Source organism: Rhinatrema bivittatum, chromosome 2 (assembly GCF_901001135.1).
Source record: "Rhinatrema bivittatum chromosome 2, aRhiBiv1.1, whole genome shotgun sequence".
Classification (NCBI taxonomy): domain Eukaryota; kingdom Metazoa; phylum Chordata; class Amphibia; order Gymnophiona; family Rhinatrematidae; genus Rhinatrema; species Rhinatrema bivittatum.
In genome coordinates, this window is record NC_042616.1 from 303,651,395 (window position 1) to 303,723,483 (window position 72,089).

Genomic DNA, 72,089 nt, shown 5'->3' on the forward strand with positions numbered 1-72,089 from the left:
GACTGAAGGCTTGGAGAATACTGCCATGGTAAACATGGATTTACCAGCACAAAATAGTATGACACAACTGTGACAGGGTGTTCTCCAATTCTTGAGAAGCCAAATCAGATGTCGAAAGCACATTGACATCTTTATTTTGTCAGAGGGACATAGGAAGAAAGATTATTCCAAGAAAGGGCACAGGTGACATGAACTGGTGGGCAATGTTAGGAGAGCATTCAGAAACATCAATAATTAATAATTACTTGACTGGTATCACTTGTGGGCAGAACAAATTCCTCAAAACATTTGGCAATGTAGTCTTATCTAAGCACTATTGTGAGCATACATGCGGCATATGAAGGATTTGTATGGCTTAACTATGAAAAGAGGTTTGGAGAAAGTTGGCACACTCTCCGAGTATGTCCTGGGGTTCACATGACATGAAATTATACCTCACAGATATGATACTTAGAACTTCAGAAGGACAAGCACACCGTTGCTCCTTTTGGGGTTTCCCAAATACTAAGAGCCAGGGACAAATAGGTCATGCCTTTCTTGAAACTTGCTGGCAGAACAATAAAGGGGTATGTTCCTCACAAGATTGCAAATATAAACATATTTGCATGTCATGCACAGCCAACCACACAGCCAGAAAGTGCCCCAAGAAAAGCAATAGCAGAAAAGATAAATAAGGACATATTCTCTAGTGCCCCAACTCTAGTGCCTGTGGACACAGATCGAGAACAGTATCAAGTATTAACCCAACAGGAAAGCTGCTGCCACTTTGTTAATAGGTTTCAGGGATGACTTTAAAATTACTTACCATGGCCCAATGGCATCTGCCTATTGCAATAGCACGCCTTCTTCTGGCCATTACGCCAGTGTTAGCCAAGAAAAACTGGCTACAGATCTGACACTGGGGCAGATGGCAGGGCCATTTTCATCCTTTTTCCCAAATGATTGTGTCACTGTTAACTGTAATCCCAAAAAAGGAGGTGGGTAAATGTAGGTTGAAACCTAACCTTTCTTACTCAGCTGATGAATCGGTAAATGATTTCAACTTGTCTAAGTTGTGTTCCGTAAAGCACATCTTTCGATAGTGCACTGGACGTTCTTAGACGGTGTGGTGAGTGTGCGCTCATTGCAAAAGCTGACATCGAATCTGCTTTTCAGCTTTTTCTTGTGCAGTCTGACAGCTTCCCATTGCTAGTCTTTTATTTTGAGGGTATGTATTATTTTGATAAGTGCATGCCAACGGGCTGCTCTTTTTCTTGTGCACATTTTGAAACATTCAGCTCTTTCCTGAATTGGGAGCTGACAATTCATACAGGCTTGAAGATCCTGGTCCATTATTTGGATGACTTTTTATTTGCTGGCCATAAAGGCAATGATGCATGCCTAGTGCTGTTCAGCAGTTTTCAGGCCTTGGCATGCCACCTAGGTGTCTCGTTGGCTGCTCACAAATTGGCAACCCCTAGAAGAGTTTTAACATTTCTGGTATTGAATTAGACTCTGTTGAGATGGTGTCCAGACTCCTCCAAAATAAGCTCACAAAACCAATCTAAAAAAGGGTCACTTTATGAAGGACTGGCATGCTGGAACTGTGAACTCCATCCCCCACTACAAGCATAAGAAAAGGCACAGCAAAAAGGGAAGTCAATCAGAACTTCTGGCCCCTTTTCACATTGATGCCAAGGTTATCTACATCAGGACCACTATGGACCTCCTTCAGAGTTCCCTATTAGTGGATGTTTTTACCCCACTTACAATACCTTCAGGTGTTATTGTTTCCATGGTACATTGGGGAAATGTTTGTGCTGGATTCCCAGTCTCTGCTGATACTGCTTTGCCCTTCTCACTGTGCCATGGGATGTTTAATCCTCTGTTTGGGCTACTTTGCCCCCCTCACTATCTTGGTATAACTTAGGGAGTTCATTCCATTGTTGATGCTGCTTTGCTTCTCTTTTTATGCTTTTAGAAGTTCACATCACTGTTGATGGTGCCCTTTACCCTTCTTTTGTTGCCTTGGGGCCTTCATAAGAACATAAGAACATAAGAACATGCCATACTAGGTCAGACCAAGGGTCCATCAAGCCCAGCATCCTGCTTCCAACAGTGGCCAAATCAGGTTACAAGTACCTGGCAAGTACCCAAACACCAAGAAGATCCCATGCTACTGATTCCAGTAATAGCAGTGGCTATTTCCTAAATCAACTGGATTAATAGCAGTTATCCCAATAGGGATCCCAATAGGGAGATTCTGTGAATCTCCCTATTGGGATAACCATCTAATGCTAACATATTTGATGATTTGATATGGTTTCTATGAAACCTAAACATACTTGAGTGTGTTTTGTTTGTTTTTGTTTTTATTATGTATGTATATTTTGTACATCGCCTAGGCCTTTTAGTTATAGGCGATTAATACATTTTATTAAATGAAAAAAAATGAAATGAAATGGACTTCACCACCAAAAACTTATCCAAACCTTTTTTAAACACAGCTACACTAACTGCACTAACCACATCCTCTGGCAACAAATTCCAGTGCTTAAATGTACATTGAGTGAAAAAGAATTTTCTCTGATTAGTTTTAAATGTGCTACTTGCTAACTTCATGGATTGCCCCCTAGTTCTTATATTATCTGAAAGCGTAAATAACCGATTCACATTTACCCATGTTAGACCTCTCATGATTTTAAAGACCTCTATCATATCCCCCCTCAGTCGTCTCTTCGCCAAGCTGAACAGACCTAACCTCTTCAGCATTTCCTCATAGGAGAGCTGTTCTATCCCCTTTATCATTTTGGTTGCCCTTCTCTGTACCTTCTCCACTGCAACTATATCTTTTTTGAGATGCGGCAACCAGAATTGTACACAGTACTCGAGGTGCGGTCCCACCATGGAGTGATACAGAGGCATGATATTTTCCATTTTAATTAACATTCTCTTCCTATTAGTTCCTAACATTCTGTTTGCTTTTTTGACTGCCGCAGCACAGTGAACTGATGATTTCAATGTATTATCCACTGTTTTGGTGTCTTATGCTCTTCTTTTGGAGCCTTGGTTTTTCTTTGCTGCTGTTGGTGCTTCTTTGATCATCTTGAAGTGCTTTGGGCTAATGATGACTCTCTTTGGGTTGTTTTGCTCTGCCATGGTGCCTTGAATTATTCATACTACGCATGGTTTCACTTTGCTCAAATATGGGTGTCTTCGAGTGCTCTTTTCTCAGTTGCTGATGTTTGCCTGAAAGTTTGACTACATTTACATAGAAAACCTCAATTTTAGAGCCTAAAAGAGTATAAAATCCTTCACTCTTTGACTTTAATGGAAAATAAATGATAAAACGACCGAGGCTGGATAATTCCAGCACTTAGAGATCTGAGACACTCTTTATGTAAAGATGAGGTCAAATGGTATAAACGTCAGAGTATTGAATCTCTCTTTGTATTTAGAGACTCAACAAATACATGACTCAAACAAGTCAGAAAGGTATATTATTCTTTTTTCTCATTTAAAGTTTTATTAGCGAGATAAAGTACAATTAACAAATATTCATTGTTACAATAAATCTTCACCATCAAGTTTCTTTTAATCATATATGATATCCCCCCTCCCGTCTCCAAGCACTATGTGTAATAATCCGCTATGCTGATGGGAGGAGCAATCAGATAGGGGAGTTATCAATCTGTAATAATACTGATGTTAGTTGTAGGTGGATCCTTGGGCAGGTGGCAGATGACCACACCCCCGGGGGAAGATCCCGAGAGGGACCACCGGCTAAGCTTAGAGTATGGAGACAGACACACACTAGTTCTTTTATTAAACAGGTTTTTGAAACCACCAGAGGTGGCAGTAGTGAGCTGAAGTGCCCGGCAGGGCTGAAGTCCCTCAGATACTGGAACAACAATCCCAGGATGGCTGAGCTGTTGAGAAACTGTAGACAGTGAGTAGGCAGGGTATGCAGAGTTCATGAACAGAACTTAGATGAAAACACTCACAATAATGGTCTCAGAGAGGCTCAGCAGCTGGAAAGGGTAGGCCCTCAAGGAGCGAGTACGTGGTTCCAGGGAAAGCTCTGAGAGAGCAATGGCAACTCACAATAATGTAGGCAGCGATAGCTTCCAGGCAGAAGAGAATCAGCAGAGAGTCAGGAACGAGGGCCCTCGAGGAGCGAGTATCGGTTCCTGTCTGTAAACCTGAAAGGCAAAGAGAGAGCGAGGCCCCCAAGGAGCGGGTACCTCTGGTAAGTCCGAGGAAGCAGAGTAGCTAGAACGAATCCTTGCTAACTCAGTTTGTTAGTGATAACAGAGATCTTTAAATATCGGAAGCGGATGATGTCATCTCAGGGGGACGCCCCTGAGGTTCGCGCCCTTGCTGGTACTTCAATCGGAGTGCGCGTGAGCGCCCTAGGCTTCAGGCAACATGGCGGATTTGCAGCTTCGAGCCGGTCCGGGGACGCCGGAGGGAGTCGGCAGGGAGACGCCGCGGCAGCCAGCCGTCCTTCAATCCCAGAGGAAGTCGCCACAGAGGTAAAGAGGGCAGAGTGAAGACGTCAGTTCGTGATGGTCGCAACACTATGCTATGATAATATGAAATGAAATATAATAAAGTTAAGTAAAATAAAAGAAAATACAGTAGACTCCATTAAACATTGGGTCTAGGATATATTGGTATTTAGTATACACAAAATCAATATAGCTTCCTATTATCAACCACAGGTTTCTTTCATCAATTTTCAGAAGTGTAAGAGATCTCCCCACGATCCGTGGGAACTTCATTTGCTTTGTGTTTCACACCAGGATTTCAAAGGTTCCCAAGGTATATTATTCTAAAAAGATCCATGCCATTGGATACAATCCCAAAGAACTATTTAAGATTGTTAAGAACTTGACTAATGTTCCTATTATGGATAATTCTGCTCAATCTGATATATCTTGCTATCTTGGATGTGATGATTTTTTAACTTTCTTCATATCCAAAGTTTCAAATTTGGTTCCATTTGTTTCATCTGTTCCACCTTGATCACTGAATATAACTCCAGTCCCTTTTTCATGTTGGGAGCCCTTTGATCAGGTTTCCATTAAAGAAGTGGGAGAAAGTATTACCACTATCAATTTCATCTTAAGTCCTCTGAACATATGTAATGTTTCTGTCTTGAAAGCTGCTGGAGAGAGTATTTTCCCTCTTTGCAACAAGTTTTACTCTCCCTCTGTGGAGGCATTGCACCTGTTTCTTAAAGAGGGTTTCTGTTACACCCCTTCTTGAAGAAAGATGGTCTGAATCCCCTTGATTTGTCAAACTATAGGCCAATTTCACCTGTGGCTTTTTTACCCAAATTCTTGAACTTATAGTATTATGCCAACTGTCTGATTATGTTGAGCAACATCAGATTCTGATCCCTGTCAGTTTGGCTTCAGAAAAGTTTTAAATACAGAGACTCTCTTGGTCTTCCTGGTTGACACTTTCAGGAGGGGAGGAGGCTTGACAATGGTAATAGCTATGTCGTTGTTTTGTTGAGCATCTCATCACTGTTTGACACTTTGGACTACAGCATTCTCTTTTATCGATTAATGGAATGCGGTATTTCAGGTGCAGTGCTCTCTTGGTTCCATTCTTACCTATCCAGTGAAGTCATCGCAGAAGCCCTCCCTTCAGCACTAAAAGATCTTAACCTCAACACAGCAGACACAGCCACAAACTCATGGCTCAACATCAATGCTAAAATTGCCAAAGCAAAATGTCCAATCATCACCAAAGAAATCAGAACTGAAATCACTCATAAAGCGCCATGGTACAAACACGAACTGAAAAGCACAAAACAACTACTCCGACAAGCAGAAAAAAAATGGAGAAAAGATCCAACACCCCACCAAGACAAATACAGAACTTTAATCCACATCTACAAAACCGACATGGACAAGGCCAAACGTGAATAGTACGCAAGAAAAATCCATGAACACCAATACAACCCAAGAGCCCTCTTCAACTTTGTCTCCAAGATGACTCAACCCACGCAAACCCCATATTCCAATGAGAACAACACAATAACATGTGATAAACTAGCACAGTTCTTTCTGGACAAAATCACCAAACTAATAACTACCAACCCTCAAGCTACAATGGAAACAACGACCCCCCAGCCCACCAATATCTCTACATGGACCACCTTTGAAACCATAACCTCCTCCGAAATAAAAATCATCATACAAAAAATAAACCCAGCCACCCACCCCCTTGACCCCATACCAATCAAAACCTTGAAACTAATCCCTGACATCATAGCTAAACCCATAGCTGACATCATCAATGTATCACTAGAAAATGGAAACTTCCCCGAAGCCCTGAAATGCGCCATCATCAAACCTATACTCAAAAAACCACACCTTGATGCTGCTGACTGTACCCATTTCAGACCCATATCAAACCTCTCTTTTATCTCAAAGATCCTTGAAAAAACAGTAAACCATCAACTCTCTGAACACCTGGAAACACAGAAAATATTATTCCTATCCCAATACGGATTCAGAAAAACACTCAGCACGGAAACACTCTTACTTACCCTTACTGACACAGCACTCAGAGGTCTAGACATCAGACAATCCTACCTTCTTATACTACTGGACATTTCTGCTGCATTCGACACCATCAACCATAACACTCTCCTAACCAGACTAAGTGAAATCGGACTAGAAGGCACCACAATCAAATGGTTCAGATCCTACCTATCGAACAGAACCTACAAAGTAAGCTTCAACAACAAGGAATCAGAACAATTCCCCCTTTTGCACGGCGTCCCTCAAGGCTCAAGACTCTCCTCCACCCTTTTCAACATCTACATGCTCCCACTCTGCAAACTGTTCACCAAACTGGGCCTCCAATACTACATATATGCCGACGATGTCCAGATCCTCATCCCCATGAAAGAAAACATACAGAACACGCTGCTACAATGGAGCTCCATCCTAACCCAAATACAAAAACTCCTATCCCAAATAGCACTCACCCTCAATCATACAAAAACACAAATCTTACACATCTCTAACAAACTACCAGCATGGAATCTTCAAGACTGCACAGCCACACAAAGCACGAACCATCTCGTCTCAACAACAAAAAATGTAGGTGTCACCTTAGACTCCAAACTCAACCTAAAAGCTTACATCAACACTATAATAAAAAAAGGATATTTCAAATTACAAGTCCTCAAAAAAATCAAACCCCTACTTCTCAGTCAAGATTATCTATCTGTACTGCAAGCCCTCATTTTCTCCAAACTTGATTACTGTAATTCCATCCTACATGGGCTCCCAACTTCCACCCTCAAGCCACTCCAACTACTCCAAAATGCGGCTGCCAGATCCCTCACAAACAGCAAATGCTCCACACACACATCACCCCCACACTAAAAGACCTCCACTGGCTCCCCATAACCCACAGAATTCAATACAAAGCCCTTACCCTAATGCACAAATCCCTTTACAATGAAAAAACAGACTGGCTAAAGGACACCCTCCATCCATACTCTTCCCAAAGAAACCTATGATCCAACAACTCCGGATTACTTTCCATTCCCTCCAACAAACAAGCACAACGCACCTCAACACGCCAACGAACAGTTTCAATTGCAGAACCCACACTATGGAACAGACTACCAGCAAATCTCAGAATGGAACCCTCATCACAACTGTTCAAGAAATCACTAAAAACATGGCTATTCCGAAAAGCCTACCCAGCCAATAGTTAAATTTATGGCATACCCAATGACCTACTACAACCAGATCTACTACCTCGCACATATCTCACAATGAGTCCTCATAACAGTCAAATAAAATGTCAAGCTTTTATATTGTCATGTAAATAAGCCGTCCTATTACAATGTTTAGTACTATCATTTACAATGTTTTATTACTACTTTTTATAATCCTACCCTTCTTATAACTATACCCCTCTGCATACTTCGCTCCAGCTTCATATTGCCTCAATGTAAAGATAATGTGACCTGTAATCACACTATCTCACTAAACATCATGTAAACCGATGTGATACCCTCGGGTGAATATCGGTATATAAAAACAGATAAATAAATAAATATTCAATTACCTTTGCTGGGTAAGAACTGGCCAACACCATTCTCAGTGGTCATCCATTTCAAATGGTGTCACGCAAGACTCTGTGCTCTCCTCAATAAGTTTAATATCTCTCTTGCACCGATTTACAAGATTTGAACTGGTCTTTGCGAGGCTACAGGGTGTATGTGGATAATATTCAGTTCTTTATCCATGTATAACCCACTTGACCTGACACAGCTGAATTGATTCAAATTTACTTATCCACTATTAAGCAGTGGTTAACATATAATAAACTTGCATTAAACATTTCCAAATCAGAATTCATCATTATCCATTGTCATTGTAAACTGTTTTGACTGTCTTTCATTGTAAAAGCGGTATATAAACCCTTCTAAATAAATAAATAAAAATTTATGACAATCAATTTCCCTCATCCATTACCATCAACAATGTTACATGCCCCATCCTTCCCTGCATAAAGAACCTCAACTTGTGGATTGATTCATATTTTTCATTTAAATTCTACATCAAATCCGTTGTTAAAATTGGATTATTCAAACTCCACATTTTATGAGGCTTGAAGACTTTATTAGACTCTTATGATTTCTGTATGATAGTTCAAGCAACCATTATACCTTTGCTGGATTATTGCAATATTCTTTACATGGGCCTCCCATTCTCCACGTTAAAAACCCTGCAATTATTGCAAAATACAACTGTTCATCAGGTCTCAGAGAAGAGCCTTAGATACTATATAATACTTGTCCTGAGTGACCTTCATTGTCTTAACATTCAAAGCTGTGTTAACTACAAGGTAGCAATGATGGCATATAAATTACTGAGGCTAGATTCATTGCCCTGGGCTAATACTCTACTGTGGGTTTATAACCCTGCATTTTCCCTCAGGTTATCACAAAGAGGTCTCTTGGACATTCCCTCTCCCATGGAGTGTGTATTCTTGCTGCTTCCACACTCTAGAATTTCCTTCATGAGGCTCAACAGCTTATGGATTGCATGAAAACATTTAAGGCAATGCTAAAATAATTCTTGTATCAGCAAGCTTTTGATGCCCAGCGTTGGTAATCTTCTTTTTTCTCCAGCAGTGTTTGCTTAACCCATTATTTTGTGTTTATATGACCATTGGTCTTTCATTGTTTGATGAATGTTGTTACTTCTTTCATTTGGAAAGTTAGCTTGTACATCACTTAGGGCTGGCTTTAGCATAAGTGATTTTTAAATAAATAAATGAAATCATTTTTGGATTCTGAAATCAACAAAATCATTCATCGAACCAAACAAACGGAAATATTTTTTGGCATATCCTCCTACTAAGAGGGTCATTCATCAAAATGCATTATGGCGTTAGAAAACTAAATGCAAATTTTTGGCAAAGGCGATGTTATGCGCCCCACCCGCGGTTGTCCCGCGCATGGAACCGCTCACCTTTGGGGTCACAAGGCGGGTCCCGGTCCCGTCTCCCTCGCGGCCCTTGCAAGTCTAGCTAGGCCCTGGCATCCCACGGCGGCAGTCACTGGGCCTTCAGTCGTGCTCCGAGTCTCACGCCAGGCCTCGACATCTCAGCAGCTAGCCACGCCCCTACGCGCGCGTGGACTAGGCACCCTGATGTAGGTTCCAGGGTGGGACCTAGTTCCGCGGCACACCCTGATTGAACTCTTGTTAAAAGGAAGTTCCTGGCCTCACTTCCTTGCCTTGGCATGTGGTGCAATGCCTAAAGCAACGAGACCTTGATTCAAAGGTTGTGGGTTCAAATCTCACTCTTGGTGCTTCTTAGAATTGATTCCTTGTTTGTGGGTCCCAACCCACACATCTTTGGTTCCAAGAACACTTGTTTCCAAGCTTGTGGGTTCAAGAATTCCAAGAGCATCTACATGTTGGGTTGGTTTGTTCCTAAGATTGCCCTTGCTTTTGTTCCTAGCCTTGTTCCAGGATCGTTCTGTACCTGCTTGTTTGTCTCTCTGGTCTTACCTTGGACTGACTTTCTGGTAAAGACCTCTGCTTGTTCCTGACCCAACTGCCTGCCAAAGACCTGACCTCTGGATCTTGACCCTTGCTTCCTTGACCACTCCTTGGACTGATTCTTGGATTTTGACCTTGCTTGATTCTGGCTCTGTCCCTCAGCTTGTCCTCACCAACTCTATTCTGATTTTCTCTCTTCCAACCTGTCTCCAGCTTTGAACCCGATAGCGCTCTTCCAGTGTCTGTGGGCACGCCGGACTCTGACTCCCCCAGGAGACCCTGAGATGCCCACCTAAGTCCCACCGGCTCAGGTCCCTATGGGCTCCTCCCGAGGGGGACCTTGGGCTTCCAGCGGTGAAGACCTACTCTGCCTCTGTCTCCTTCCATGCTCTGTCCCCTGTGGCCAGTCCCTGTAGTGCCACAGGACAGGGGTCCACCCCCAAGCGCAACAGGTGAGAGAGAGAGAGTATTTGGTATGACCTACATATTAGTCATCTATTTATACCACTATAGAAGGGTAATCTAGTAACTCAAGGTGAGGTTTTGGTGGTGGTCTAGGGTTCTGGAGCCAGTTTTACATTCACAGTGAGATGTACGAACAGCACAGAACAGAGCTGATATGATTTGGAATGAGGGAAGGTACACAAAAATGAGATTTCTACAATGTATTCTTTCCCTAGCTTGAAAGCACCCAGGTAGAGAGTGCATTGCAGGTACGATAAAATACCTATGCATGGTGCAGTAACTAAAAAATTACACTAACCATGTCCCTTTCCTTACCATGGCAAAATTTATAGCATTTTGATGAATCTAGGGGTAAAATTGGCAGTAAAGCTAAAACAGTAGTAAAGTAAACAAAAAATTGCACTGAAAGGTACATTTTTTTTTAAATCAGTACTAGAAAGTGTTTTTTACAGATGAAATATTACTTTTACCACTATTGATGGAAAATGTTGTAATGCAAAACATGCATAATGATTGGTGTGACATGGCAGGTTTGGGCTTTTCTTCCTGGTTTTCAGATAAACTTCCTTCAGAAAAATAAAAAGCTGCCTCAGTTAACCCTAGATTGTCAGTACTGTGTGGTAGATAGTGTCTGGATTTGGCACTGGTGGATTAGAGAGGAGAGGAGGATTGCTTTTTGAATTTTTCTTTGTAATTAATACTTGCTGTATAATTTTGTATTTAGTTTTTAACATTTTTATTGCCCATCTTCTAATGTTATATTTGTATTCTTGACAGAATATTTTGTGTTATTTATTTATTTTTGGATCATTTGTTCACTGCCACTCCAAAGATCATGGTGGTTTGCAGCATAGAACACACATATACATTACAAAAAACACATGAAACAAAGTTTTAAATAAGTGTATCCAGCTAATTTTAGGAGAGGTCTACAGGATGACCAAACTTAGGGATTGATGCACAAAGCCCCGTTAGTACTCTAACGTGCATTATAATACATATATCGCGCAATATACATGATATTTTGCATCTCCCCACTCAAATACTCTCCCCTATTATAAAGGACTTCTTTGCATGTGATTTGCATGCATGAATAATTCAAATGCATGCAAAGAAGGTCATAACTATAAATATTTTATCGTGGTCGACCGTGAAGGTGATGGGAAGTGACAAAATAACAACACCTATTTGAAATGCATTAGATGTGAGGCAGGAGGCCCGGGACCCTAACATGGGTCTCAAGGCTCCTGCTGAACATTTAAAGGGGCAGGACAGAAAAATCAAAGTCACGGAAAATGGGGAGGTTGAGTACAGGTCAGTGCTGACCCCCATATCAACACAGGGCAGCCAGTCAAGATGCACAGACTCTCCCAAAATTAAAAAAAAGACCATGGGCCCCCTCTTCCTCCTTCACTCAAAGCACAAAACTAAAATGTGACCCCCAGCCCCCAAATGACATGAACAGCACCCTCCCCCTACCCCCCAGGTGACAATGATGGTCCCCGGCAGTCCACACTCCCACCCCATACCCCCAAGTGATAGTGATGGCCCCCTTGATTTAAAAAAAAAAGGTCCCGGGCCCCACCCCACCGCCCCTTCCCACCCTCCCCCCAAAAGGAAAAAAAGTTGTTTCATGTACTCCATCCTCCCTACCCATGCTCTCCCTACCACTGACACCCCTCCCACACACCCCCATAACAATAAACAGATCTTGCATTGAGACTGGGTGCATCGTTGTACCCTGCCCGGTCGGCACATTTTCCAAAATGGTGCCAACCTGACCATGCCCCAGCCTTCTAACTAGGGTAAGGCCCAAGGATTGGACTCAGTACCACCTTTAACTGGGAACCCCCACCACCAGGGGCTGGCACGATTCCAATCACTCCTGCCCATCAGGGCAGTTTCTTATAATGACACCAGCCTCTGGCAACAAATTCCAGAGCTTTAATGTGCGTTGAGTGAAAAATAATTTTCTCCGATTAATCTTAAATATGCTACTTGCTAACTTCGGTTATTTACACTTTCGAATAATAGAAAGACTAGGGGGCATTCCATGAAGTTAGCAAGTAGCACATTTAAGACTAATCGGAGAAAATTCTTTTTCACTCAATGCACAATAAAGCTCTGGAATTTGTTGCCAGAGGATGTGGTTAGTGCAGTTAGAGTAGCTGGGTTCAAAAAAGGTTTGGATAAATTCTTGGAGGAGAAGTCCATTAACTGCTATTAATCAAGTTTACTTAGGGAATAGCAACTGCTATTAATTGCATTAGTAGCATGGGATCTTCTTAGTGTTTGGGTAATTGCCAGGTTCTTGTGGCCTGGTTTGGCCTCTGTTGGAAACAGGATGCTGGGCTTGATGGACCCTTGGTCTGACCCAGCATGGCAATTTCTTATGTTCTTATGTTCATGGAATGCCCCCTAGTCCTTCTATTATTCGAAAGTATAAATAACCGATTCACATCTACTCATTCAAGACCTCTCATGATCTTAAAGATCTCTATCATATCCCCCCTCAGTCGTCTCTTCTCCAAGCTGAACAGCCCTAACCTCTTCAGCCTTTCCTTGTAGGGGAGCTGTTCCATCCCCTTTATCATCTTGGTTGCCCTTCTCTGTACCTTCTCTATCGCAACTATATCTTTTTTGAGATGCGGCGACCAGAATTGTACACAGTATTCAAGGTGCGGTCTCACCATGGAGAGATATAGAGGCATTATGACATTTTCCGTTTTAATAAACATTCCTACACAGCCTGGACCATGTATATTGTGGGCGTATATTTTGCTCCCAGAATTTTTTTTTTCCAGCAAGCCTTTATATTTTTTCATGATGCTGCTTTCTGTGGTTCCTCCTACTTAAGTACCACGATGATACCAATTAGGAGGAACCACACAAAAGCAGTATTTTTGGTTTTTTATTTGAGTCTTGTCACATGGCAAGACTTTACGCAAGCTCTGGGGCAGGCATTAAATTTGACGGATTAAAAAAGTATGAGTCAGGTGAATGGCAATATTTTGCATTGTGGGTAATAGTTTAAAGCCTCATCTACATGGCATTTACATGTGATGCGCGCTATTAGCTACATCTTTGTTTGGCCAAACATTTTGGATATGCTGATTTCCTTATTGCATCAGGGATTAGTCTAGCATGTCCAAAACATGTGTCCAACCACCCGTTAACCTTTTTGCTAGGCTGGGTGAACTTAATGCATCAGCCTCTCAGTGTGGTACAAGCTGAGAATCACTAACATAACTGAACTCCCACCTTCTGGGTTGGGGATGTGGGATAGAGTGCATGCTGCCATTGCAATGACTGGGAAGAGGCAGTGTAATATGAGCTGTCAGCCTGGGAAAATCACAATAAGGTTGAAAAGTTGATCTGACCCCTAGTGTAGAGATACACATCAGAGTTTCAGGCTATGGATTTGAATAACCTATTGACTCTAATTTCTGAATTAAAACCAAATATCACTTTACAAATAAGGAAAGGCAAAGTCCTAAATCGCAGAACTGTGACAAAAAGATAAATTGGTGTGGGGGATGTTTCCAAAGATTATCTTGTCAAGCTGATGAATCTTCACCCTCAACAACAAGAGGTGGTCAAAAACTGACAGCACATGATTTTCATAGCAGAGATAAGGGACCAGGCAAGATAGGAGAATGTTATGACCATTGGTCGCAGATGGCTGCAACCACTATTACTCACTTCATGTGCTGCTAACCTCTCCTCTTTGGTAAGACTTGCGGCTGTGGCTAGCCGCTCCCAACACTCATGGCTCCATTCCAGGACTCCCCAGGGCAGCGAGGACGCCACCGACCACCATTACTCTCCTGGGCCTTCCTGGGTGCATGTGAGTGCTCCATGGCCCTCCTTTAAAGATGCCAGGGCAGGAACCTCAGGAGTGTCTCCTCTTGATGACATCACTAGCCCTGGACTCTTAAGCACCATCGGGGCCTGGCTCTAATTGACTTGGCAATGAGTTCCTTCCTTGCTGAATTCTGCTGATCTCTCAATAGACATCGGTTCCTGGTTCCTGCTCCTCCTGGCGTGAGACACTCTCGGGTACCCGCTCCTCAGGGGCCTTGCTCCTTTCTCTGGTCATCCGCTCCTCAGAGGGCCCTGCACCTCGGACGCTGTCTACCAGCTCCCCCGCTTCTCAGGGTTGCTCCTGGAACTACTCTACTCGTGGAGACTCAACATTGGTGTAACCCGCTCTGCGGGCCATTGCCGTTCTACTCTACCTCATGGAGACTCAGCATGGTGTACCTCACTCTGCGGACCATTGCCCTACGACTGCTTCGTGGGTGTATCCCTCCCTGTGAGCCATTGCCTCACTACTCTGCTTCGTGGAGACTTAGCGTTGGTGTACCCCGCTCTGCGGACCATTGCCTGTGCTTGTGCTCCTCGGGGCAGTACCTTGTGCATTCCTGTGACTACACCTCACTCCCCGCTCCTCGGAGTAGCATCCATCTTTATCTCTGAGACTGTACCACACTCCCCCACTTCTCGGGGAAGTGTCCTCTCACACTGCCAGAGAATCCTGGGCTTCCCTGCTCCTCGGGCAAGCCTACGTCATTCCTCCCGTGCTGACTTTCTCTGTGGGGTCGCTCCATCAGCACTCTTCCATACCTTGCCTGCATTCCCCGCTCCTCGGAGCCTATTCAGGCACTTCACCACTAGGAGGACCTATTCTGGCAATCGTATCCACACCCTAGTCTCCTGTTCTCTCTGAAGAGTAGAGCCATGTCTCTTGCTCTCTCTGAAGAGTAGTTTTATTTATTTATTTAAAAGAATTTATAAAATTAGTTTATAAAATTAGTTTATAAAATTAGTTTTTTGTCAAAGTGGTTTACATTAGGAAAAAAAATAATAAGAAAAAAGAAAAAGAAAAAGGTAATAAATACATAAAATTAAAAGTACATAAAATTACTTAGTAGCTGGAAGAAATTCCAGCTAGAAATAAACAAGTATTTACTAAAGTAAATAAAAATAAAACTAGTAGAGCCATAGGGGTGGCTTCCTGGAATGTTTACTACCTGGTGATTACTACCCTTACTCAAACAAAATCCCTTGCATGGTTAATGCAACCCCAACATTGCTCTCTGCTTCAACAGCAAAGGGAAATGCGGAAAAGAAGATTTGCATTCAGATAACAACCAAAAAGGACTGAACTTCACAATCTTGGTAAATAAATAAACATGGGGGTAGCTTGCTTATTACGGCGGTTACTACCCTGAGCCAATTAAGCCTGATATATCACTTGAATGCATACACAGTGCTGCTCTCTGCTTCTACGGCAGGGGGAAAAAAGTAGAAAACAGGATTTACATTCAGGCAACATCCAACAAAGACTGAACTTCACAATCTGGGTAAACAATCATGGGGGTAGCTGCTTATTACGGCGGTTATATCCTAAACCAATTAAACCTGATACATCACTTTGAAAGCATATATAGCATTGTTATCTGCTTCAACGATAGGGGGAAGTGAGGAAAACAGGATTTGCATTCAGACATCATCCAACAAGGCATCGATCTGTGCAGTCTGGGTAAACAAGCATCAGGGTAGCTTACTTGATGCAGCGGTTACAACTCTTAACCATAAGCCTTATGCTCATCTTTGCTGCAACTCCAACATTACTCTCTGCATCAATGACAGGAGATGGCAGGAAAGTTGAATCAAACAGTTACCAACAAGAGCCCTGAATTTGGTGGTTGGTGAAACAGATAAGTATGGGAAAATAAGAGTCAAAGCTTGCTGGGCAGACTAGATGGGCCAATTGGTCTTTCACTGCCATCATTTCTATGTTTTTATATGTTTCTATGGCTGTGTCTCCTATTGCTGCAGACATCACCTCCCGACGGTGAGGCTCAGTGGGGCTCCTCCCCATGGGTGGAACCATCTCTCACCTCGGGCCAAGGGCCCACTAACCCACAAATCTTAACAGAGAGTATGAATTCTTTCTTGCCTCACATCCTTTCAGAATGAGAAAAGAGGTTCCATCTAGCTCAGAAAGCTCATTAATGGGCCTTTGATTTAGGTGAATTATAATCACTTAGAGCTAGAATCCATGAATACTATAATCAATGAGCACATCATAGCTGAGCTATAATCTCTGGGATTGGAAAACCCTTTGTTGCGTCGGAGGTGGACCCTTGGGCCGAGGTGCGGCTGACACAACCCATAGGTGAGAACCTACGGGTCCCCACCCTCAGCAGGTGGAGTGGGCTGAAGATAGAGGCCGCTGGAGCTTCACCTACCCAAGCCCTCATTCCCCGTGGGTTGAGTCTTTGGGTGTCGGGGCTGGCAGGACTTAGGTAGCCTCGAGTTTGGTTTGTGAGAGTAGTTGGTTCAGCCCAGAGACAGCAGTCGATAGATGGCATAGTCCTACCATGGACTGGGTACGGTACTGTAACTCGGGAGAAAATGGAATGGAGAGTAAATGGAGGCGCTCAAGCAAAGATAGGCTGGAGCCTGGTAAGTCCACGTCCAGGGAATAGGTTAGGAGAGGTGTCAAGGACAGGCTTGGATCTGGGCCGGCGGCAAGCGAAGGTCGTGGCAAGCAATATAGAAATCTGAACATGGGAAAAGTCTATAGCGTAGTCAATCAAGGCGATGGTCTGAGCATGGAGACGTCTGGCATAGTCAGGCGTTGCAGAGGTCTGGGTCTGGAGATAGACAGTAGAGTAGTCAGGTGTAGCAAAGGTCTGGGTCTGGAGATAGGCAGAAGATAATCAGGAGTAGCGGAGGTCTGGGTCTGGAGATAGGTGGTAGCATAGTCAGGCGTAGCAGAGGTCTGGGTATGGAGATAGGCAGTAGAGTAGTTAGGTGTAGTGGAAGTCCGGGGCTGGAGATAGGCTATAGCATATTCCAACAAAGCAAAGTCGATATCCGTAGAGTCAATCCAAAAATAGACAGGGCAGAAATGATGAAGACAGGAACCTGGAACCATGAAGGTCAGGAACAAGGAATAGAGAGGATTCTCTATCAGCAATGAGTACGAGGAGTACGAGGAGACCTGTTGCAAAGGCAACACTATGGAGCGAGGCCTGAGTTTAAATACACTGGAGAGTCTGACGTCAACATCCGGGGCTGCAGCCAGTTTCCTGCCGTGGGCCCTTTGAAAGGATTAGTAATGTGCACACGTGTGCCTAGGGAGGGGCACGGCGCGGGTGGCGGCGACTCATCCACGGACCATGAAGAGAGGCCCAATGAGCAATGGCATCTTGACTGGCAACACTGGGGACCATGGCAGAGCCGGAGGCACTGGGGTTGGCCTGAGGTTGGAGCGGTGGCCCACAGCCACCAGCGAGGAGGAACCAGGAGCTGGAGTGCAACAGCATTCTGTATGCAAAAAATATCTCCCTTACATCTGGCAGTATCCACCAATCCAGTTACATTCCTTCTTGCAACCATAATAACATCACACATTAATACACAGTGCCATTCAATCTCCTATAGAGTGTTAACATTTTGAGACTCAATGAGAAGATTGCAAGGCACAATGTGTACTAATATGTGACATTATTATGACTACAAGTAATGTTTTGTAGATTTCCACCTATCACCTGACTGGTTCTTGACTGGCAACACTGGGGACCATAGCACAGCCGGAGGCACCGGGGTTGGCCCGAGGTTGGAGCCGGCTGCCCACTGCCACCAGCGAGGAGGAACCAGGAGCTGGAGTCCATGTAAGAAGGTGAGAGGGCTGTGCCGCGGGTCTGCCATGGACAGCACGCGTAACAGTACCCCCCTCTTGGAGGTCTGGGGTTTGCCCGTAGGGCACGATGGTAATTCAGGAGGAGAGTTATGTCTAGGATGTTCTGAGCTGGTTCCCACAAATTCTCTTCTGGTCCGTAACCCTCCCAGGAAAGGAGGTATTCCCACCAGCAGCCCCTACGACAGACATCTAGGACTTGGTGGAGCTTGTATGTCTTATCAGTTTCTGCCATCAATGGAGGTGGCTCAGGGGCTTTCCACGCAGGCCAAGACAGAATCACAGGTTTTAGGAGCGATACATGGAATGTGTTATGTATTCCCAGTGAAGGAGGCAGCCGAGGCTGGTACAGGTCCAATACGTTGGGTACCAGAGAAGGGACCAATATATCTAGGAGCGAATCTCTGAGATGGAATTCAAAGTCAGATATACCGAGTACTTAACCAGACTTTCTGGCCAGGGAGGAATTCAGGAGCCAAGCAACGTCGACTGTCAGCAGTTCTCTTGGCCTGGGAAGCAGCCTGACGCATGTGGAGATTTGTCTGTTCCCATAAAGTCTTAAGGGTATCTGCAGTAGCCCGTGCCGCAGGGGACGGCACTGATAAAGGTACGGGCAATGGTGGTCATGGTTGGTCATAGACAACTGAGAATGGTGATATTCCAGTAGTGGTGGCGATGTGAGAGTTGTGAGAAAACTCTGCCCAGGATAGGAGGTTTAACCAATTATCTTGTCGGTCATTGATGTAAGCGTGCAGGAAGGCCTTCAAGGAGCAAGTCATTCGTTCAACTTGCCCGTTGGCTTGGGGATGATAGGTGGTCATTAAGCTGATGTTATTACCGAATTTTCAGCAGAGGGAGCGTGAGTACCTGGCAACGAATTGAGGACCTCGGTCTGAAACAATATCCTTGGGTAAGCCATACAGTCTAAAAATATGGTAGAAGAATAAACGTGCTAGCTGTGGAGCAGATGGTAGACCCGGCAGGGGGATGAAAAGGGCCATTTTTGAAAAACGGTCTATGGTGACCTATATTATGGTGTGACCCTTTGAAGGCGGCAGATTGACGATGAAATCCATAGACAAGTGAGTCCACGGTTCTTCGGGTGCTGGAAGTGGTTGTAAAAGACCCCAAGGTCGACCGACTGGGGGTTTTTGCTGAGTACAAATGTTATAAGATTCGACGTATGGTTTCGCATCAGAGACCATGGTGGGCCACCAGAAGAACCACTGGAGCAGTACCAGGGTTCGTGTTCGTTCTGGGTGATCAGCGAATTTGGAATCATCTGCCCAGCGGAGAACTCTTTCTTGGAGTCATCGGGGCACAAATGTCTTTCCAGCAGGAACTGATTGAGTGGCAGATAAGCAAATACAGGCCGGGTCTATTATATGAGTAGGTTCTTTTGGAGTGTCTTCGGGCTCGAAGGATCATGATAGGTCATCAGCCTGGAGATTTTTGTCGGCTGGGTGGTAGCGAAGTTGAAATAGAACCTGGAGAAAAACAAGGTCCATCAAGCTTGACGGGCATTGAGATTTTGTGCTTGACTCAAGTGTTCCAGATTCTTATGAGTGGTGAACACAGTAAATTTGTGTTGGGCGCCCTCTAGACATGGGAGCCACTCTTTGAGAGCCAATTTTATGGCGAGCAGCTCATGATCCCCAATGCTGTAATTTTGCTCTGCAGATGAAAATTTATGAGAATAAAAGGAGCAGGGAATTAAAGCACTAGAGGTGGTGCATTGACTCAGGACTGCCCCTGCCTCAATGGCGGAGGCATCAAATTCAAAAGAAATGGGCGATTTGGGTCCATATGATGCAGACAGGACCCTTTCTGGAAGGCTTCCTTCAAATGATGGAAGACTGTGACAGCCTCAGGAGGCCAATTTCGTGTGTCTTGAGCTTATGATTCAAGGCTGTCAAGGGGACAGCCAGGGTAGAATAGTGTGGGATGAAATGATGATTAAAGATGTGAATCAGAACCGGAATCGGTTCCGATTCTGGTTCCGATTCACATCGTGAATTTTTTTTCGTGCGGCCCGATCGGGTTTTTTTTTTATCGTCTGCGCCCAAGCCGATAAACAAAAAACCCACCCCAACCCTTTAAAACAGCTCCCTTAGCTTCCCCCACCTTCATGATCCCCCCAAAATGTTTTAAAATTACCTAGTGGTCCAGTGGGGGATCTGGGAGCGATCTCCTGCTCTCGGGCCATCGGCTGCCACTAATAAAAATGGCGCCGATGGCCCTTTGTCCTTACCATGTGACAGGGTATCCATGCCATTGGCCGGCCCCTGTCACATGGTAGGAGCACTGGATGGCCCATGCCATTTTTAAAGATGGCACCGGCCGTCCATTACTCCTACCATGTGACAGGGGCCGGCCAATGGCACGGATACCCTGTCACATGGTAAGGGCAAAGGGCCATCGGCGCCATTTTTATTAGTGGCAGCCGACGGCCTGAGAGTGGGAGATCACTCCCGGGACCCCCACTGGACCACCAGGTAATTTAAAAAAAAATTTTGGGGGGGTCGGGAGGGTGGGGGAAGCTAAGGGAGCTGTTTTAAAGGGTTGGGGTGGGTTTAGGGGTGGTTTTTGTGTGCTGTTTTTCCTGCCCTCCCCCAAAACGATAAGAGAACCCCACGAACAATTTTGTGGGGTTTTCCTATCGGTTTCAGGGAGCCCCCGATTTCTGACGACTTTGAAAATATTGTACGATATTTTCAATCGTCAGAAAAATGATTCACATCCCTAATGACGATAGTAGTTGAGGAATTCCCAAGAAGTGCTAGAGCACCTTAGGGCCAATCCTGGATTCCCTTTAGTTTGGCTGGATCCATGGAGAAACTTGTCAAGAGATTATATAACCAAGAAAGGATAGGCTGGATTTCTCGAATAGGCATTTGTCCAATTTTGTGAACAGATGGTTTTCATGAAGGTGCTGGAGGACGGTTCAAACATCAGCATGATGAGTGTCAAGGTCTTTGGAAAAGATGAGGATATCATCCAGGTAAGCCACGACTTTGATGTACAGTACATCTCAGAAGATTTTGTTCATCATTCGTTGGAATACTGCGGGCGCATTACAGAGGCCAAAGGGCATCACTAAGTATTCATAGTGCTCATCCAGTGTGTTAAAGGCAGTTTTCCAAATGTCATCGGAACGGATTCTTACCAGGTTATACGCCCCGCGTAAGTCCAATTTCATAAATATGGAGGCACCCTGGAGGCGGTCAAATAATTCGTAAATTAATGGCAAGGTATATTTATCCTTACGGGTGATGGCGTTTAGGCCGAGGTAGTCGATACACGGTCTAAGTGACCCTTCTTTCTTGGTCAGAAAAAATAATCCCACCCCAGCGGGAGACGTAGAAGGGTGAATGAATCTCTTCGCGAGATTTTCCTGGATATATTCCATCATAGCCTTCTTCTCGGGCAGAGACAGAGTGTAGGGGCATCCTTGAGGAGGTGTAGTTCCTGGAAGGAGGTTGATTGGACAATCAAACCTTCGGAGAGGCAGAAGGAGGTCGGCCTTTTGCTTGGAGAACACGTCCTCAAAGGCTGCATACAGAGCAGGTATGCCAGAGGATGTAGTAGCCAGAGGGACCACAGGTGGCGGTATCACTTTCTGAAGACAGGACTGGTGAGGGGCAGGACACCACTCCACCAGTCGCAATGAACCCCAGTTGAATTGGGGGGAATGCTTCTATAGCCAAGGGAGTCCAAGAACTATGGGATGGATAGATTTCCCCAACACCAGTAACTCGAGTTACTCGCTATGTAAGGTTTCAGTACGTAACTGGACAGGTTCCATAGTCAAGGAAATTCATCTGGGTAACGGCTCTCCATAGATAGAAGCAATACATAGTGATGTTTCAAGCGAGCGGGTCTTTATGCCGAAAAGCTGAACAAGGTCCTTGAGAATGAAATTACCTCCCACTCCAGAGTCAACCAGAGCAAGAACCAGAAAGGACCAGGAATCCCAGATCAGGGTAACTGGTACAGATAACTGAGGGGCCAGAGAGTTTGCACCCAAGTTCAGGACCCCTACTGAACTTGGGCCAAAGAGTTTCCCAGATGGATAGGATAAGTCTGTAGGTGGTGGCCAGGTGCTCCGCAATACAGACACAAACCAGTTTGCATCCACTGGAGGTGCTCTTCCGGTGTCAGCCACCCATGACCCAGCTGCATAGTCTCTTCCATCTTAGCCACCCTAGTATCACTGCTGAGAGCAGGGTTGGTAAGAGGTGGTGAACAGAAACGAACCCGCAAAGGCTTCTTGGTCATCCGACTCTCCCGGTGACGCTCTTGGAGACAATGGTCAATTCAGCCTGCCAAGTCTATAAGGTCCTCCATAGAGGAAGGGAGCTCCTGTACAGCCAGCTCATCTTTCAGCTGTGGGGAGAGTCCATCCATGTAGTTCGGAGGCAGTCTTCCTGCCAAGCGAGCTCAGTAGCCAAAATTCGAAACTCAATGGTATAGTTGAAAAGACTTCTTTGACCTTGACGGAGATGTAATAATCTGGTGCTTACAACGGCATGTCGCCCAGGATCATTGAAGGTCCGTCTAAATACAGCCACAAACTGAGCCAATTCTTTCAACAAGGAGTCCGAGTGTTCCCACAGGGGGGAAGTCCAAGCCAGCACCTTTCCATCAAGGCAGGATAGAATAAAGGTGACTTTTGACAACTCGTGCTGGAAGACAGAGGACTGCAGAGCGAATTGCATATAAAATTGGTTAATAAACCCTTTGCAGAGTCTGGAGTCACCATTGAAGCATGGGGGCGCTGGAAGTGCCAACAAGGCTCGAGGCATTGATGAAAATGGCTGTGGATGAGGAGGAGCCGGAAGAGGAACTGGATTATTGGTAAGGGCATCAAGCTGGGCGTGAAGAAAATCCATGGAGGAGGCCAGTGCCTCAAGAAACTGCTGCTGCTCTTGTACCTTGGAGGCCAGGCCTGGGATGGCCTAGAGGGCATGCGGCTCCACAGAGTCCATGGCCTTTACACAGAAACATAGAAACATAGAAATGATGGCAGAAGAAGACCAAACGGCCCATCCAGTCTGCCCAGCAAGCTTTTGCACTTTTTTTTTTCTCTCACATACTTATCTGTTTCTCTTGGCTCTTAGTAACCTTTTTTTATTCTATTTCCCTTCCACCCCCACCATTAATGTAGAGAGCAGTGTTGGAACTGCATCTAAGTAAAATAGCTTAATTTAGTTAGGGGTATTAACCACCGCAATAAGCACGCTACACCCATGCTTATCTGTTTATTCGGACTGTGTAATTCAGTCTTGTTGATTGTTGCCTGAATATAGATCAACCTTTCTTCATTCTCCCCTGTCGTTGAAGCAGAGAGCCATGCTGAATATGCGTGAATTGTCAAATTTCCTCTCCTGCCGTTGAAGCAGAGGGCTATGCTGAATTTGCGTGAATTGTCAAATTTCCTCCCCTGCCGTTGAAGCAGAGAGTTATGCTGGATTTTCATTGAAAGTGAAGTATCAGGTATTTTTTGGTTTGGGGTAGTAACCACCGTAACAAGCCAGCTACTCCCCTGCTTTTATGTGGTTGCAAATTCTTTTTTCCTCATTTCATCTTGCCGTTGAAACATAGATCAATGTTGGAGTCACATTATTGAATAAGGATATTCATCTCCAGGTAGTAGCCATCATTCCCTCAAGCCACCCCCATGCCTCTTCTCTTCATTCACATCCTCTAGACTTTATGGATCCACAATATTTATCCCACGCCCCTTTGAAATCCTTCACAGTTTTGGTCTTCACCACTATCTCTGGAAGGGCGTTCCAGGCATCCACCACCCTCTCCGTGAAGAAATACTTCCTGACATTGGTTCTGAGTCTTCCTTCCTGGAGTTTTAAATCGTGACCCCTGGTTCTTCTGATTTTTTTGCAATGGAAAAGGTTTGACGTTGTCTTTGGATCATTAAAACCTTTCAAGTATCTGAAAGTCTGTATCACCCTACTCCTCCTTTCCTCCAGGGTGTACATATTTAGATTCTTCAATCTCTCCTTTGCAGCCTGTTGTGTTGGAGGTGGACCCTTGGGCTGAGGTGGGATAGTCACAACCCGTAGGTGACAACCTACGGGTCCCCACTGTCAGCAGGTGGAGTGGGCTGAAGTTAGAGGCCGCTGGAGCTTCACTTATACCAGCCCTTGTTCCCCGCAAGTTGAGCCTTTGGGTGCTGGGGCTGGAACGACTTAGGTGGGCCTCGAGGTTGGTTAGTGAGTGTAGTTGGTTCAGCCCAGAGACAGCAGTCGATAGATGGCATAGTCCTACCCTGGACTGGGTATGGTACTGGAACTAGGGCGCCAATGGAACAGAGAGTAACTGGAGGTGATCAAGCAAAGATTGGCCAGAGCCTGGTAAGTCAACGTCCAGGGAATAGGTCAGGAGAGGTGTCAAGGACAGGCTTGGATCTGGGCCGGCGGCAAGCGGAGGCCATGGCAAGCAATGTAGAATTCTGAACACGGAGAAGTCTATAGCATAGTCAATCAAGGAGATGGTGTGATCACCGAGAAGTCTGGCGTAGTCAATCAAGCGATGGTCTGATCACAGAGAAGTCTGACGTAGTCAGGTGTATCAGAGGTATGGATCTGGAGATAAGCAATAGTGTAGTCAGGTGAAGCAGAGGTCTGGGTCTGGAGATAGACAGTAGAGTAATCAGGCATAGTGGAGGTCTGGGTCTGGAGTTAGGCAGTAGAGTAATCAGGCATAACAGAGGTCTGGGTCTGGAGATAGGCGGTAGCATAGTCCAACAAAGCAAAGTCGATATCCGTAGAGTCAATCCAAACATAGACAGGGCAGAAACGATGAAGACAGGAACCTGGAACCACGAAGGTCAGGAACAATAAATAGAGAGGATTTTCTATCAGCAATGAGTATTCGGAGTATGAGGAGAGCTGTTGCAAAGGCAACGCTATAGAGCGAGGCCTGAGCTTAAATACACTGGAGAGTCTGACGTCAACATCAGGGGCCGCAGCCAGTTTCCTGCCGCGGGCCCTTTGAAAGGATTAGCGATGTGCGCACACGTGCCTAGGGAGGGGCACGGTGTGGGTGGCGGCGTCTCTCCACAGACCACGCGGAGAGGCCCGACGAGCAATGGCATCTTGACCATTGGGGACCATGGCAGAGCTGGAGGCACTGGGGTTGGCCCGAGGTTGGAGCTGGCAGCCCACCGCCACCAGCGAGGAGGAACCAGGAGCTGGAGTGCAACAGCATTTTGTATGCAGAAAATATCTCCCTTACAACTGGCAGTAACCACCAATCCAGTTACATTCCTTCTTGCAACCATAATAACATCACATATTAATACACAGTGCCATTCAATCTCCTTTAGAGTGTTAACATTTGGAGTCTCAATGAGAAAATTGCAAGGCACAGTGTGTACTAATATGTGACATTATTATGACTACAAGTAATGTTTTGTAGATTTCCACCTATCACCTGACTGGTTCTTTTAGCGTCTAAAGGCAGTTGAATAAAATGCCGATTTCTTGTCCTTTGTCTGACTTAAGAGAAGGTGAATTCCCCCAAGGCAGAGAGGGTTTGATACATGATGTCAAGTCGGGATGCAGCATGGAGATCACATATATGAGAGGGTATTGGAGTGAAACTATTTTTTAATGGAGATAAGTAACTTTACTTTAGTCACATTTTTGGAATTTTGAACAAAATGAACACAACTGCATACAGATCAGTGATTATAATGGAGAATAATAAAAGCTAATATTTGATATAGCAAAGAGTATCTATGTATGATGACCTTTTAAATTAATAGAAATTGATTTTGAATTGACATATGATTCATATTAGTCATATAATAAGGTGGATTTGTTGTATTTATTGAGTATTTCCATCATACAGGATTTTTTCATTTAAATATCAAAGAAAGTTGAACTTTTTTCATTTTTATCATGATTGCACGCCATCCACATTTAGTAAAAAGATATTAAAAGAAGGCATTTACTTGTAGTGCCAAGTAGTTTTTAACACTGAATTGACTAATCCATCTCCCCAAGCCCTGACGCAGCCCTGCATTTTTTGCGGTTTCTCCCTTTGAGGTCTACTGCCACAGAGACATTTGTTTTGCATTAATATGCTGATCTCTATAATTATGAAACATTTCACCAAATTTACTGGACTTTATGCAAATAGCATAAGTATCTTAACTTTCATGAGCAAATACAAGGAAAAAGTCCATGGATCAGAGTAGAGGGTATAGATGGCATTAGAGTTGGTAATCATCACCATTATGCCCAGTCATGGATTGATAACAAATGTAAAAAAAATAATGACTCACCATTCTTTAGTCTCCCATATGTGGCATTTCATAAAGTAATTCCTTTAAGCTATTTAACTTCATCCACATGTTTCTGTATTTTCGTGCCTGTGAGTGAAGAAAAGGAAAGCAAGCTCTGAACAGTAAGGACATAAAAACATAAGAAATGCTCCACTGGGTCAGACCAAGGTCTATCATGCCCAGCATCCTGTGTCTGACAGTGGCCAGTAGGGATGTGCAGAGCAAAATTTTATGTTCATATTTTTTATGTCCGAAAGGGGGTCCCACTTGCGGCCAATATGGACATAAAAAAAATCCAATGAGTTGGGTATATGTACATATGTGCAAAAAAAAAATTTAAACCCCCTCACCCTCCTTAATCCCCCCCCCAGACTTACCACAACTCCCTGGTGATCGAGCGAGGAGTGAGGACGTCATTTCTGCAATCCTTGGCGAGAAGCATGTGACGTCGGTGGCACGTCGAGTGACGTGGCGTCACGTGATTCCCGGCGAGTTCGCGCCGGACGGCTCGTTCGGCCCAAAAAGAACTTTTGGCCAGCTTGGGGGGGCCTCCTGACCCCCTCAAGCTGGCCAAAAGTTCTTTTTGGGCCGAACGAGCCGTCCGGCGCGAACTTGCCGGGAATCACGTGGCGCCGCGTCACTCAGACGCGGCGTCACGTGATTCCCGGCAAGTTCGCGCCGGACGGCTCGTTCGGCCCAAAAAGAACTTTTGGCCAGCTTGGGGGGGCCTCCTGACCCCCCCAAGCTGGCCAAAAGTTCTTTTTGGGCCGAACGAGCCGGGAATCACGTGACGCCGACTTCACGTGATTCCCGGCAAGTTCGCGCCGGACGGCTCGTTCGGCCCAGAAAGAACTTTTGGCCAGCTTGGGGGGGCCTCCTGACCCGCTCAAGCTGGCCAAAAGTTCTTTTTGGGCCGAACGAGCCGTCCGGCGCGAACGAGCCGGGAATCACGTGACGCCGGCGTCACTCGACGTGCCGCCGACGTCACATGCTTCTCGCCAAGGATTGCAGAAATGGCGTCCTCACTCCTCGCTCGATCACCAGGGAGTTGTGGTAAGTCTGGGGGGGGGGATTAAGGAGGGTGAGGGGGTTTAAATTTTATTTTTGCTCAACAATCGCGATTTCCCACATATCGAACATATCTATGTTCGATATGTGGGAAATCCGATCGTTTATGTCGAATCAATTTTTTAAGTAAAAAAAAAATATGAGTTGCGTTTTACTAATGCGGTCAATCCGAATGCACACCCCTAGTGGCCAGTCTGAGTCACATATACCTGGCAGATCTGTTATAATTAGTGAGGTTTGGGTGGACCCTTGGACACTGTGGCAGCTGACCATGCCCACGGGGGGCAGTCCCATGAGGGGCCACAGGTCAGGCTCAGCTTAGGACACACAAACACAGAGATTGATCTTTTATTAAACAATGTGGTAAAGCCACCAGAGTTGGCAGTGGTGAGCAGTTGAAGTAGCCCGGCTGGGCTAGTATCCCTCAGGCGCTGGAACAGCGACTCCTCTGGTAGCAGTGCTGTAGTGGAAAGAACTGAGAATAATGAGTACAATGGAATATTTATTTATTTATTTATTTATGCAACTTTTATATACCGTGTCACAGAATACAAAATTCTATCTATACGGTTTACATGATAATATATAAAAACAGTTAGAAACATATAAATACATAAAATTTCAAATAAAACTAGGATAGTTAAAAACTACTCATTAAAAGAAACAAAGCCCCAGTATGGAGAACCCCAGGATAGGGAGAGCAGCACTTGAGGAGCGAGTACCTGATCCCTGAGAGCTGAGAGGCTTGAAGGTGATGTACTCACACAGCGGTTCCACGCAGGAGATGGCACCAGGGCTGGAACGGAGGCAGGCCCTCGAGAAGCGAGTACCTGGTTCCAGGGGACAACTCTGAGGTGAAGATGGTAGTGCTCACTGGTGTTGAAGATAGCAAATCCTTCCAGGCAGAAGAGAAGGTAGGAGCAGGCAATGAGTCAGGGAACATGGGCCCTCGAGGAGCAAGTACTGGTTTCCTGATAGCGACCTGAAAAGCAAGGTAGGCCCCCAAGAAGCAGGTACCCCGTTAGCATTAAGAGTCCAATGGTAGATTGGAGGCAGAGTAGCTGGGTACGGAGAGTGAATCCCATCCCCTTGCTAACTCAAAGGCTAGCAAACAAAGTAGGCTTTAAATATCCGGGCAGTGTAATGTCATCACAGGGGGATGCCAAGTAGGAAATAAGAGTGAGGGCCACGCGGCTCGCGCGCCCTAAGGTACAGGCGGAGCATGGCGGGAGGCAGCACCCAAGCTGGTCCAGGGACACAGGAGAGGACGGCAGGCAGGCGTCCATCAACAGCAAGAGGAGGTGCAAAGAAAGAAAGGTAGGCGGAATGATGCCGTCGGGAAGGGACGGTTGCAACAATACCCCCCTTCAAAGGGCAGTCTCCTCTGCGGGTACCAGGTTTTGGTTTCCAAGGATGCGAGAGATGAAACTGATAGAGCATCTCTTTGTCAAGGATATTAGCCAAAGGCTCCCCAAAAATTTCTTCGGGGTAAAACCTTCCCATGACAGAAGGTATTCCCATGGTTTTGCCTCGTTTGTGGACATCAAGAATGGCTTCGACCTTGTATTCTAGGTCATCTTCTGCATTAATGGAAGATGGTTCCTGAGATTTGGAAGATAATTCACTGATGATGAGTGGTTTCAGAAGTGAAACATGAAAAGCATTATGGATGTTCAATCCAGGTAGTAACTTCAGACTATAGATATCATTGCCAAGACGCTGGAGGATTGGAAATGGTCCAATGTAGCGAGGAGCAAATCGAGAGGAGGGTAACTTCAGTCTAAGGTGCTTAGTGGATAGCTAGACTTTGTCAACAGGTTAAAAGACAGGCACTTTGGAATGATGAGCATCATAAAACCTTTTGGCTCGATCACTCGCTTTGAGTAGCATTGCTTTCTTCTGAGTCCATATTTAATGGATTTCTTCAGCAGTGGATTGAGCTGCTTGGGACATCACTGAGAGCTTCAGTGGAAGTGGCGGTGGTGGTAAACGTCCATATACTTCACATGGTGTTGATCCAGTTGATGTTGCTTGATGAGAATTAATAGCGAATTCAGCCCATGGTAACAGTTTGGCACAGTTATTTTGACAGCAACTCACATAGGCTTGAATGAACTGTTTCAGGGTTCTATTCATCCATTCTGTTTGGCCATTAGATTGAGGATGATAGGCAGATGTATAATCTAGAGACATATCGAAGAGTTTGCACAAGACCTTCCAGAATCTTGGCGTGAACTGTGATCATCGATCCGAGACTATGTGCTTCGGTAGGCCGTGGAGGCGAAAAATATGGATTATGAAGAGCTTCGCAAGTTCCGAGGCTGAGGGTAAGCCAGGCAGTGCCACGAAGTGGGCCATCTTGCTGAAGCGGTCGACTGTGACCCAGATGGTATTCATACCTCCAGAAAGGAGTAGATCAACTACAAAATCAGTAGTGATATGTGTCCAGGGCAGTTCCGGAGCTGGAAGCGGTTGCAGCAATCCCCACAGTTGTCCAGAAGTAGGTTTGTGCTTGGCATAGTTGGCACAAGATGCCACATAGGAGAGTGTATCTTCCTTGATAGTTGGCCACCAATAATACTACTGTAGCTTCAGCAGGGTACGGAGTTGACCAGGATGGCCAGCCAGCTTGGACTCATGCGCCCAATAGAGCTCTTTCTATCTGAGATGCTTTGGCACGATGGTCTTACCAGCGGGCACAGAATGAGTAGCCGCTAAGACGACTTTCTTCGGGTCGATTATGTGTTGCGGCTCTTCCGGAATATCCTCTGAGAGAGTGATAGGGCATCAGCTCTGGTATTCTTGTCTCCGGGGTAATTCATTTACGACAAATAGGAGAACATTTTTTTACTCAATGCATAATTAAATTTTGGAATTTGGTTTTGGAGGATGTGGTAAAAATTTTTAGTGTAGCTGGGTTTAGAAAAGATTTTGACAGTTTCCTGGAAGGAAAGTTCATAAACCATTATTAAGGTGGACTTGGGGAAATCCACTGCTTATCTTTGGGATAAGATCATGGAATCTATCAGTATTTTGGGATCCTGTCAGGCATTTGTGATCTGTATTGGAAGCAGGATACTGGCTTGATGGACCTTTGATCTGACCCAGTATGGCAATTCTTATGTTATCTTATGTTATGCTATCCTGAGGTCTCTGAGTGCACTACACTAATTGTTTCTAGGGATGTGAATCATGTGCCCGATCGTTTTAATGATCGGGTTCATCTGGCGGGATAAAAAAATCTGATGACTTTTTTTGGTAAAAAATTGTTTTTCTGAATAGTGTGCACTAACGCGAGTTAGTACGCACTATCAAAAATTGTTACTTAATGGTTTAAAAGTAACATTTGAGGAAATGTTCGTTAGCTAGAGGTGCGCACTAAGCCGCGCATGCTTGGTGATGTCCCCCGTGGCCATTTTGCTACCAGATATAGCACGCACTAGCCAGAAAGAGAAAAAAAGTGCCAGCAGGCTGCAGCAGTGACAGTGCCAGCAGTAGCCACTAGCCAGTAGCCAGTCTAGCCTCAGCCTGCTCTTTAGATTTAACCACTGTAAATATAATAAATTAATAATAAAGTTTTTTGTTTAGTTTTTCTATAGTATGTTAATGTTTTGAAGCTCAGGTTGCAAGTTTCTTTATTAAATGTTTTGTTTCACTAAAGTAGAATATAGAGAAGTACTTAATTTCATGTTATGTAAAGTTTCTTTAGTTTAATACACAAAGTACTTCATTTTATTTTATTCTACTCTAGTGAAAAAAAAGTTTAGTTTAACACAGGAACTGCAAACTTGAGCACAATTAATGGGGGGGGGGGGGGGGGAGAGGGATGTGAAGGGGGAGATAGCCCCTGCATTCAGCAGCTCTGATTTTCTGAAGAGATCTGTCCTTCAGAGACCAGGCGGTGGGACTGCTTGGCCCTTCATCTCCACCTTTCTTCTCTCTCCCATATACCAGCAGTGGGAGGGGGGGGGGGAGAGGGATGTGAAGGGGGAGACATCCCTTGCATTCAGCAGCTCTGATTTTCTGAAGAGATCTGTCCTTCAGAGACCAGGGAGTGGGACTGCTTGGCCCTTCACCTCCCCCTTTCCCTTCCCTTCCCCTTCTCTCTCCCATATACCAGCAGTGTGTGTGTGTGTGGGGGGGGGGGGGGGGGCGGGAGAGGGATGTGAAGGGGGAGATAGCCCTTGCATTCAGCAGCTCTCATTTTCTGAAGAGATCTGTCCTCCAGAGACCAGGGAGTGGGACTGCTTGGCCCTTCACCTCCCCCTTTCCCTTCCCTTCCCCTTCTCTCTCCCATATACCAGCAGTGGGGGGGGGGGGGGGGAGAGGGATGTGAAGGGGGAGACAGCCCTTGCATTCATCAGCAGCTCTCATTTTCTGAAGAGAACTGTCCTTCAGAGACCAGGGAGTGGGACTGCTTGGCCCTTTACCTCCCCCTTTCCCTCCCCTTTGTCAAGCTACCAACCATTTCCATTTCCCATCCCCCATATATTAAACCATCACCTCAGTGGGAACCTTGGTATCATCAATAAATAAGAGGGCAGCGAATAGGAATACATATTCATTCCTAACTGACTTTAACTGACCTGAAAAGTGTCAAATTGTATCATTTTCTATTAGTGCACACTAACAATGGGTAGTGCGCACTAACTTCCTGTTAGCGCGCACTAACTCCCGTTAGTGCACACTAAGACGATTAACGATTTTTTACGATAAATTGGGGGAATTTATATTGTTTCGCACTCTTTAATGATTAATGACGATGTTAAAAATATTGGACGATAATTTAAATCATTAAAAAACGATTCACATCCCTAATTGTTTCCATTATTACAAAACAAGATTTGAGTTTAGTTACGAGGTCTTACTTTAGGTATATGAATATATATTTTCTTAGCCAGGTTATTAGAATTTAGTATTTACTTTGACTTGGCCAGAGTACACTTGAGAGGAGATAGAAAATTCTTGTTTTAAGATGTGACTTGTGAGTTTTAGGATATCTCTGTAAATGTGTGATTAAATATAATCTGGATCAGGGCAGTTCTATAACGAGGCAGGTTGAGGTGTTCAGGCAGCAAACACTGGAAGTGGCAAAGACTGTCACCCGAAACTCCTTTAGTGGCTGCATCACCCTGCCGCCAAAACAACAAAGGGCCCACGCAGAATTCCCCCCCCCCCCCCCCCCGCGCAGCTGGCCTGCCATGAATGGAGCACTTCCTGCTTGCAGTGAAGATGACGATCCCTGATGTGCCGCAAGCAGAGCTTGTCCCGCTCATGGGGAAGATGAAGGCCCCCAGCATGCCGCGAGCAGAGTTTGCCCCATTTGTGGTGAAGATGAAGGCCTAGGTGTGCTGCGAGTGGAGAACATCCTGCTTGCGGAGAAGATGAAGGCCCTGATGAGAGTGAGTGTGTATAGAGGGGTATGTGTGTATGTGTGTGAGAGATTGTGAGCCGGGGGGGGGGGGTAAGAGAGCATGTGTGAGGGTGCTTGGGAGTATGTGAGAGAGAGCATGTGTGAGGGTGCTTGGGAGTTTGTGAAAGAGAGCATGTGTTAGGGTGCTTGTGAGTATGTGAGAGAGAGCATGTGTGAGGGTGCTCAGGAGTGTGTGAGAGAGAGCATGTGTGAGGGTGCTTGGGAGTGTGTGAGAGAGAGCATGTGTGAGGGTGCTGGTGAGTATGTGAGAAAGAGCATGTGTGAGGGTGCTTGGGAGTGTGTGAGAGAGAGCATGTGTGAGGGTGCTTGGGGGGAGGGGGAGAGCATGTGCGAGGGTGCTTGGTGGGGAGAGAGCATGTGTGAAGGTTCTTGAATGTGGGTGCCAGAGAGAGAGAGCCTATGGGGGGGCGGGGGAAGAGAAGGCAGAGGAGGCAAGGGGGGGGGGGGTAAGAGGGGGGCAGGGGAGGTACCATCTCATCTCTTGCCTCAGCAGAAGATTGCCTTGAACAGTCCCTGATCTGGATTGTTGTATATATTCTTTGCCCCTAAGCAGTTAACAGTTTTTAATGACTCCAAGAAATTGACATCTTTGTGGTCAATTTCCTAACAAGGGGTTGTATGGAAGTTAATGTAAATGCAAGAATGTGATCATGCTATAGCTATTTCTTTATTTAGTTTCCTTGGATCCCCTATATTTTGTTGGCTTCTCCTTTATTTATTTATTTATTTATGTTTAGTTGTGAACTTACTTATGAGAAAGAAATTATTTTGATGCTTTGTATATTTAAAAACGTAAAAAATATAAAGTAAAAAAAAAAGATTCAAAAAATTAACCTTGTGTTTTCAACCTTCACTTCTCTCTCCCCCACTTCTTTCCTCTACCATTTCCCTGGCCTCCGCCACTCTATCCTCTTCTAAAATCTCCATGGAGGAAATTTCCTATCTTCTCTCTTCCTCCAAACTCACTACTTGTTTCTTTAACCCCCATTTCCAACCAGTTTCTTAGCGATATCTCCATTTCAATCATCCCATCCATTTGTCATATCCTCAATTTATCACTTTCCTGTTATGTTTGGAGATCCATGGGCTCCTCCCGTGGACCATGGCACTCACCTCCGGGTACGGGTTTCCTCAGGACACTGTCAGCTCTCCCCCTCTCTTGCCCATGTGGCAGGATGCCGCCGACTCCTCTCCACAATAGGCCGCCGCTGCCTTCCTGCCGGCCTTCCATAAGCACACATGCACTCAAGAGCACATCATTTAAAGGTCTCACGGCAAGAAATCTCTGAGGTGCCCATTGATGACCTCACAAGCTTAGACCTATTTAAGACCCTTCTGCACAACCCTTCCTCGCCTTGGCAACAGGTCTCCCTACAGTCTGTGCAGAGTGAGTTGCCTAGGGTTCCCAAGTTCCTGCATCTTGCCTTCAGTTCCTGGTCTTCATCTTGTCTTCAGTTCCTAGTCCTCATCTTGTCTTCAGTTCCTTGTCCTTGACTTGTCTCCAGCTTCAGCGGTCTTTGTCTTCATTTACAGTGTCATTGGTCTTCATCTTAATTCCTCTTCAGTTCTTTTGGTCAGTTCTTCATTTATCCTGTGCTCATCTTCTTGTTTGCCCACCTGTGCTACTCCTTTCCTCTTTGCCTGCCACTCTGTCCTGCCTTTCCTTGGATGGGCATTTGGTACTAATCTCGGCTTGCCTACTGGACCTTCCTCAAATGCTGCCAGGCACTGACCACTGATTGCCTACTGGACCTTCCTTGTACGCCACCTGTCTTTGGCCTAAGCTTGCCTTTGTCTTCACCTGCATTCCCTCATCTCTTCTATGGATCTACTGACAATCAGCAGAGGCCCCCATCTAAGACCTGCCGGCACTCAAAGGCTCAACCTGAGGGGAATGTGGGCTGGTAAAGATGAAGCTCCAGCTGGGCTCTGCCTCATCTGACTCTGCCAGCCAATGGAGGGGATCTGCAGGTTGGTTCAACTCCCCCTTAGTACAAGGGTCTATGCAAACAGCATTTCAACTTCTACAATTTCTGATGTCTTCAAACATGCTGTGATTACACCACTCCTCAAAATCCCTCACAGAATCTTCTCTGCCTTGCCAACTATCTTCTCATTTTCCTCCTCCATTTTGCTTCCAAACTACTTGAGTGTGCTGTTCACCACCACTGTCTTGACTTTCTTTCATCTCAAGTCATTTTTGATCAACTCCAATCTGGTTTTTGCTCTCTACATTCCATAGAAACAGCCCTTGGTAAAGCTTCTAATGACCTGATTATGGTTGTTTTTCTGCGGGTAGTCGGAAAGCACCTTCAGACAGCTTTATGATCTAAAAGACAAATTTATTGATAGCAATACAAAGACAATATAGAAAGAGGAACAAGGAAAGAGGAAGTCGTTGTTTCTCTGGAGACGCAGGTCAGTGGCAATTGGCGTTCAGCTTGCTTCTCAAAGCGCAGAGCCCTCGGGCTGGAGTTTATAAACTTTTTTCATTGTCCAATAGAAATACATTGATGCGCATCCTGGGTGTATTATCTTCTTCTAATATCCAATTATGAACGTTGCTTTATAGTCCAATCAGGTACCGTCTCTGGGGTGTTGGCTTCTTCCGGTATTGAGCTTGCCAAAGCACATGGTTGCGAAATATGTTGCCAGCAAAGTCAGGAAATACATAGCTCAGGCCTAAGGCCTATCTACATCCCCCCCTTGAATCGTTCGGGAACGATTCACCAATGAAAGGCTGAGATTGTATTTCCTGGATTGAAATGGTCATAGCATCAATTTAGTATGACCCACCTTTTGGACTGTTAAAAATGGCTTCCATATTCTTTATGGTGTTGAATCATTCTTTTTACATAACTCACGTCCACAATCACAATCGCAATCGTGCACGCATTCTCATTATGTACTTTGCTTTATTGTCATTCAATCTCACATTCATTCTTCATTCAGATATTGTTCTGGCCTTCTTCCAGTTGATCCAAGATTCTGTAGTGTGCTCCTATTGGCAGCATACCAGTGACCTATATTTCCAATTATTCCTCTCAATGATTGATTATTGATTGTCAATGAATGGTTAGAATAGTTGAAGCAATAATCCATCATTCTACTCAGGGTTAATGCCACTGTCTTAGGTTGCCCACGGTACGCAATCCTAATGATTGGCTACCTGGTGCTTACCCGTCATCGTTAAGCATAACAGCCTGAGGAGATAACATTGCTGCTGTTATTGATGTCATCTTCACCGATGATGTCATAGGCCATTAAAATAACAAACTTCATTTATTCTCACAATTAACCATTGCAAACTCACTTAGAAATGTAAGCCACTTTAAACTGTGTTTCCCGTCAATTAAACCAAATTCTGTGAAAATACAACCTTATCCTTTAGAAAATCTCACTCATTAGTTTCAGAAGGAGATTCAATCATGTTCATCATTAGGTGTTGTCTAACTGTAGCAGCTTGAGAGTGTGCTTCAGATGTAGAATTTACCATGATATTGAGTACTGGCATTTTAGGCATAGCAGAAGCAAAGGTGCTTCCAAAGCGGCGGAAACAAAGACAAATGCATTATGTCTTAGCCTACCATGCATTTGAACACTATGAGAATATAAACAAATGCTTTAAGTCTAAATTAAGAGTAGGATTTCTGAAAGAGACATCCAATCCAAAGGGATAAGAGATCTCTGTAACCAATGGGATGGTATCTACAAACTCTAACTGTGTGGTGTTTAAGAATTGGGGAATCAAATGAATGTCATAATTCTGTCTTCAATTACCAAGAATAACTATATAAACATTTGGGACTACATTAAACCTTTAGACTTACTAAATGTACTCGAATTGAAGAGGACATACTTGTCTGCGCAGCCTATTCACATGAGCTGCCCAAGAACGGTGTGAAGGCTGAACCGACAAACTATGCTGCAGCACATTGCGCCGGTCTGTCACTGGCTCGCAGACATCTGAACAAGTCTGGACTAGGAAGGGCAGAGTGTAGCAACTGGAGATGAATATAACGTGGAAAGCAATATTGAAATCATAGATGGTAAGTCAAACCAGTTATCTATGGGACCTAGGGATGAATGATCATCTTAATTAATCATATAATGGATATGAGAGAACTGGGAATAGCAGCAAAACTTTAGTGTTTTAAATTAATGTGGTGTGTAACATGTAGGTGTATGTAGATGTATGTAGATATCCAAATCATGGCATTTGCAGAATGTCATATGGGCTTGGAGTATATGGCAATCAATAATCAATGACATTTGACAAAGCATAGTGTGGTGCAATGCATAACAGTTAGTCTTTGTGTAAAGAGATGACAATAATTGGGAATGGATCTAATCTGATCAGGGCAATAAGATTCACACAATCATGAGAACTGCATTAATGTAGAGTACAACAACATAAAGGCAAAATATAAGCGCGCAAGAGTAGTAAAGTTCAATGATGAGTGAAAGATGAATTCTGTGTTAAGGCCGAGACTTCCGTAGAAGGGATGGGAAGAATGGAGTAAGTCCCATAAATGTTGTTTTCAAGCTTTCAGTGAGGTGTATCAACTTTTCATTCATCACGGCCTAATGGGGACATGTGCTTCTTTAATGGTTTCAGATACCTAATATGGTAAAGTAGCATAAAAGCAAATTAAGCATTTAAAGAAAAGTCATCTGCGGTAAGCTAAACCACAAATAACGAATATTTCAGACATTACATTAAACATAAGTCACACTAGACTGACACATACTCATCCATCCAACAAATATACATTCCTTGTCTTCATCACATAGGACAAACAACAGATAACATATAATTTGAGCTCAAAATTCATATCAAAATATGTATCAAAAGAAAAGTGGATCAAAAATCAAAAATAAAAAATGTATATGAAAAATAAAAGTTCAAAATTCTGTCAAAAAGGTAGAAGTCCTTGAAGACCTGAAAAGTAAATACTAGCATACAATTGAAATATCAAATTAGCAAATATTGTACATATAGATTTCCAACCAATAATATTAAATAAATTCAATCAATAATGTTCTGAGCTTATAGTCAATGTGTCATACCAAATAATTAGAATAATTAGAACTCAAATATCAAATAATTAATACTTAAATATGCTACATTTTAAACTATTTCTCCTTTTTTTTTCTTCCGTCCACCGCACAGCCAGTGCTGGCAGAACAGATAAGCTGTACTCTGCAGGTTTGCAACACAGACAACTTCCCCTTTTTTTTGTAAAGATACAATTTAACTCTCTTTAGCTAAAATGTCCTTTCAAATTCATAATTCTCCTCTCAGAATCATAATTCAGTAGCTCAGGTTCTAAATTTTAACACTAGTATATGTTCTTGTCAGTACTCCAGTTCAGTTCTGCAATTACTGGGCTTTCTACTGGGTCTACTAACCACATGCCGTATTCCTCAAATGCAGGAACAGCATCTTCAAAAAGGTCATCTTCAATCTCAACTGTACTGAGTTGGGGTGTGCTTGTGTGAACTGTGGGGCTTACTTGGGGTTCTCCTTCCCTTTCTGAAAGTACAGCAGGATCTGTATGTAAATTACCCACTGCAGTCACTGTTTCTTCAGGCACTAAACAATCACGAACATATAGTGAATCATATGGGGGTGGTGACACTTCTCTATCACCAGTAATAGCTACTAAATATGTTCCTGTCATAGCGAACCATCTGGACACTTGTATATGGTCCGCTAGCCTCTTATTGTCTTTTGCCCTTGGCTTGCTATACCTGTTCTTAAAATAGGCTATTAGCTGTATGAGCGTGGACGGGTCAAAGGAGCCCCCTACTGGCCATTCTAGGGAACTATCCCTTGCTGCCCACGCAACCCACTTAGAGTGGCATTTGCGAATTAATTTCTCATTGGGCTTATGCAGAGCAATGACTCTGCTCAGGGGACATGACGGACAGACCTCCCCTGCTATCTTGGGACCTCTTAATATTGCAGACCAAAACTTCGACATAATTATTTAAAAATGATTTTCGTGTAGCCACTCTCTTATGAGAAAGAGTGGTTCAACCTTACCTTAATTGTAGTTTTCACCGTACCGTGATTCCACGCTTCCGGTGTGCTGTACTTCTTCAAACGCGAAGGTATTCACAGTGTTTGTAATAACAACTCTGATTAAGTCTTAAATCATACAATAATATATTTATTATACTGAGTATAAGCAATGGTATACGCAGGAAGCAAAGGTATACTTACAACAATGTACATAGCACATCTATGGTCTGGAACATTTGCTTAATTTTTTCTTTTTGCAAACTCTTTTTATATACATTTTCAATAAGCTAATTGATAACTACTATTTACTCCAAACCACAAGATTTCAGTTAACCTTGCTGCAAATACAGCTGTTCTTTGTTCCTGTTTGATCTTATCTTACTTCATATGTACAAACTTTCTTCACAGATACCCTTTCTCATATCTGTTATCTTCACAGATACCCTTTCTCAGACCTGTCATCTTCTTATCTTATGCTCATCCTGTGACTTCACTTGTTGACGTTTCACCTGGATTCTGCTAATGTGTGTTTTTGCTTTGCAAAACTAGGCCATAGTTCATATGTTGCTTTGCAGAACTAGGCCATAGTTCACCATAGCTTCTTCTTCTTTCTTCAGAGCCTTAATTCATTTTGAGGCCTCTGGTATTTTTTCCTTCAGGATATTCTACAATCCTCCCTTGAGCCAGATTGACTCTGGCTCACATTAGGTGTCTTCATTCTTCACACAGGGGAACAGCATAGAGACTAGGGTTTTCTTCTTTGTATCTGTGGACACCTCCCTAGGACCTCCCTTTTTTAACTGCTCTCACTTTCCGTTTCCCAGCTATCATCTGTACTGATTGTGGTTTGGATCATTCTAGTAGTTCTCAAGTTTATATTGCTATACGCTATCATATTGGTTACTGGTTTTGGTGTTGGCATCTTTGGTCGACAATATTGTAATACTGAACAAATACATGGGATACAAAAACATAACATTATACCTAAAACTAGTAATCCAAGAAAAACTCCTACTATCCCCTTCAAATGACTAGATAAGTTAGAAAACCAGGAGGTTATGGAATCCCACCAAGTTACTGAGATTCCTCCCTCAAAATCGCTAACTTGAAGTCTAGCCAGTTCTTGTATCTTTTGCATTGCGTTGTAAACTATATGAGAGCGATTAACCACTACTGTACAACATTCAGAGCTATTAAGTACCGTACACAATCCGCCTTGGGCAGCCAATATATAGTCCAGACCATGTCGATTATATGTAGAAACAGTAGTTAATTCATCTACCGTGTCTTGAAGAGCTTTAAGGGCGATCTCTAATTCATGCGTGACTACATGGAGGACAGATTGTAGTCGCCGAATGGCCATTCCCAATTCAGCTGCAACTGCAGGTTGGGCAAATGGTAACCATGAGGTATAGCTTAATGCATCTAATCTAGTTTTAGTTAAAGGGTAGGTGGAGTTAATATAATCCAATGAGAGTTGGATTGCTTGATCTTCAGGGACAGCTGAGGGAATACTCCTTCGGGAGCGGGTATGCATAGGGTGATTTAATGGAATAATTCGAGAAAAATAGTTAAATGTAACTAACACACAAAATTCATAGGATGTAGGGAGTTTGAGGAAGACTATTCCATCACACAACCAATAATGTCCAACATAAAGATTTGCAAAGTTTTGTATTACGGTATCATTGCTATTGTCATAAGGGCCATAAACAAAAGGAGATTTATATTTTCCTAATACACTACAAGGAACCAAAGATAAGTCATTTTCAGATGAACAGTTATTGTCTGCTATGTTGAAGAGGTCACACAGACGTGGACAGACAGTGTATGTAGAATTGAAAGTGCGTATATATTGGGTGTCGGTGGCTACATGTACAATCTTGGACAGATTTGCTATACATGGGAGGCAACCTGGTGGAGGAGATGCAGTAATATGTGAAAATGTGCAATTACAGCTTATTACAATGTCAGTGAAAGGGGTGCTGGGTAAGATGGTTCCCTTACGAATAATCCATGTTGTATTGTATGTGGAGTAAGTATAGTTGCAAGGAATAGGGTTCGGGGAAGTAACATTACTAAGGCAAAGAAAACCATTTTTTGGTAAATCAGCTGTAAGTGGGGGAGGTTTGGCATTACCCAAATATTGTGTCCATGTTTGTCCTGCTAATGGATCTATGGTCATATTGTGTGGTCCATTATCTTTAAATCCTAAAATATGGTGTAATGGAACTGGAAAGGAAATGGCTGGGACATGTGAATGGGCTTTTTGATGTGGAGTACAGACGATACAATCAGTAACATCTGCTGGAAGAGTCTTTACTAATTCTTGTATTGTCTGTACCCACAAATTTGTTAAACCTGAAACAGGGGCCTGTTGGAGAGGGAAAGAAATAACAAGTGGCCATGTATACGTTAGTACATATAAACAGGTTAGTAAACATAACATTTTCTTTTCCTGCAGTCGTCAGTCTACTTCAGAGAGAAAAGATAATGCAACAGTCCAATTATAGTATCGGATTAAATGTCCGTATATCCGACAAATGTACCCAAGTGGAATGTTCAGATAGTTTAGCAGCAGTATGGCTGAGGTCTGTGATAGTGAAAGGTCCAACGTATATCGGATCCTTCCAAGTCTTGTGGGTGTAATTCTTTCGTAGTACTTGATCACCTACTGAAAAGGAAGCGCAAAAAGATTGTTTAGGAACCTTTTTCGATTCAATCTGTATTAGATCTGCTGCCATGGCTACTAGGGGCTGAACTTTTTTCCAATACTCTACTTGAGTATCAGTTTGTCTTATTCTCACCGGATTCATAATCCGTCCTGTCTGTAATTGAAATGGAGTAATCTCATGGATTGTACCTGGCGTATTCCGTATATTCATTAAGGCCAACGGTAATACATCCAACCAGGTATATAATTTGTTTGTTTTGTTTTTATTTAATGCTGCTAGCAATACCCTCAATTTGGTTTTCAATATTCCATTATATCGTTCTACCAAACCATTCGAGGTTGGCTTATAGACTGACACACGTCGATGGATAATATTACAGATCTCTTGTAATTCATTCATAATTTGATTATTAAAGTGTGTCCCATTATCAGATACAATTTTGATTGGACATCCATGGGCTGGTAAAATTCTATGTAAAAAGGTATCAATAACTACGTGAGCTGTTTCTTTTGTACATGGGAAAGCTTCTATCCAATGTGAAAAGCTATCCACCCATACCAATACATACCGTTTTCCTTTAACTGCTTCAATCATATCAGTGTAATCAATGTGCCATTCCAAACCTGGTCCCTGGGGGATAGGCAAGTTCCCAGGACTCACAGCTGGGCCTCGACGAGCTATATGAGTAGAACAGACTAAACAGTTATGAATTATCTGTACAGCTAAAGCATAAAGATTCTGGTTCCAATGATTACTTTGTATGCCTGCTAATAGTGCAGTGGCAGACAGATGCATGGTTGCATGCCATGCCAAGAAGTATCGCAACACTTCTGATGTTGTCAGACATTTTTTTCCATTAGGGTGGAGCCATTCTTTCCCTTTTTTATAACATCCAATTGTCACCCATTTCTGTAATTCCTCACCACTAGGTTGTTCATGGAGTATGTCAAGTGGCATGGGATATGGAGTATGCATTAATTCTGAGCTAAACCGTGTTTGCATAGTCATTAGTTTCACGGTAAGCACTTCTGTAGCAGCTTTATCTGCTAGGTCATTTCCTTGTGCCTCAAAACTCATGTGTCCAGTATGTGCTGGCGTCCATACTATAGCAGTTTTAGAACCAACCCCTTCCCTTTTCGATAATAAATTCAGTATTTGTTTCCAGTTGTTGATATGTTGTAAGGGCTGACCCGTGGCAGTAATCATTCCCCTTCTTTTCCATTTCAATAAATGGTATTGTAGAGAACTAACTACATATGAACTATCAGTATAGATTGTGCAGTGCTCTTTTATTCCTGAAGATTTCAAAGCTGCTATTACAGCAAGGAGTTCAGCTTCTTGTGCTGTTACACCTTTCTCTGTTTGATACTGTATTTTGGTAATAATATCTAAACTGGGTGTAACACTTAATGCTGCAAACGCTGCTTGCTGGTCTTTCTGTGCCCCATCTGTAAACCATATTAGTCCCTTGTCAAGGGGATCAAACTGGGTCAGTAAAAGGTCCGGGATGTCTTTTCTTTCAATTTGTCTCTGTACATTACTAGGAAAAAAACAATCTAGTAACTTATTCTGAGCTTTCGTGAGAGGTGCTGTTACTATATCTTGGCCAGTCAATATTGTTTGATATTTACCAAATCTGGTTGCTGTCAATGCAGCCTGACTAGTCGTTAGCAAATGATGTATTGAATGAGCGCAGTGTAAAATTAACGAGCTATATGGCATCATAGCTCGCCATTTACCAATAGCGGCGACAATAGCAGTTAATAACTTTGGAATTTCAGGTAGAGCCATTTCCACTGGACTATAGGATCCAGATAGAAATGCCACTGCTTGTTTCGGTGTATCTTCTTGATTTACAAAAGCAGCCCATGTGTTTCCCATGTCTCGGACCCATATATGCACTTTCAGCCTGGGGTCTACAGTACCTAAGGGTTCAGCCTGTAGTAAAGTCTGTAATACATCTTGTATTACCATTTCGTCATCTTCAGTCAATTTTATTTGCGCCTTAGAATCAGTACCAGCCGGTACCTGTAAATGCCTCAGTAGAGGAGAAATGCGCGCTGAATAACTTGGTATCCATTGTCGACAGTAATTAAAAGTTCCCAATAAACCTCGTAATTGCTTTAAATTCTGGGGAAACTCCTGTTTCTGTAGTTCTAACAATAGGTCCTTTGTTATGTGTTTAGTAGCTGAGGATATTATTTGACCTAGAAAATTTACTTGAGTCTTAGCTAATACACATTTCTGTTGATTACATTTATATCCTGCCTCACCAAGCCTTTGTAATAATTTAAATGTCCATTCACAACATTCTATTTTAGTTTCAGCAGAAAGCAATATGTCATCAACATATGTAAATAAAGATACTGATTTAGGTAAAATACTTCTGAACTGCTCTAGATCCTTGTTCAATTGTTTTGAAAATACAGTCGGGCTATCTGTAAAGCCTTGGGGCATCCGTGCCCACCGATAAGCTTTTGTGCCTAATACAAAAGATGTTAAATCACGAGAAGCAGTATGTAAAGGAATTGCAAAGAATGCATTAGATAAATCAATGACAGAGTTGAACTTATATATGGGCTGTGTTTGTAATAATGTCAGAGGATTAGCACATACTGGATATTGTGGAATCACTATATCATTCAATGCACGTAAATCATGAACAATTCTGACATCATTTTCTCCTTTTGGCACAGGGAACAAAGGAGTATTATAGGGTGACTGTGATTCTTCAATAATACCATGTTTTAACAATCTAGCAATATGTTTCATAGTAGGTTCCATTAATTTTTCTTTTACTGGATAAGGACTCACATTTGGTCCCAGCTCAAATGGTACTGTTTTAATTCGATAAGCCGGAGCTGTTTTTGCTCTACCATAAGGAGCTTCCTCTGTGCTCCATAAATCTAAAGGTAGTTGATCCCATTTCCATGCATCCGGGATTTCATTCTCCTCCTCACTTCCTATTGAAGTGAGTAATGAAAGGAGACTTTTAGATTTTGGGATTTTAAAGGTGAGAGTTAATCCAAATTGAGTAAGTAGGTCTCGTCCTAGTAAATTTACAGGGCAATGTTCAGCAATTAAGAATTTAACTGAAGCTTCTCTTTTACCTTGTGTAGTGTTAATTACTACTGGGGTTAATTCAGTTAAATGTTTTTTACTGGGCTTGCCATCAAAGCCAATAGTGGTGTTTGTTTCAATGGATCTTTTTACAGCGCTTGGTTTAACACAAATAACAGATGATGTAGCGCCTGTATCAATCAAAAATTGCATTGGAACCTGCTGAGGACCTACTAATAATTGAATAAATGGCTCTGAATTATGTAAGAATACAGTATCTCCCTGGATCATTCCTCTATTCCCTGCAGTCTGTCAATAATTACCTTGGTCCCACACAGGGAATTGTGAGGGCTGTTGGCCAGCCTGTAACTGAGCTGGTGCTGATAACGGCGATGTCTGCAATGTTTGGTTAAGCGGCGGCGGTGTCTGTAATGTTTGGTTAAGCGGCGGCGGTGTCTGTAAAAATGTTTGTTGATCAGGGACTCCTGATCGCCTGCATTCAGTTGCATAGTGTCCAAATGACTGGCAATTCCAGCACTGCACATGAGCTCTTCTATCAGGGGACGGTCTATTCATTATCCCTTGTGCAAAACCTCTTCCTCCCCTTCCCCTTCTCATCCCTCGACCTCGGGGGATATAGGAGGGATATGCTCCCTGATATATTCCTGCATACGGGGTACGCGGAGGACCCTGTATCACATAACAATCCTGTATATCACTGCCTTGTAGGTTTACTGTATCCTGATTTCTTTGTGTTTTCATATTCTTTTTCTCTTCTAAGTCCGCTATCTGTAATGTCATTAATTTGCTAGCCATTTTCTGTTGCTCTTTATTAGAAGTTCTTATCATTTTGCAATGCACTGAGGCGAAATGCATTAAAGTGTTTCTCACCTCTGGCCATGTTTTTGTTGAAAGTGCCACAACATTATTCAAATTAGTCTGCATATTTGCAGGCAAAGTAGCATAGAATAAATGTAAAAATACAGGGATGTTTGGCTGTATATCAGCATCCTGCCCGGTTTGTGCCTTATACATGTCCATACATTTTGTCAAGTGCATTGCAAAATCAGTTAAGCCATCCCATTTGGTTGCAGTGATGGCCGTAAAATCTATGCTGGTAGGATACAGGACATTTAAAGCATTTACCAAATCTATCCTATCTTGGCCTTGGAAAGGAATTCCGTCAGCAATATGGGTGATAAGCCTTGGACGTGCGCTTACTGCTGAGAGTTGTGGTAAACTAATGCCGCAAGCTGCACATAGCGCCTTAAAATCCCCTATGGCTAAATGTGTTCCGGCCGTATTAGTATCTATTGCCTCGAGCCAGAGCCTTGCTCCTTTATGTATACTAGGCAATTTTTGTATAATCGTACTAATATCTACTGGTGTATATGGTTTATAAGCTGCAATGGGTGGCTGTTGCCCATTATCTCTTAGGAAGATAGGAAATTCTTTCAATTCCACATTATCTTTCTTGTTTCTTACTCCCTTAGAAGGTGGCGAGTTTAAATCTTGTATACATTTTAACCATATGTCTAGACCTTTATGGATAAATTCCAAATCTTCTGACTCCTTGCAATATTTGTTGACTAATTCCCTTATTTCTGAAAGCTGTGCTTCAGTTACTGGCCCTTCCGGGTGGCAAGGAGTGTTTATATTTGCATTGCCTAATTCTGTCTTAACAGTGGTCCACCATGGAGCCCCATATGAACCTTCCTCATTCGTTTTAATCCTTTCTTTAATCATCTCTGGTGTCAAGGATGACCCTTGAGCCGTTTCTGTTGACCGACTCTGTGGGGTTTCTGATAACACATTAACCCGTAATTGCTGACAGTCCTTGCCATCGGCAGGTGTCAGGTGCACTAATCCCTTAATTTTAAAGTTATCTGTTCCAGGGAAAAGCTCAGCAGCTTCCCGTTCAAATTTAGCTGCTTGTTCTAAGTCCGGATATAAGGGTTTAGGCTTTTGTACAGGACCTTTCAACGGACCATAGCCTGCTGGTATAGGCATTAAAATTTCGTGATCACTGTCTTCCAGCAGGGGACATGTAGTCACATATGGGGGCGGATTTAGGGATTTTGATCCTATCTCACCTATAACCTTATTTTTCTTTTTTATTTCTTTATCAGCTGTATATAAGTCACCTGTCACTGAAAATAAATTCCAGACATGCAGGTGTTTCTTTAGACTATTTTTCTTTTTATTATCTTGTAGGAATGTTAACAATGGCAATAAATGACTAAGTTTCAAAGATCCTTCCATAGGCCAGGAAAAGGAATCTTTAGCAGAGTATTTACCCCATTTGTCATTCGTTTTCTTAATAAGGTCTTTTTCAAATGGAAATAAATTAATTACATGCTGGACAGCCGTACATGTATCATCACTGTTAACATATAATGTACGTACCGTGTTAGGTTTTCCTAATTGTCCTTCTGGGACCCTTTTAGGGGTTGGGTGTGTTTTAACCATTTTAAACTGTCGTTTACTTAGGCTACGCACATATAACTGTATATAGTAACCAAAACAAAATAAGAACACAAAATATATACACGCTAATATCAACCCACACAGTAAATACAAGAAAAACAACAATTGCTGCAGCGTTAAAACCTCAGGCGCCTTTTCTCAAAACTATCACCACGATTTACACAGGACTCCTGGCTTTAATTACCGATCACTCCTGGACCAGTTGATCAAGCTGGGCCCTAGGGGATCACACCAGGAGAACGTAAATCTTCTACTCTTCCCAAGAAATAATCAGAGCTGCTTCCACAAACATGTGACGAATGCCCGCATTCAATCCACCAATTGTTTGTAATAACAACTCTGATTAAGTCTTAAATCATACAATAATATATTTATTATACTGAGTATAAGCAATGGTATACGCAGGAAGCAAAGGTATACTTACAACAATGTACATAGCACATCTATGGTCTGGAACATTTGCTTAATTTTTTCTTTTTGCAAACTCTTTTTATATACATTTTCAATAAGCTAATTGATAACTACTATTTACTCCAAACCACAAGATTTCAGTTAACCTTGCTGCAAATACAGCTGTTCTTTGTTCCTGTTTGATCTTATCTTACTTCATATGTACAAACTTTCTTCACAGATACCCTTTCTCATATCTGTTATCTTCACAGATACCCTTTCTCAGACCTGTCATCTTCTTATCTTATGCTCATCCTGTGACTTCACTTGTTGACGTTTCACCTGGATTCTGCTAATGTGTGTTTTGCTTTGCAAAACTAGGCCATAGTTCATATGTTGCTTTGCAGAACTAGGCCATAGTTCACCATAGCTTCTTCTTCTTTCTTCAGAGCCTTAATTCATTTTGAGGCCTCTGGTATTTTTTCCTTCAGGATATTCTACAACAGCGGGGCAGGGAGAGACAGCCTGCAGATAAGGTACTGAAGACCTATCTACTCCTTTCCGTTTGACTGGTTACCGTTTTCTACTGTACTCGGGCTCCAGTGCGTTACCGCCGAAACAACCGGGATAGGGCCAGAAGGCAGCGTCAAATCTGCCAACTGTTTTCGAACTTATTAGTACACTAACGGAAAAACCTATGACTCACTCGTATAAGACAAGTTTTTACTTACCTTTCCAGACAGCTCCAAGTACGTATTCCGTGGAATGTTCGATCTGAAGGCTTCTTTTTTCTTGCGGCACGTATTCCCGCTTCGGGATCCACCTGACTAGTTTCTACTCCGTCCCGGTACGCATCCCGCGTATCCCAGTATATATCCCACGTATATGCCCGTATATGCCCGGAGCCCCAGGTGGTATGTCGAAATATTCAGCTTGGACTTACTGATTGGTACTGTACTAGATCTGCCAGATAGCAGTGCGCGCCAAGGTCTAAGAGATAATAAAAGTTACTGAACAGTTTTTTTTTCTTTTCTTTGAGAGTAAGACTTACTTCCTCAAACGCTTCCTTCGTGGTTTCTGAAGTGCTTCAGGTCTCAAAAATCTCAAAGTAGATTCTGGATGCTTCAGGGTAGGTTCCCACTCCCGATCAACGGCACCCTTTCTTCCTTCGATGCTGGCAATGAGATATCCCTGAAGGTGTGCTGGTCCGCGATACCCGCATTAGGCCATCCGAGTCACGGAACCATCCTCTGCTACCATTATGTTTTTCTGTGGGTAGTCGGAAAGCACCTTCAGACAGCTTTATGATCTAAAAGACAAATTTATTGATAGCAATACAAAGACAATATAGAAAGAGGAACAAGGAAAGAGGAAGTCGTTGTTTCTCTGGAGACGCAGGTCAGTGGCAATTGGCGTTCAGCTTGCTTCTCAAAGCGCAGAGCCCTCGGGCTGGAGTTTATAAACATTTTTCATTGTCCAATAGAAATACATTGATGCGCATCCTGGGTGTATTATCTTCTTCTAATTTCCAATTATGAACGTTGCTTTATAGTCCAATCAGGTACCGTCTCTGGGGTGTTGGCTTCTTCCGGTATTGAGCTTGCCAAAGCACATGGTTGCGAAATATGTTGCCAGCAAAGTCAGGAAATACATAGCTCAGGCCTAAGGCCTATCTACATGGTAAAACAAAAGGCCTTTACTTAATCCTTACCCTCCTTGACCTATCTTCTGCTTTTGACACTGTTAATCACCATTGACTCCTTGATGCTCTGTCCTCACTTGGATTTCAGGTTCTTTTCTTACTTCTCCCATCACACTTTTAGTGATTTCTTTAGTGGATCCTCCTCTACTGCCATCTCACTATCAATTGGTATGCCTCAGAGTTCTTGTCCTGAGCCCTCTTTTTTCTCTCTGTATATTATTTCTCTCGGTGCTCTGATTTCCTCCCATGGTGTTCAATACCATCTTTATGCTGATGATTACCACATTTGCCTATCTACATCAGAAATTTAATCAGGAATCTAGTACCAGATTGCCACCTGCTTGTCTGACATTGCTGCCTGGATATCCCATCAACACCTTAAACTCAACATGGCCAAGACAGAGCTCTATCTTTCCCCCTCAAGCCCACTTCCCCTCTTCCTCCTTTCTCTATTTCTGTGGATAACACTGTAATCCTCCCAGTCCCCTCAGTCCATAACCTTGGAGTCATCTTCGACTCCTCTGTCTCATTCTCTACAATATCCAAAACACTATTAAAATGTGTAGTTCTTTCTCTATAGCATCATCAAAATTTGGCCCATCCTTTCTGAACACACTATCAGAACCCTTATTCAATCTCTCATCACCTCCCGCTTAGACTATTGCAACCTGCTCCTCACAGGTCTCACAGTGAGTCATCTCTCTCCACTACAATCTTTTGCCAAGCCACTTCAACCATATAACCCTCTTCCCGCATACAGTTCAAACTCTTTTTACTCACAAGAGCCTTCACTTTGCAGCTCCTCACTACCTTTTCTCTCTTATCTCTTTCTACATCCTTTCTCCTACACTCTGCTCATCAGGCAAGTTACTCCTATCTATGCCCTTCTCCTCTACCACCAATTCCTGACTCTGTGCTTTCCATCTGGCTTCACATATGCTTGGAATAGACTTCCTAAGCTGGTGTGTCATGTTCTCTCTCTCTTGTCTTATTTAAATCATGTCTAAAAATTCACCATTTTGAGGGCGCTCTTAAATCTTATCCTCTGATTATCCCATTTACAGTCTTATTAATTTTTGACAATTTTCTTAATAAATGAAATTCCTAAAGTTTCTTTTGTCCTATATGCTTGTCTTGATTAGATTGTAAGTTCTACAGAGAAGGGACTGTCTCTTTCAAGGTCCATATTCAAATGCACTTAGTAGGATAACTAAGAAATTATCTGGCTAAATGAAAATCTGGCCACTTATCTGGCTACATTCTAGGCAGATAACTATTTATCCAGCTAGAATTTGGCCAGATAAGTCAGGGGTGTTACAGGGGAGATCTAGAGGAATTCCAGGATGAATTAGTCAGATAACTTATCCGGTTAACTCTGGTCGACACATACGCCTTTCTCAAAGTTAGCCAGATGAATATACAATAATAGTAGGATAAGTTTATCCAGATAGCTAGCAGAGCCACACAGCAGCTGAATATGGATCCCTATATGTTTTTATACTGTGCTGAATACATTGAAAAGCACTACAGAAGTGTTACATAGTTATAGTAGTAGTACTAGTAGTAGTAGTGTTGCGCTGGAGGTGGCCTGGTGCAGGATTGGTATGGCCCTCCAGTCAGACCCAGAGAGCGCCTGCCACCAGGAGGCGGAGTACAGGAGGAGACAGAGGCTAGCTGGAGCTTCACCAATAGCAACCCGGGGTTACCTCAGGTTGAGCTCTTGGTTACCTGGGCCACCTGGTCTTAGGTGGGCCTCGAAGGATCTCCTGGAGAGGAAGTGTAGAGGAGTGCCCACCACAAATAAGGGTAAGCGGTCGAGGTCCACACCAGAATGTTTAGCAGTCACAGGAGGCCAGAACAGAGAGTCTGAATGGATAGCGAGGATTAAGGCCAGAATAGAAGATCAGAATGGTCAGCCGAAGCAGGGGTCAGAACCTGTAGTCAATCCAGAAGTAATCAGCAGGGATGTGCAGCAGGGACTGATTCGTCCCATTCGGGATTCGGATTCATAGGGGCTCAAATCCGCTGCATCCATTCTCGGGGGCCCCCGATCCGTTCATATGTCAAAAATACATTCGTTCCCCTCAAAAAACCCCATCCCAACCCTTTAAAGTTATGTATCTACAACCCCCCACCCTCCTGACCCCCCCCCCCCCACCACCAAGACTTGCCAAAAGTACCTGGTGGTCCAGCGGGGTTCCTGGAGCGATCTCCTGAACTCAAGCTGTCGGCTGCCGGTATTCAAAATGGCACCGATAGCCCCTGTGACATAGTAAGGGCAAAGGCTATCTGTTGTATTCGTAGCGAACCCCCAAGAATACAACAGATAAACCAACAAATAGGCCCCCCAAGACTTGCCAAAAGTCCCTGGTGGTCCAACGAGGGTCCTAGTGCGATCTCCTGCATGTGGGTCGTCAGCTGCCAGTATTCAAAATGGCACCAATAGACTTTGCCCTTACTAAGTCACAGGGGCTATGGCGCCATTTTGAATACCGGCAGCCGACAGCCCAAGTGCAGGAGATCACTCCAGGAGCCTCGCTGGACCACCAGGTACTTTTAGCAAGTCTTGGGTGGGGGCCTATTCGTTGGTTATCTGTTGTATTCGTGGGGGGTTGCCATATGTTTCGGAACCCCCACGAATACAACGAATATGGCATATACATTGCGGATTCACAATATGTCGAAAACAAATGCACACCCCTAGTAGTCAGGGTCCAGGCAGAGGTCGGTTTCAGGCAGCGGTCAAGAGTAGTCAGTGTTCAGGCAGAGGTCAGTGTTGTGTCCATTGCTGACTGACATCTCTGCTCCGCCCACCTTACCTCGTTGGCGACTCCCTTCGGGGTTGATGGAAGGCTAGCTGCTGCAGCGTCTTCATGCCGTCCTCTTCCGGCATCCCCGGACCGGCTCGATGCTGTAAGCGCCATGTTGACCAGATGCCTAAGGGCGCATGCGTGTGCGCGCGGCCCGACTGATGTACCAGCGTTGGCATGAACCTCAGGGACATCCCCCTGAGATGATGTCACCAGCTTCAGATATTTAAGGTCTCAGTTTTCGCTAACAAGACGAGTTAGCAAGGGTTCGCTTCCTCCTGGTCGCTGCAGATGGGATTCGCTCTCCGCAAACCCAGCTATTCTGCCTCCTCGGACTTCACTAGAGGTACCCGCTCCTCAGGGGCCTCGCTCTCTCTTTTTCTTTTCAGGTCGCAGTCCGGAACCGGTACTCATTCCTCTAGGGCCCACGTTCCGGACTTGCTTCTGAATACCACTTCTGCTAAGAAGTCATCACTGCTTACAACATTGTGAGTTTCCATCTTTCTCTCAGAGCTTCCCTGGGTCCAGGTACTCGCTCCTTGAGGACCAATTCATACCATCTCCTGGGCTGCCTTAAGAGACTATTTTGTGAGTGTTACCATCAAGGACTTGTTCCAGAACTCTGCATATACTGCCTACTCACTTTCTTAGTTTCTCTACAACTGAGCCACCCTGGGATCACTGTTCCCTATCTGAGGAACTATAGCCCAGCCAGGTGCTTCTAGCTCACTACTGCCACCTTTGGTGGTTTAATATATTGTTTCTAAGAAGTCTTTGTTGCTTAACATCAGTGAGTCTGTATCTATCTCTCAGAGTGTTCCCTGGAACCAGGTACTCGCTCCTCGAGGGCCTAATGTATACCAACTCCTGGCTGCCTTAAGATACTATTGTGTGAGTGTTACCATCAAGGACTTGTTCCTGAACGTTGCATGCTTTGCCTACTCACTTTCTTAGTTTCTCTACAGCTCAGCCACCTTGGGATCGCTGTTCCAGTACCTGAGGGACTATAGCCCCGCCGGGTGCTTCCAGCTCACTACTGCCACCTCTGGTGGTTTACTATATTGTCTAATAAAAAAATAGTGTGTGTCTGTCTCCTACACTAAGCCTGACCAGTGGTCCCTCTCGGGATTTCCGCCAAGGGCGTGGTCACCTGCCACTGTTCCAAGGATCCACCCACAACTATTCTAAATAACTATAGCTTGCTAAATACCAGCTTTAACAACAGAGCTTTCTCACAGATTGCTAACTCCCAGCTTTCACTGCAGAGCTTTGTTAACAGATTCTGACAGATTGCTAACTCCATGGATCCGGCTTGACTACATGATTCCGGCTTTATTCCAGGGTTACGGCTTAACCCCAAGGATCCGGTTTGTCTCCAAGGTTCCGGCTTAACCCCAAGGATCCAGCTTGTCTCCAAGGTTCCGGTTAACTTCATGGATCCGGCTTGACTCCAGAGTTCGGGTAACTACATGGATCCAGCACAACTCAATGCTTTGCAGGTTATACTGAGCTTGGCTCAGCACATTGCTGAAGAACAGAATGCCTTGGAAAAACTTACTTCAGCTTTCCATCAGCTACACACACAGAAGGTTCAAAGTACTGCTTCTAACCATGAAAGTCAGTTACAGGAGATAACTTTAAAGACTGCTGTACCACTGGCGGCTCCAATCCGCTTCTCTGGAGAAATACAGAAGACTCTGGGCTTTTTAAACCAGTGCTGCATGCACTTTACCTTACAACCATCTTTATTTCCTACTGCTCTCTCCAAGACTACCTACCTCCTTTCTTACTTGGATGGTAGGGCCTTGTCTTGGGTATCTACCTTGTGGAGCACAAGGATCCTATTTTGCAGGACATAGAAGGATTTATGGACTTATTTAAATCCGTTTTTGATGACCCTGCTCGAAATTCTGTAGCTGGTTTTGCTTTGGTGGAATTGAAGCAAGGGAACAGATCATTGGCTGAATTTGCCATAGAGTTTAAAACTCTTGCAGCAGAACTCTGCTGGGACCCCAGATGTCTCAAGACTGTCTTTTGCAGAGGCCTGGATACCCGTTTAAAAGATGAGCTGGCTGCTCGTGAAACACCTGACTCGATGGACGAATTAGTAGCCTTGGCTACTCGGATTGATCACCGGCTCCGGGTCAAGGTGAAGGAACTCCGGCCTAGGGTGTTATCTGGGTTGAATCAGGCTAGCTCTATACCTGCACCTCGAAAGGTTCCAGTAATTTCTGCTGCTGATAAAGATGAACCGATGCAACTTGGTCATGGATATTTGACTTCTAAAGAGAGAAGATTTCGGAAGAAGCGCGGCCTCTGCAAGTACTGCGGTCAGCCTGGCCATGGTGTCTCTACATGCTCCATTCGTCCGGGAAATGGATGGGCCTAAGTTCTTGGGCCTTACTGCGTCTTCTCCTCCACATTCTCTCCCAGTCTCTTTGACCTGTGGACTGGGTTCAGTTCAGACTCCTGCCCTGGTGGACTCAGGGAAAGGAGGCAACCTTACTCCTCAAACTCTAGTGGAATATCTGAAGAGTCCTCTCGCCAATTCAGAAGATCCACTATTGCATTACAACTTGAAGTGGGCTTTGGACAGTTCTCAACACCGCCACTTCTATAGAAGAATGCTATGGCATCCCCAGCAATCCTTTCCATTGCTGCTGATATTCATACACCTTCAATGTTCACCGTGGCTTGAAGGCACTCAACATCAATACCGTGTTCACGGATCCTATACCTTAGAGTATCTCTGTTATGCTCTTTTTCATTCGGAGGATGTGCCTGATGAGCCACAGCACATATTGGACCTGAAGAAGATACTCTTGGTAGCTACCCAGTCCGTATCCACTGGCAACATCATCAATTTTCATCCAGCTATATGTACTGGACTGTCATCTTTGAAGTGGTTTTTGGATGTTCTCTACATCACCATTTCCTCTGAAGTTTCAGTGACGTCCCCAGCAGCTTATCCACTGCTGATGATTTCCATAGACTGTGGCTTCAGATCAAGGACATGCTCATTTAAGCGAGTGACCATGCTAAGAAGTACCAATATGCGCTCCTTGTGCAGGCTCCATTCTTCAAGCCAGGAGACAAATCTGGTTGTTAACCAAGTACCTCTGATTCATCTACTCTCCTTTCGGATTGCTCCTCGCTATGTGGATCCATTCCCAGTCCTTCATCATACCATCTGAAGCTACTAACTGGTCAATTTCCATAACGCATTCTATGTTTCATCTGAAACTGCTCATACTCAGCGAATTGTCTTCAAATTTCAAGATCCACCTGTCATCTATGCAGAAGACAACTAGAGATCAAAAGCAAGAGATACTGGGTGTTCGTAATAGAGGCAAGATTTTTTGAATACCTTCTAAGATTGGAAGGGTTCGGCTCCGAAGGACACACTTGGGAGCCTCAGACCATTATCGTGGATAAGTGATGCTTCATCGATTCCATCTCGCGCATCTTTTAAACTCAAACCTGGTACCCGAAGAGGAGATCGCCCTTTGAAGGGGGTACTGTTGTGTCCGTCGCTGTCTGACGTCTCTGCTCCGCCCACCTTAACTTATTGGCGACTCCTTTCGGGGTTGATGGAAGGCTAGCTACTGCGGCGTCTCCATGCTGTCCTCTTCCGGTGTCCCCAGACCGGCTCGACGCTGTAAGCCGCCATGTTGACCAGATGCCTAAGGGCGCACGCGTGCGCGCGCGGCCCGACTGATGTACCAGCATTGGCGCAAACCTCAGGGGCGTCCCCCTGAGATGACGTCACCAGCTCCAGATATTTAAGGTCTCAGTTTTCGCTAACAAGACGAGTTAGCAAGGGTTCGCTTCCTCCTGGTCACTGCAGATGGGATTCGCTCTCCACAAACCCAGCTACTCTGCCTCCTCAGACTTCACTAGAGGAACCCGCTCCTCGGGGGCCTCGCTCTCTCTTTTTCTTTTCAGGTCACAGTCCGGAACCAGTACTAGCTCCTCGAGGGCCCACGTCCTGGACTTCCTCCTGTATACCACTTCTGCTAAGAAGTCATCGCTGTTTACAACATTATGAGTTTCCATCTATCTCTCAGAGCTTCCCTGGGTCCAGGTACTTGCTCCTCGAGGGCCAATGCATACCATCTCCTGGGCTGCCTTAAGAGACTATTGTGTGAGTGTTACCATCAAGGACTTGTTCCAGAACTCTGCATGTACTGCCTACTCAGTTTCTCTACAACTGAGCCACCCTGGGATCGCTGTTCCAATATCTGAAGGACTATAGCCCAGCCGGGCGCTTCCAGCTCACTACTGCCACCTTTGGTGGTTTAATATATTGCTTCTAAGAAGTCTTTGTTGCTTAACATCAGTGAGTGTGTATCTATCTCTCAGAGCATTCCCTGGAACCAGGTACTCGCTCCTTGAGGGCCTAATGTATACCAACTCCTGGGCTGCCTTAAGAGACTATTGTGTGAGTGATACCGTCAAGGACTTGTTCCTGAATGCTGCATGCTTTGCCTTCTCACTTTCTTAGTTTCTCTACAGCTCAGCCACCTTGGGATCGCTGTTCCAGTACCTGAGGGACTACAGCCCAGCCAGGCGCTTCCAGCTCACTACTGCCACCTCTGGTGGTTTACCATATTGTCTAATAAAAGAACTAGTGTGTGTCTGTCTCCTACACTAAGCCTGACCAGTGGTCCCTCTCAGGATTTCCCCCGAGGGCGTGGTCACCTGCCACTGGTCCAAGGATCCACCCACAACTATTCTAAATAACTACAGCTTGCTAAATACCAGCTTGAACAACAGAGCTTTCTCACAGATTGCTAACTCCCAGCTTTCACTACAAAGTTTTGTTAACAGATTCTGACAGTCAGGTCAGGCAGCAGTCAAGAATAGTCAAGATCAAGCAATGGTCAGTACCATGAGATCAGTCCGGAGGGTACTACCAAAGATGGAGAGACGAAAGAACAGGAGACGCTGGAACAGGAGACACTGAAACAGGAAATCCTGGAAGGCAAACTAGACACACCGGAGTGTATGACCCGATTGCCAAGGCAATGAGCTAGGCCTAGAGCGGCTGTTTAAATACCCTGCTCACGTGACATCAGACTCGGGCGCCACCTGAGGTTTTCCTGTGGTTGGCCCTTTAACTTGAGGAGAGCTCCGCGCGCGTATGCTAGGAGGCAAGGCCGACGCCGAGGAGGATGCCAAGCCCTGGTGCAAGGACAGCTGTGATGAGTAAGGCCGCAAAGGAGCCGGGGACGCCCATGGATGCTGCAGCCGAGCAGCGCAGGGACTCAGGGCGGAGCTGGTGGACAATCAGTCCAGGTGAGCAGGACCGGCCACAGAGCGGATGCAGCCGGGAAGCGCAACAAGTAGTAGTAGGGATTGTTCAATCCAGAGACACCTACATAACACAAAACATTCCATTTGGACAAATTATAAGACTCTCTACTGCAACAAAGTAAGACAGGAAAACATGTTTTTTTGCTCACTGTCCATAACTGTTTGTTAATATGAATTTAGTGTACCAGTGACACCATGGAAAATGATTTGGGAAATGGTTGTGATTTTAATATAAGGAAAGCATTCATTTGCTTTTAAATTAACACTGTTCATGAATTGATACTGATGTACTTTTTCTGAGTAGACGTAGGCAAACATTTGTCATAAGATCCTCATAGGAATATTTCTAGCAAGAATAAATGTTTCCTCATGCTATCTGCTTTATGGTGACTACACAAAAGCACTGCAGATGCTAAACATTAAGCTTGTCACATGGCAAGCATATTGGGAACTTCTTAAATTTTAACTCTAGGGTAGAATAAAGCTTGGTATTTGGATATTTTTTATTTTTATTTTTTGCATTGGGGCGAATAAATTAAATTTACATTATGTTATTGCCAACAAATTTTATAGTGGTCACTCAATATGTCCAAAATATACCAAAGAATCAGCTGTTCTTAAATTGTTGAGGTGGTGGGTTCAGATATTTAAATAGATATCACAATGCACTGATATTCTTACCACTGAGAAAGTGACTTCAGTGTGGCACTTTCCATTCTACCTTTAATCAAGAGAGAATAATTGCTTCAATAATGTGTTTCTGAAATTTGGAACTAGCCTAAAAAAAGACACTGCTGGGAGCACAGATCATGCATAGGTGTTTGCACAGACTCTTAAAAAAGCTGCAGTTCCAACAGGGACTATGCGAGTAACTCCCAGGATCTCCACAGACAACTGCATTATGTTACATAAAACTATGCACTAATTCCCCACAACCACCATTGGGATTTCCTGCAGTGTTCCATAGCAATCTATAAAAATAACCAAAGTTTTTACAGCCACCTCAATTTCTGCTGTGACACATTTAATGAGATGTGCTACTTTGGAACAAATAGGTATGAAGGCATTGTCTGCTATTATGAATGTGCTGCTGTTTCTTTCATTCCGTTACTTGTAGCACATGCTGAAATGATTAGTGTGCACTAAATGGTTTAAGAAGACATTAAAATCATGTTAGCATGTCTTAAATTGATATAGCATGTACTATGGTTTTAGCATGCTAAAACTATTTAACACTCGCTAAAATGAAATGTTACAAATCAAAACAGGAAAAAAAACCCCTCATTGAAACAAAAGACACAGGAGACTTTATATTTTGCCTGCATACACATATCTATCATAGCAAGAAATTCACTAAAATAGTTCACTGTAAAGTGGTGCCATTCTGTGTGGGCTTGATTCACCCATTGCAGTTTTTGGGCTCCAGAGAAAAATTTTATTGGGTTTTCCTTGGAGTGGAAGTGCTGGAACTTTAAGCGCCAGAACCATATTTCATGATGCTTGCCTTGTTTTGCACTTGTGTGCTGTACCCTTTCTGAGTTGCTTGTTTTTGTATTTCAGCTCCATCTCAGCATGTTTTTCTTCCAGCAACAGGACAGAAAGTGATGCCCTGGAGAAGAGGGAAACAGTGGCAGGATTGCAGGAACTGTGTTACTGAAGCCCGGGGTTGGGGGCGGTTCTCAGCTGGCTTCTTCTTTCAGGACAGGCTGAGCCTATCCCAGTTTCATCCTATTGTAATCATGGGTTTTAGTCTTAGGTTTCTTAGGAAAAAACAGGACTAAATATTCATGCATGGAATGGGTAAAACCAGGCCTGGATCAGTCTGTCTTCAAGCAAATGGAAGCTATGGCAACCCTATGAGCACCCAATTCAGAAGAGACTTAAAAAAATAATTTTAGTATTGCATATTTTGCTTAACATTAATCTCCTGTGACTTTTCTAATAGGTTTAGAGGTATAAAAACATGAATGATGGATGCAAGTAGAGGAGTACTCATGTCTCCTCTGATGGCATAGTCCCAAAAAGCAGTCCTGTGACTTTGGTGTTTACCCCCTCAGCATCAATGAGGTACAGAAGGGCTTCCCTAACCTGTTCTGGGGCCCCACAGCCAGTCGAGTTTTCAGGATATCCACTAGAGATGTGCATTCGTTTATGACGAATTAGGCAATTTCAACAAAATTGCCTAATTTGTCGTGGTTTGGGGGCCCGAACTGGCAGCCGACGGCAAAATCGCTCCCAGACCCCCGCTGGACCACCAGGGACTTTTGGCAAGTCTTGTGGGGGACAGGAGGGTACCCCAAGACTTGCCAAAAGTCCCTGGTGGTCCAGCGGGGGTCCGGGAGCGATCTCCTGCACTCAGGCCGTCGGCTGCCAGTAATCAAAATGGCGCCAATAGCCTTTACTCATACTATGTCACAGGGGCTACCGGTGTCATTGGCCAGTCCCTGTCACATGGTAGGAGCACAAGATGGCGCCGATGGCCATGTGACAGGGGCTGATCAATGGCACCGGTAGCCCCTGTGACATAGTAGATCAAATGCTATCTGCGCCATTTTGATGCGAGGCAGGCCACACAGCCCGATGGCATGGAGATACAAATCACTTGCAGGACCCCGCTGGACTATCAGGGATGTTAGTAAGTCTTGGGGAGGAATCGGGATGGTGGTGGGGGTTGAATGTAATGTATTATTGTAAATTTTAATGCTTGGGGTGGGTTTTTTTGAGCTTCGTTTTCCCGCGTCGTTTTTTGGGCCCGTTTTGTTTTTCCCTATTTAGTTTTTTGTTCGTTTTTCCAAAAAACTAACCGAGGAAAAACGAAATTTACCCCGAAGCATCCGTCTCAAAAAACGACCCGGTAGAAAAAATTGAAGCTCATCTCTAATATCCACCATGAATATGCATGAAATGAATTTGCATATACTGAGTCTCCGTAGAATGCAAATGTATCTCATGCATATTTATAGTGGTTATCCTGAAAACCCGACTGGCTGTGGTGTCCCCAGGACAGGTTTGGGAAGCCCTGAGGTACAGGATGGTCTTTGAGGGAACATGACCTCTTTTGTAGGTGAAATGTTGAAAGTCATTAAGCAAATGTTATCTGGAAAAGAAGCTTTTGAGTACAGTCTACCACCTGAATAGATTGACTAAACATTTTATTCACAGAAGGCAAGAGCATGGAGTCACTCAGGACTTAAAAGATGCTCTCATTATTCACATGTAGGGACACACTGGTTTCCCCCCTACTGAATAATTTGGTAATTAGACTAGGAAGGTAAAGTAGCTTTAGAGGATCATACCATCAATTTCACAGCATCCCCTTGTGATGAGCAGTGTTGGTGGCTGCCTGTTCCTATATAAGGACAGATCTCCTTGTAATAGGGGTATGTAGCCAGAACACGTCATTGTTTTTTCTGTATTTTTTTTATTTGTTTTGTTAGTTGGTTTTTGAAAACTTTTGTTTTCATTTAGGGGTGGATTTTCAAAGGGTTATGCGCGAACCCCTGCGTGCGATGAGCCTATTTTGCATAGGCTCGGTGGCGCGCGCAAGTCCCGGGACGCGTGTATGTGCTGGGGGTTTGAAAAAGGGGTGGAAAGGGGGCAGGGCCGAGGGCGGGGTGGCGATCCAGGGGAGGTGGTTGTGGGCATGGCACCAATCCGGGAGCGATCCCGAGTCCTCCGGCACAGTGACAAGAAGCAGGCGTAAAAAATAAAATAAGGTGGGGGGGGGGATTTAGGTAGGGCTGGGGGGTGGGATAGATAGGGGAAGGGAGGGGAAGGTGGGGGGGGGGGGGACTGAAAGAAAAGTTCCCTCCAAGGCCGCTCTGATTTCGGAGTGGCCTTGGAGGGAACGGGGAAAGCTATCGGGGCTCCCCTCTGGCTTGGCGCATGCAAGGTGCACAAGTTTGCATCCCCTTGCGTGCGCCGACCATGGATTTTATAACATGCGCATGGCAGTGTAGTAATAATATCATTTACGAAACAACAATATAACAAACTAGAATATAATACAATAACGGTGCTGTGGGATAATACAAGTTCTAAATTGAATTGATGATAACACAATACAATATATCATGTTCAGGGAAAAAGGTGGGCGTAAGGGGGCGGAGGAATATGGAGAGAGAATGTGGGTAGAAGGGACATGGAGCTGGGAGTTATCTTGGTGAGGTAACTAGAGTGTCATATCAGTTTAATTGTATATCATAGTGTGAAAGCTAGTTCAAATAGCCATGTTTTGAGATCATGTTTGAATTTCTTATGGCAGGATTTAATGCACACTAAGGGGCAGATCTTAAAACCCGCACGCGGGCGTAGATTTGTTCGCGCAACCCGATGCAAACAAATCTACGCCCGATTTTATAACATGTGCAAACAGCCACGCGCATGTTATAAAATCCAGGATTGGCGCGCAAGGGGGAGCGGCCTCCGAGGGAACTTTCCTTCCACCTCCACCCACCTTCCCCTCCCTATCCCGCCCCCCCCCCAACCCTACCTAAACACCTCCTTACCTTTGTTCCAAACGTTATGCTTGCCCGAGGCAGGCGTAACTTATGAGTGCCAGCCGACTGCCGGCGTGCCATGCCCCGGCACAGGCCACTATGTCAGAGCACTCGGCCCTGCCCCCGGACCACCCCAGACCGCTGTCATGCCACCGGCAATGCCCCCACCCCGCCCCCGGCCCGCCCCTTTTTCGAGGCCCCGGGACATACGCGCGTCCCAGGGCTTGCGCGCACTGCCGAGCCTATGTAAGATAGTCTCGGCACGTGCAGGGGCATCTTGGGGCAACTTTTTGGGGATTACGCACATATGTTACGCAAGTAACCCTTTGAAAATCTGCCCCTAAGCCAAATGTTGCACAGTTAATTGTTTGTAATCCATGTATTGTTATCCATGTATTTTTCTTAAACTGAAAAATGTTAGATATGTTTATTTTGAGCTTTCTCAACTGAGGTTTTTTCTTGATTCTTATAAAGTATGGCTACCTAATGCTGACTAGATAGTAGCTGTATTGTTAGCCAATGCCGTCTGTTCATTATTTGCTTTTCTTTTTTATGTATTTCTCACTGTTTCTAGCTCTATTTTTCTTGCCTTCCCCTCAATTTCTTTAAACATTGGGTTAAGGAATTGGGCTATATATCTTTTTTCTTTTTGCCTCAATGATTGTTTGATAATTGATGTTTCTAGGACCAGAATTTCTGATACAAGTTCTCTTGTGTTTACTTATGAAATTGCAATAAAAATAAAGTGAAAAAATAAAATAGTGCATGCTAAATCTATTTAGTGTACATTATTCTGATTTACTGGCACTAAAAAAAAAATTGTGGGCACCAAAAACCTGAAAATAAATCAAACTAATCCCTACTTTGTGGATGTGTGAAATTTTAGTTATATCTCAGAGAGGAAGGAATGTTTTCTGTTGAGTTCCTAACTTTGGGGCCGATGCAATAAATGTGCATAGAAAGTGGGCACTGAACAGTTAGCGCCTGCTTTCTAAACACACCTCAGGCACTCCCAAGGGGGGTGCCATGCAATATTTAAATTAGGGGGTCGCATTAGCTGGAGGCGCTAGGGTCGTTTTTGCGCCCCTAGTGTCTATTTGCTAACGAGAACCTGAACGTTTTTCCTAACTCAGCCATCCGCCGGTTAGGGAAACCAACGCTGGGTATTGAGCATCCATTTTCTGCACCAAACTGTCAAGTGTTATTTTTTTTAAACTTGTTTCTTTAAGTTTTTCCTCCTACTTAATATTGCAATGATTTTAAGAAAAGCACTATTTTCTGCTTTTCTGTACTTGTTTTAAATGCACTCAGCTATTAAAGCCTGCTCCAGGTAGGTTTTAATAGCTGATTGCTAAATGTGCGTCCGAGACACACTTTTTTTTTTTTGGCATCGGAGTTAATGCCTAATAGCCTCATTCACATGCATTTGCATGTGATGAGCACTATTAGATTCATTCCGCGTTGGACGCACGTTGAATATGCACTAATCCCCTTATTGCTTTAGGGGGACTGATTAGCACCTATTAAACCAGCATCTGTCTGCAGGTTATACAGTGCACTTGGCTGAGTGCACTGTATTGCATCGGCCCCTTTGGGTTTGAGAAGAAATCCTAGGCCTCACGCTTTGGGCCTGGATTAGGAGAAGCATTGATAATCTTTTTCTTTTGAGTTTTTGCCCCTTTTGAGGAGGAGACAACTGCTTTGTCTGAATTTTTTCTTGAAAGACGTTTTCTACCTTTCCTTTTCACACATTGGAGGAGAGTTTGCATTTTTTCATGTTTCTCTGCTTGGTCAAATCAGGAAGTAGAGCTCAAATATTAATGCAATCTGAGGAGAGGAAAGTTACCAAGAAAAGAGGAGCAAAGTGGAACCTATCCAGTTATTACCACTCAGATATTCATCTAGTATCCAGGAATTGGAGGGAAGAGGTCTCACTCAAGTACCACAGGCATAAGGAAGTAATTACCAAGATATCTGAGTTAAATGCTGGTCAAACAGAACTGAGTGTTCTGCAGACTTTTAAAGAACTGAGTGTTTGTATTTAATACACACTACAAAAAAAAACAAAAAAACAACCCCAAAAAGTAGCCAGAAGCTAGAAATAAGCTTGGAGCAGTGTATACCTAAGTAAAAAGGTTGTTCAGCTCAGTTACTCACCTTGGAAAGGTGTTGAGGTAGTGTGATTGGGTTTGAATAGGTACCAACATTTGTTAATCAAGAGAGCAGTGAGTCACTCTGGCTGACTAACTGAAGTTAGACTGTATTTACCAGCCCACCCACCCCTAACTCATCCCTTAATTTATAGGCAGGTGCCACTTTCACAAAAAAAAAAAAAAAAAATCAACAAAAACTTTATTGAGAATTCAATCAGACCCTGGTAGGCCACTACCAGACACATAGGGGTAGATTTTTAAACAGCGCGAATAGGCCTACTTTTGTTTGCGCTCCAGGCGCAAACAAAAGTACGCTGGATTTTAGTAGATATGCGCGGAGCTGCGCGTATCTGCTAAAAACCTGGATCGGCGCGCGCAAGGCTATCGATTTTGTATAGCCGGCGCGTGCCGAGCCGCGCAGCCTACCCCCGTTCCCTCCAAGGCCGCTCCGAAATCGGAGCGGCCTTGGAGGGAATCCTCTAACACCCTCCCCTCACCTTCCCCTCCCTTCCTCTACCTAACCCACCCGCCCGGCCCTGTCTACACCTCCCCCTTACCTTTCTCCGGGGATTTACACCTCCCAGAGGGAGAAGTAAATCCCCGCGCGCGAGCGGGCCTCCTGCGCGCCGGGCCGTGACCTGGGGGCGGGTACGGAGGGCGCGGCCACGCCCCCGGACCGCCCCGGGCCGTAGCCACGCCCCGTACCCGCCCCAAAACGCTGCCGACACGCCCCCGAAACGCCACGATGACCGGGCCCGCCCCCCCGACACGCCCCTCTCGGAGAACCCCGGGACTTATGCGAGTCCCGGGGCTCTGCGCGCGCCGGTAGGCCTATGTAAAATAGGCTCACCGGCGAGCAGGGCTCTGAAAATCCGCCCCATAGTGATTTCACTAATACATTTAAAGGACGTTAGACACATTCCTACTCTCATAGCAACCTAAAACTTAACTAGGAACTGATCAAAATTGAGATGAAGGCAGCAGTCCAGCAGCAGTAGGGTTTGCATCGAGTGTCACATGTATGATTTTTTACCCACTGGTGAGAAGTTGTACATGTGCATGTGATGCAAAGAGCTCCTGGGTCTCAGAGAACGAGTCCAATCTCTGGAGGAGCTGAGGCAGACAGAGAGGTATATAGATGAGACCTTCAGGGACATAGTAGTCAAGTACCAACTTCAGACTGGCAGCCCTGGTGCTGCCTTGGAGGAAGAAGGTCTCATGATGGCAGAGCATCAACCAGGTGCAACAGGAAAGCATCCTTTAACAAGGACCTGCTCTCTAGGTGATGCATTGTCCTTTCGCAATGAGGATATCTCCCCAAGGCCTACCGCCCAGGAGAGAAGGGTTAGGTTGGCCGTCATAGTTGGTGATTCAATTATTAGGAATGTAGATAGCTGGGTGGCTGGTGGGCGTGAGGATCGTCTGGTAACATGCCTACCTGGTGCAAAGGTGGAGGACCTCACGCGTCACCTAGATAGGATTTTAGACAGTGCTGGGGAGGAGCCAGCTGTCGTGGTACATGTGAGCACCAACAACATAGGAAAATGAGGGAGGGAGGTTCTGGAAGCCAAATTTAGGCTCTTAGGTAGAAAGCTTAAATCAAGAACCTCCAGGGTAGCATTCTCTGTAATGCTCCCTGTTCCACGCGCAGGTCACCAGAGGCAGGCAGAGCTCCGGAGTCTCAATGCGTGGATGAGACAATGGTGCAAGGATGAGGGATTCAGTTTTGTTAGGAACTGGGGAACCTTTTGGGGAAGGGGGAGTCTCTTCCGAAGGGATGGGCTCCACCTTAACCAGGGTGGAACCAGACTGCTGGCGCTAACCTTTAAAAAGGAGATAGAGCAGCTTTTAAACTAGAACAAAGGGGAAAGCCGAGTCGCTCAGCAGCGCATGGTTCGGAGAGAGGTATCTTCAAAGGATTCTAATGATGCATTAGAATTAGGGCATCCTGACAGCGAGGTTCTAATAATTAGAAAAATAGTCCAAGTGCCTGTAAATAAAAACTCACCTGAGCTAAAAAATCCTAACTTAACCGTATCAATTTAAAAGCAGAATGAAAATACAAACAAAAAATAAACTTTGAAATGTTTGTATGCTAATGCCAGAAGTCTAAGAAGTAAGATGGGAAAATTAGAATGTATAGCAGTGAATGATGACATAGACTTAATTGGCATCTCAGAGACATGGTGGAAAGAGGATAACCAATGGGACAGTGCTATACCGGGGTACAAATTATATTGCAATGACAGAGAGGAGCACCCGGGAGGAGGTGTGGCGCTTTATGTCCGGGATGACATAGAGTCCAACATGATAAACATCCTGCATGAGACTAAATACAAAATTGAATCTTTATGGGTAGAAATCCCTTGTGTGTCGGGGAAGACTATAGTGATAGGAGTATACTACCGTCCACCTGGACAAGATGGTGAGACGGACAGTGAAATGCTAATAGAAATTAGGGAAGCTAACAAAATTGGTAGTGCAGTAATAATGGGAGACTTCAATTACCCCAATATTGTCTGGGTAAATGTATCATCGGGACACGCTAGAGAGATAACGTTCCTGGATGGAATAAATGATAGCTTTATGGAGCAATTGGTTCAGGAATCAACGAGAGAGGGAGCAATTTTAGATCTAATTCTCAGTGGAGCACAGGACTTGGTGAGAGAGGTAACGGTGGTGGGGCCGCTTAGCAATAGTGATCATAATATGATCAAATTTGATTTAATGACTGGAAGAGGATCAGTGTGCAAATCCAAAGCTCTCGTGCTAAACTTTCAAAAGGGAAACTTTGGTAAAATGAGAAAAATTATTAGAAAAAAACTGAAAGGAGAAGCTACAAAAGTAAAAAATGTCCAAGAGGCGTGGTCATTGTTAAAAAATACCATTCTAGATGCACAGACCAGATGTATTCCACACATTAAGAAAGGTGGAAAGAAGGCAAAGCGATTACCGGCATGGTTAAAAGGGGAGGTGAAAGTAGCTATTTTAGCCAAAAGATCTTCATTCAAAAATTGGAAGAAGGATCCAACAGAAGAAAATAGGATAAAGTATAAACGTTGCCAAGTTAAATGTAAGACATTGATAAGACAGGCTAAGAGAGAATTAGAAAATAAGTTGGCTGTAGAGGCAAAAACTCACAGTAAAAACTTTTTAAATTATATCCGAAGCAGAAAGCCTGTGAGGGAGTCAGTTGGACCGATCGAGAGGTTAAAGGAGCACTTAGAGAAGATAAGGCCATCGCAGAAAGATTAAATGATTTCTTTGCTTTGGTGTTTACTGAAGAGGATGTTGGGAATGTACCCATAATGGAGAAGGTTTTCATGGGTAATGATTCAAACGGACTGAATCAAATCACGCTGAACCTAGAAGATGTGGTAGACCTAATTGACAAACTGAAGAGTAGTGAATCACCTGGACCAGATGGTATACACCATAGAGTTCTGAAGGAACTAAAAAATGAAATTTCAGACCTATTAGTAAAAATTTGTAACCTATCATTAAAATCATCCATTGTACCTGAAGATTGGAGGATAGCAAATGTAACCTCAATATTTAAAAAGGGCTCCAGGGGTGATCCGGGAAACTACAGACTGGTTAGCCTGACTTCAGTGCCAGGAAAAATAGTGGAAAGTGTTCTAAACATCAATATCACAGAACATATAGAAAGACATGGTTTAATGGAACAAAGTCAGCATGGCTTTACCCAAGGCAAGTCTTGCCTCACAAATCTGCTTCACTTTTTTGAAGGAGTTAATAAACATGTGGATAAAGGTGAACCGGTAGACGTAGTATACTTGGATTTTCAGAAGGCATTTGACAAAGTTCCTCATGAGAGGCTTTTAGGAAAAGTAAAAAGTCATGGGATAGGTGGTGATGTCCTTTCGTGGATTGCAAACTGGCTAAAAGACAGGAAACAGAGAGTAGGATTAAATGGACAATTTTCTCAGTGGAAAGCAGTGGACAGTGGAGTGCCTCAGGGATCTGTATTGGGACCCTTACTTTTCAATATATTTATAAATGATCTGGAAAGAAATACGACGAGTGAGATAATCAAAATTGCAGATGACACAAAATTGTTCAGAGTAGTTAAATCACAAGCAGATTGGATAAATTGCAGGAAGACCTTGTGAGACTGGAAAATTGGGCATCCAAATGGCAGATGAAATTTAATGTGGATAAGTGCAAGTTGATGCATATAGGGAAAAATAACCCATGCTATAATTACACAATGTTGGGTTCCATATTAGGTGCTACAACCGAAGAAAGAGATCTAGGTATCATAGTGGATAACACATTGAAATCGTCGGTTCAATGTGCTGCGGCAGTCAAAAAAGCAAACAGAATGTTGGGAATTATTAGAAAGGGAATAGTGAATAAAACGGAAAATGTCATAATGCCTCTGTATCGCTCCATGGTGAGACCGCACCTTGAATACTGTGTACAATTCTGGTCGCCGCATCTCAAAAAAGATATAATTGCGATGGAGAAGGTACAGAGAAGGGCTACCAAAATGATAAAGGGAATGGAATAGCTCCCCTATGAGGAAAGACTAAAGAGGTTAGGACTTTTCAGCTTGGAGAAGAGTCGGCTGAGGGGGCATATGATAGATATGTTTAAAATCATGAGAGGTCTAGAACGGGTAGATGTGAGTCGGTTATTTACTCTTTCGGATAGTAGAAAGACTAGGGGGCACTCCATGAAGTTAGCATGGGGTACATTTAAAACTAATCGGAGAAAGTTCTTTTTTACTCAACGCACAATTAAACTCTGGAATTTGTTGCCAGAGAATGTGGTTAGTGCAGTTAGAATAGCTGTGTTTAAAAAAGGATTGGATAAGTTCTTGGAGGAGAAGTCCATTACCTGCTTTAAGTTCACTTAGAGAATAGCCACTGCCATTAGCAATGGTAACATGGAATAGACATAGTTTTTGGGTACTTGCCAGGTTCTTATGGCCTGGATTGGCCACTGTTGGAAACAGGATGCTGGGCTTGATGGACCCTTGGTTTGACCCAGTATGGCATTTTCTTATGTTCTTATGTTAACATTCTGTTAATAAAGACTTTCTAATAAAAAGCCCATCTACTCTTAAGGGTGAATTGTCAAAACCTCATGCATGTAAAAATTAGCATATATGCACATAAGTAGCGTCTAATTATATATTTCATATTTTATAAAAGTAAAAAATATGGGGCGGATTTTAAATGCCCTGCGCGCGTAAATGCCCTGTGCGCGTAAAATCGGCCGGATTTACGTGCGCAGGGCCCTCGCGCGCTGGCGCGCCTATTTTGCATAGGCTGCCAGCGCGTGCAGAGCCCCGGGACGCGCGTAAGTCCCAGGGTTTTTTAAAAGGGGCGGGAGGGGGCGTGTCGGGGGCGTGGCAGAATGATGTGGCGTTTCAGGGGTATGGTGCGGCGTTTTGGGGGCGGCAACGCGAGCATGGTTTCAGCCCTGGGGCGTTCCGAGAGCGTGGCCGCGGCCTAAAGACCAGCCCCTGGGACTGGAACACGAAGCGGGGCAGCCGGCCAGTGTGCGTGCAGATTTACGTCAGCTTTTCGCAGGCGTAAATCGTGGAATGAAGGTAAGTGGGGTTTAGATAGGGCCGGGGGGGTGGGTTAGGTAGGGGAAGGGAGGGGAAGGTGGGGGGAGGGCGAAGGAAAGTTCCCTCCGAGGCCGCTCCGAAATCAGAGCGGCCTCGGAGGGAACAGGCAGTGCGCGCTGGGCTCGGCGCTCGCAGGTTGAACAAATGTGCACCCCCTTGCGCATGCCGACCCCGGATTTTATAAGATACGCGCGGCTACGCTCGTATCTTATAAAATCCAGCGTACTTTTCTTTGCGCCTGGTGCGCGAACAAAAGTACGCGATCGCGCAATTTTTTAAAATCTATCCTTATGTGTATTTTCACTTTTGCTCTCACATAAATATGCACTTAAAAAAGGGCAGTGGGGTCAACACTTACGCATGTAAGATGCTATTTTAAAAGACGCTTATGCACGTACATTTTCCAACTTACTTGCATATTTTTACACCTGCTAATTATCGTGTGTAAGTGATATTCATCCAAATTTTAAAAGGGCCACACACATAAATTTCGGGGGTTACGTGCATGGCCGGGCCTTGCACATGCCGCACACATTTTAGAACAGGCCCAGCTACACACGTATTCCCCAATACATGATGAAGTGTGGGCCTGTCTGAAAGGTGCAAGGCAGGAGGTGTGGACTGGGCAGGGAGGGACGAGGGTGGGCCAGGACAGCGCCATTAGATGCTGTCCCAGAGAAGCGGGCGCGAGCAGTCAGCTGGCATGCGGAAGATACTTCTGCTCCGGAGGAGCAGTAAGTATTGAAATTTTTAAAAAGGGGTTAGTTAGGATATGTTTAGGGGTCGGGGAGGAGAGGGGAAAAGGGAAGAAGGGTAGGTAGGGGTAAAGGAAAGTTCCCTCCCTTTCTGCTCCTTAATTGAAGTGGACTGGGAGAGAACCTGGCAAAGGCCCGATCGCGTCGCCAGCATAATAAAGAAAATACCCCCCTGCATGCGTGAGTCAAGGGCTTCCTGCACATGCACACATGGATTTAAAATCCGGTGTGCATGTGTGAGCTTATATCATATTTTATAACATGCACTCACCGACACACGAAATTTATAAAATGATCGCATCCATGTGTGCGTGCTGGGAACTGTGCGTACATGGATGCACGTGCTCCTTTTGAGATCGATCCATAGTGTAGTACTGACTAGATGGAGGTCTGAGTATAATGGTGGAGTTCAGGCTGAAGAATCAGGAAAGCCTTAATGGCTTAAAGAAGGACTGGGAAAACTGGGGGTCTAATTGGTAAACTTTTTATTTCAATTTTGTGTGCATGTTTTAAAATTGGCAAGTAAGTCCTACTTTACTACCGTGTGTAAAATATACACATGTATATTTTTTAAATAGGTAGGAAAGTGCACATGTTCAATGCAATGATAACATGGTTTCAATACGTAATGATAACATGGTTTCAATGCGTAAGCCTACATTCACATATATTTTGCTGGTTAGAGATATATATTTAATAAAACGTATATATCCTACATGTTGGTTATTAACTTTTTGTGTATATCTACTCATAGCTAAATATGCATGAATATGCCTCCATGTGTATTTGTTTAAAAGTTATCCTCCCTGCAGAGAGAGTGAGTTGTTTGGAGATTGCAGTTGTCCTCATGACTGTTTTATGATGTAGGTATTGGACATTATACCATCGCCACATCATTGATCTTGATCAGTTCCATCTATTCCGCCTCCACAGAATTGCCAACATCAGATGGGAAAAAAAGAGTTTCTAGCATTGAGGTATTTTACACATGTAGTATAACAGGTACCAGGGCCGGTGCTAGCATTTTTTGCTGCCCTGTGTGAACAATTACTGTACTGCTCCCCCACCCAGCCCCCAGTTCATCTCCATCCTGTAATCTAAACTTTAAAATCTGACATTCCTCTCTACCCAGGTCTAGCCCCTCTCCTCTGGAGCCCATGGCCAGTCAAGGGTATTACATGTCATGTCACAGGCAAAACTTTAAAGGCCCACCCACACACACATGCACAATTAAAAATTATAAATTTATAATAACAGATTTTATATTAAAAAGAACATTCTGAATATAGTCTTCTTAGGTAAAAATATCACTTACAACAACCTGTATATTATATTTACATGTATTGCTGTGGTGCCAACAGAAAACCCTGTAAAAATACCCATATGATATTAGGCCTATTGTAATGCATTTTGGATGTGGGCTTGACCCTCAGAAATCCTTGAGTACTCCCATACCAAATCAGCACTAACTGCCAGCACTCAAACAATAACAATCTTACCTATGAAAAAGTAACACTGCAAATATAAACCAGCTCCTAAAATACCTCTTATTAGGAAAACAGAACAAGCCAGACTGCCATACATCCCTA